General features: G+C 40.1%; 1 non-coding gene across 1 annotated transcript; it reads right to left on the bottom strand.

Moving 5' to 3' along the window:
• Positions 1-29823: 29823 nt before the first annotated feature.
• LOC120108875 lies at positions 29824-29930 on the bottom strand. Its single transcript, XR_005510024.1, has one exon. It is a non-coding gene; the product is annotated as a small nucleolar RNA R71 (small nucleolar RNA).
• Positions 29931-72089: the final 42159 nt, after the last annotated feature.

Genomic DNA, 72089 nt, shown 5'->3' with positions numbered 1-72089 from the left:
AGCAAGAAGTGAGTGCCAAAGGATCCAAAAGATCCAGAGATGAGATAAACCAAAAATATTTGTGGCACCTCAGACTTGGCCATATTGGAGAGGATAGGATGAACAAAATGGATAAAGATGGGCTTCTCGGCTCATTGACTTCCGAGTCATATCCAGTTTGCGAGTCCTGTCTTCAAGGAAAAATGGCTAGGTTGCCCTTTGTAGGACATGGGGAGAGGACCACTAAATACTTACCCTAGTACATACAGATGTATGTGGCCCATTCGATGTGCTAGCCAGGGGACGTTATTCGTACTTCATTACCTTTACCGATGATTATTCACGGTATGGGTATGTGTATCTTATGAGACACAAGTCTGAATCTTTTGAAAAGTTCAAAGAGTTCAATAATGAAGTAGAAAAACAAACTGGAAAACCTCTTAAGGCTCTTCGATCAGATCGAGGAGGAGAATACCTTAGTGGGGAATTTCGGGACTATCTCAAAGAAAACGACATAGTCTCACAGTGGACACCTCCGGTACACCTCAACTCAACGGAGTGTCAGAGAGGAGGAATCCGGAACCCTTATTGGATATGGGTCAGGTCCATGATGAGCTTCACTAATTACCTATGTTCCTTTGGGGAGATGCCTTACTCACAGCGATTTATTTTATTGAGATAGAGTTTCCCTCTAAATCAGTTCCTACCACAGGCAGGTATGAGATATGTGCAATGGTAAGAAACCAAGTCTTGGTCATCTCAAGATTTGGGGATGTCCGGCCCCACGTCAAGAGACTACAGGCAGACAAGTTAGAAGGCTAGGACCATAAGTGCTTCGTTTTATAGGATATCCTAAAGAGTCATTAGGATATAATTTTTACGTCTCAGAGGATCACAATGTGTTTGTGAGCCGTCATGCCTCTTCTTGGAAAATCAGTTTATCCTTGATAGAGGCAGTGGGAGGAAAATTGAGCTTGAAGAGAAAGTCTCTGAAAAGCAACGAGTCATGGATCCTATTGAACCCATTCATACAGAGCCAGTACACGATGTCCCTCGACCACCTCGTAGATCTAGTAGGGTCTCCCATCCTCCGATAGATACTTAGGTATACTAGAAGAGGCTACCGAGGAAATGTTCCTAGTGGGAGATAGGGATCACATACAGGATCCCAAAACCTACAACGAGGCGATATCTGATATCGATTCCGAGAAATGGCTGGAAGCCATGAAGTCAGAGTTAGACTCCATGCATTCCAACCAAGTTTGGACCTTAGTAGATCCACCAGAAGGTATTGTACCTATTGGATGCAAATGGATCTACAAAAGGAAGATAGGTTCGGATGGAGAGGTAGAGACCTATAAGGCAAGGCTTGTGGCGAAAGGGTATAGTCAGCGCGAAGGCATTGACTATCAGGAGACCTTTTTCACCTGTAGCCATGCTAAAATCCATCCGAACATTGCTTGCCATTGCAGCATTTCATGATTATGAAATCTGGCAGATGGATGTGAAAACTGCTTTCCTGAATGGATATCTTGATGAAGATATCTATATGGAACAGCCTTTGGGTTTCACTTCCAGTGATGGAGATCACAAGGTCTGCAAGCTACAAAGGTCCATCTATGGACTAAAGCAAGCATCTCGGAGTTGGAACACTCGTTTCGATAACACAATCAAAACGTTTGATTTCATCAAAAACGAAGAGGAACCGTGTGTTTACAAAAAGGTTAGTGGGAGCGCTGTCGTATTTCTCGTACTGTACGTGGACGACATCCTACTGATAGGGAATGATATTCCCATGCTAACCTCGGTCAAGGTCTGGTTGTCAAAAGAATTCTCCATGAAAGACCTTGGGGAAGCATCCTATATTTTGGAAATAAAGGTCTATAGAGATAGATCTAAAAGGATACTTGGCCTTTCACAGAAGATGTACATAGAGGAGGTGCTGAAAAGGTTCAGCATGGAAAACTCCAAAAGGGGTCTTTTACCCCTTAGGCATGGAATTCATCTCTCCAAAAACATGTGCCCCAACACATCTGAAGAGATTCAACGCATGAGCAAGATACCCTATGCATCGGCAATAGGGAGCCTCATGTATGCCATGCTATGTACACGACCTGATATAGCTCTTGCTGTGAGTGTCACAAGCAGATATCAGTCGAATCCAGGTGAAGAACACTGGACAGCTGTGAAGAATATTCTTAAGTACTTGAGAAGAACTAAAGATTTATTCTTGGTTTTTGGAGGATCATCAGAGTTAAAGGTAGAAGGATACACAGATTCAGACTTCATGACTGATGTCGATGATAGGAAGTCAACATCTGGATATGTGTTCTTGTGCAATGGTGGTACGGTGAATTGGAAGAGTTCTAAACAACCGATCATTGCTGATTCTACTATGGAAGCTGAATACATCGCCGCCTCTGAAGCTGCTAAGGAAGGCTTCTGGTTCAAGAAATTCATTGCAGAGTTGGACGTGATGACATCAGATGCCATAACACTCTACTGCGATAATAATGGCGCCATAGCCCTTGCTAAGGAGCCAAGGTCTCATCAGAAGTCCAAGCATATAGAGCGGCGCTTCCATCTCATACGCGACTATGTTGAGAAGAAATATGTAGAGGTGCAAAGAGTAGACTCCGCGGATAACGTGGCAGACCCGTTCACTAAGCAGCTAAGTCAGCAAAAGACTGAAGCCCACCTTGAGAAGATGGGGCTTAGATATATGACTGATTGGCTTTAGTACAAGTGGGAGATTGTTAGATGTATGCCCTAGAAGCCAATCTGGCTGACACATTGTTAATTCTAGGGACATAATTTTGTACTTGACTATTTATTATTGAATAAATAAAAGGCATCTTTTCATTCATATTATTTATGTGTCTATGAATCGTCCAAGAAATTAATAAGATGATGATGCATATTCTCAAGAGTTGAGAATTTGAGCCATGTATCATTGGTGATTAATTTCTAAATGCTCCTGATCAATGGATCATCACGAGGACGGTGATCGATCCGATCAGTGCACAGATCACTTTCCTTCTGGATGGACGAGACTTGAGTCCACAGTGTAGGGACACTGAAGTGATAGTGCAGGTGCTTGTTAGAGAACAAGGGTACTGAGCGTGACCAAGACAAGAAGTCACTTGGATGTCTATCCACTCGTCAGTGACTTGCTTGATGTTGCAGTAGTGTGACTGGTCCTTTGACCTGCAGTGCTTCGGCTACTCACAGTGAGGTTATTGTAGTTTGACTGCACACATACATGGTCTCTAGCCATATGGGTCCATGCAGTGTAGATTGGCTGCAGTAAGTTCACTGTAGGAGTAGGGTATGCACCTATAAGGAATCTATCGACCTTGATAGATAAGGAGAGATCCTATGTGATTTATAAGACTGAGTTCGTAAGACCTCGGCCGGGGCAGTATGCACAGTGGAGAAAGAGTTTTCCACTCTCGAACTTAAGTCGAATAAATCTTCACATATGACAGACGATGGGGTTTGACGAGTTGTCCATGACCTCCGTCCTGTAGGGATCCACGATAGTAGGACTGTATCACATGATAACTGCACCTAGAGGTTCATCATTCTATTCTACTTAGCCACTACATGCTGCTAGGTGTCACTGGTGGATAGTGGGACTCACAGGGATTATCTCGATGATCGATAACCCTAATGAGTTGAGTTGGAATCGTTCCAACCCATTGAAAGGAGTTTTCAATGATATTGTGATAGAGATCGCAATATATCTCACTACCAGTCAGAGTAGAACCTATGGGGTCACACACACTAGAAGTATTGACCGATCCGATGGTTGAAAAGTGATTATGAATCACGAGTAATCAATTCGATTGATAAGAAGTTGAAGAAGGAATGGGAATTGATTAATTGGACTTAAATCACAAATCCTACTTGAAGTAGGATTCCTAGAGTTCTAATTTGGATTAGGACTGGGAATCCTATTTGGAGTAAGACTGGGGTTCCTACTTGGAGTAGGATTCCTACAATCCTAATTAGATTAGGATTTTGAATTCATCTTTGGATTCCTACTTAGAATAGGATTCCTAGAAATCCTAATTGGATTAGGACTTCGGATTCAAATAGAGTCCTAATTGGATTAGGACTAAAATTAAATATGTCCTAATTTGGATTAGGATTCCTGAAGTCCTAATTAATTATTAATCTAATGAATCAACATGACTCCTAATTGGATTAGGATTGAAGAGTTCAATTGAGTCATGGTTCATTCAAGTTCTAATTAGATTAGGACTAGCATAGCATAGAACCCGATTGATTCATGATTTGGTTAATCCTAATTAGATTAGGACTAAACCATGAAAAGGGCACCTAATCCTCTTTGGAAGAGGATTAGGTTAACCAAGTAAGAGGGGCATCAGCCCCTCTTCACTTGGTTGGTGCGGCATGAAGAGAGGGGGCCGGCGCCCCCTCTTGGAAAGTAGTCAAGGGCTCCTAACTTGTAGGAGCCCTTCATGCTTATAAAAAGGGGACTAGGGCCGGCGCCCTAGGTGAACTCTTCCTCTCCTTCCAAGCCGTGGCCTCCCTCCCCTTCTCCCCTCTTGGTTCAGCCGCAAGCAAGGAAGAACTCTCCAAGGTGTTGGCGGCATCCTCTTCCTCTCTTCCTCCTTCCAACGCAGGGAAAAGAAAGAAGGCTGCAGGGGCTGTGTTCTTCTTCCTTGGTTGCTTCTTCCTCTTCCTCCTCTCAAGCACAATCAAGGGTTGATTGAAAGAGAGGAGATCAGCCATCAAAAGAAGTCTTTGCAAGGGAGCTAGCACCCCGGAAAGACAAGAAAGCTTTGATCGGTCCTCTGCTTCGTGTGGATACCCGTAGAGGCCGGACGTTTGAACGGCTTCAAGCGAACCTTCATCCAAAACCACGATCATCAGTTTGCGGTGATCATCTACCAGCACAAGGTGAAGATCTGATCTTCCTAAAGGTTTTAAAAGTTTTTAATTCTTGCCTAACTACGAACGGTTCATGAAACAACGTTCATGCGATGAACGTCGATCCCGCACATGCCGATTCCGCTGCCATCTGAATTTTTTTGAAATATCAGCGGCATGGGCGGGTTCCCAACAGTGGTATCAGAGCCAGGTTTCGTAGATTAAGGTAAGAATTAATTATCTAAAGGCTTATTAGATCTGAAAATTGAATGATCATGCATGCTGAAAATTTCTGCATGCAGATTTTTCAGGGGTGCTGATTTTTGCATGCTGATTTTTATGTGATAAGATGATGATTCTAATTGCATTGTTAATGAGATTACAAAGTTTAGAATCATGATTAGCATAATCAGCAACCTATGTCATGATATAATCAGTTAGTTTTCAGATCTGAAAATTATTGTTGCATATGGTGATGATCATAGGATTCAAACCCTTTTGGTATCAAATGTAATGACCTGCGATGTGATCTGCGATGTCATGTAATTTTTCAGATACTTGCATGCATCTTATTTGATATTTTGAGAGGCCTGCGTGCCTCCTAAAAGGGAGATGTAATTTATTTTTATTTTTATTTTATATCTGGTTGTATTTCTGTGATGTGATGTATGTCAATGATCAAGTCGAAGATGATGCATGAGATGAGCAGGGCTCTAAGCGGTTGATGGCGATTGGATCAAGAGTTGGTCAAGGATCGAATCAAGGAGGCTTGGAACCAATTCAAGAGTTGAAGACCAGTTGATCGATTGACGTGCATGTGCTTGTAATACGACCTAACTAGAATCCATAATCATCACCTATTTAAAGTTTAGCTTTAATTATTGCTGCGATTATAACTGCCTGCAATGTGCCGTTTGCATGTGATGTGAATGAGAGTCGGGTAGATAGGTTTACATGCGATGTAGCAAACCCAATTGAGACCTAAATCAAAACCTCCTCAATCAAGTCGAGAGTGAACCGACTTTAGCAAGTCATATTAGATTAATTGATCTAATTGGTGTCTAGGAAAGCATGAAAGGTGGTTACTTAATTAGGACCTTACTCTCTGAGTAAGGGGAGCCTCCCACCTGCTTACCTGGCCAATTGTTCGATTACCTCTTATGAAGGGCTCAAGTTGCAAACACTAAGACCTGATTAACCAATATTAAGTCAATAGGTCTTCCACTGTAGTAGAGCTGCTAAGGTCTTTCTGATGTTGATTTGTCTCGGCTGGACACAGTGGTCAAGTTGCATCGGAGGGCTGGACCTCTCTATAGACATGAGATGTTGTAGGGTAAAGGTGGGGTTGGGCACCAATAACTGTTAGGTGAGGACCCAATGACGACTTTATTCCTACGGTTATACGGTGGGTCTGACTTAACTAAGAAATGGAACCAATAACTGTTAGGTGAGGTTTTCATGGCTTAGAGACCAAGTTGCACTGCAACATGCTTGAGAAGCATTGTACAAGAGTTGTACATTCATCAATCTATGTGTCACCAATAACTGTTAGGTGAGGTGGCATGTAAATTGGTGAGACCACAGTACCTACTAGAAACCCTAGTCGTGTGGGATTTCCGTTTTCCTACCAGGGGAGTGTGAGGGATTCGAGAAAATAGTGGGAGTTACATTTGTTCTAAAAAACCTTAGAACAGATTAGGATCAAGTACAAAAGTCTAACTAGAATCTTTACTCTCTGCAGATACAATGTCAGCTTCAAACCCTTTGACCCGTATTCTTGAGACCAACCGACTGACCGGAACCAATTACAAGGACTAGCTTAGAAACCTCAAAATTATTTTGGACTGTGAGAAAATAGGCTACATACTCGATTCAGATATCCCCACACTACCAACACGTCCTACTGATGTTCAGCGTGAGATGCATAAAAAGTGGTTGGATGATGACATTAGAGTAAAATGCTATATGATGGCATCCATGTCAAATGAACTCCAATGCCAGCATGAAAATATGAAGACTGCTAGGGACATACTGGCACACCTGCAAGAGTTGTATGGTGAGCAGAGTCGCACAGCTCATTTTGAAGTGTCCAAGAGGCTCTTCAAGACAAAGATGCGCGAAGGGCAGTCTGTCCATGATCACGGTCTGACTATGATCAAGGACCTAGAGGAGCTTGAGAAGCTCGGAATGAACATGCACAAGGAATTACGAGTGGATTTGATCCTACAGTCACTTCCTGATTCATTTGGTCAGTTTATAGTAAACTACCACATGAATAAAATTGAATGCACTAAGACTGAACTGATAAACATGTTGGTAACTGCTGAGGGAGCCTTGAAAAGTTCAAGGGGCAATGTCCTTGCTGCTGAGTTGACTTCTGGTTCCAAGAGAAAGTCTACTTGGAAGAAAAAGAAGCCTGCTAAGAAGCAGAAGAAAGACAAGAAGCCAAAGAAGGAAGTTCAAAAGAAAAGGGCTAATGACAAAGGAAAATGTTTCCACTTGTTGCCCAGATAGACAACCCAAGAGGGGGGGGTGAATTGGGTTTTAAAATAACTTGGCTAATTAAAACTTTGTGGATGGTTTATTAAAAACTATAACAAGTTATTTAATTAAAACTAAGTGCTGTGAGTAGTATGCAGGGAAGAAGATGAGAGACAATGCACTACAAACACAAAGTTTTATAGTGGTTCGGAGCTAACCCTTGCTCCTACGTCCACTCCCCAAGTCTCACTTGGGAATTTCACTATAACCCCCTTGGATTACAGCCGGTTGTTTTGCAAGCTCACAACCAAACTTGTTGTTTTACGAGCTCACAACGAACTCGGTCGGTTTTCCCAGGCTCACCGACTAGAACCAACCCCGATTGTTTTCCCGGGCTCACAATCAAACCCTTACACACGTTGGTTTTAACTTGGCTCACCAACCAACCTTAAACCCCTTGATTCAATCCCCCGATTGAATCAAGTAAATACAAGAGATAGAAGAAAACAGAAAATAGCTTCTCAAAAAGCAGATTTAAAACAATATAATCGTAAAGGAGTTAGAAGCCCTCAAATGCTTTTAAGCTGGTGAAGAGGTATGGCTTCTGGAACTCCATTCTCCTCTTGAAAGAGTGGTCGACTTGAATGCAGGAGGAGGAAGCTTTGATTGTTGGGAAGAAGTTGTTGGAGCAGTAAATGCAGATCTCCCCTTTTTCGTTTTAGAGCACTTGGAGAGCTTGAAAACTTGAATGCTTGGAGTGGAATATCTGTTCTCTGCCTTGCTACAGTCCTCTGTGGCTATTTAACCCAATCCCCACGGAAACTAGCCGTTACTCTGCTTTTTCTGGCCGTTCTGCACACTCTGCGCAGCCTGACAATATGACCGTTGGTGGGTTGGAGTCGACTCGCGCGATCAGGAGTCGACTCGGCTGTAGCGGGAGTCGACTCATGCTTTTCCCGAGTCGACTCGGCAACTGTTCCAATTTTGAATTAAAGTTGCCGTCACGACTAGGAGTCGACTCGTCTTGACCTGGAGTCGACTCGCCAACTTCTGGAGCTGACCTGGCAATTTTGGAGATGGCTCATCCACTGAAGTCCGTGGATCCAAATTTGAATTTTGTCCACTCGAGTCGACTCGACTGTCCTGGGAGTCGACTCGAATCTCAGAGCCCGAACTCTCGATTCTCTGTCTTTCGGCTCATCCAGTCTTGGAGTCGACTCGAACTTCCTTGGAGTCGACTCGGCTCTCAGTTTCCGAAAGTTGGTCTTCTGCCTTTTGATGTGAAGCTTGTCTTGGAGTCGACTCGAGCTGTCTGTGAGTCGACTCGAATCTCAGAGGCAGTAACATAGTCTTCTGTCTGTTGATGGTCGCTCAGTCTCGGAGTCGACTCGCGTACTGCGGGAGTCGACTCGAATCTCAGAGTCCATAAAACGCTCTCTGACTTTTTCTTTGTGTACCGCTGAGAGTCGACTCTCACCTTCTTTGGAGTCGACCTGCCAATCATCGGAGTCGACTCGCGTTCCACTGGAGTCGACTCGAATCTCAGACTCGAAAACTGCTCTCTGACTTTTCTGCCTGTGACTGCTTGGAGTCGACTCTTACTTCCTGGAGTCGACTCGGTGAACATTGGAGTCGACTCGCGCACTTCAGGAGTTGACTCGTTGACAGGTTCTGAGATGAAGCTTTCTGTTCTTCTTTCTGTTCTCAGTCGGAGTCGACTCGTACTAATCTGGAGTCGACTCGAGCTCGTGCCAGTGAACTTGATACGCTTGGAGTCGACTCGTGATACTCGGGAGTCGACTCGAGTCTCAGACATTGGTTCATGCAGACTTCTTAACTTATCCAAAATACTATGAACCAAGTCTAGAGACACTTGGACAGGATTTTCACTGAAACACTCAATTGAATTCATTAGTAATCACAAGATATACTCAAATGCTTTGAGCTCATCAAAATCAAACGGGGTTTTAATCAATCACTCCACAATCTCCCCCTTTTTGATGATGACAAAACTTTGAGTATATGTAAAATGAATTGCTCAATAAATAATGAAATGAAATCCATAAATGAATTCAAATGTCTGAAAATTTAATTTATCCAAGTTTGAAAGGAGTGAAACATTAAATTTTGGAGTTAAAGCTCCCCCTTTCATTTGGAATTATATAAGCCTTCATATTATGCAATCAATTGTTTGGCTTATATGTCATTAATGATTTATCTTGATTAAAATTCAGATTCTCCCCCTCAACATATGCATTCAACTATGTTTTGATTTTCTGAATTTCCTTTTAATGCTTTGAAGTTTTTGAGCTGAATTTTATCTTTTTAGAGGGAAAATCTGTCAATTTGTTCTTGAGTAGGATTCAGCTAATCTCCGATTATCCCTTGAATAGATTCTGGAGATTACTCCATTAGGAGCCCCAAAAGAGAGATAATGAGCCTCGAGGTACCAAATCCACTTAGAACAAATTTGTGTGTGTTTTTAAGAGTTTATCGTTTTATTTATTTTCATTGATTTCTTTTACATATTTTTCAATATTTCTCCCCTTTTACATATTTTATACATATTTCTCCCCCTTTTTGTCATCATATCAAAAAGGAGGTAATCACACACAATCAATGGCACAACCAATCAATGGCACATAATTGAAGATAAGATGTCTACTCATTGTATTGATATGAATGTGAGTACATTTGAGCATACAATAAGTAAAGTAAAACAAGACAAAACACAAAAACATCTATGGCCTCCTCGAGGATGAGGCTCCCCCTCTCGAGGATGCATCTCCTCCTCTGGAGGATGTAGCTCCTCCTCTCGAGGATGTGGCACCTCCTCTCGAGGATGGTGCTCCTCCTCTCAATCGGCTCTGCTCCATGAGGAGGGTGACTGCATCTGTCACATGTCCGAGCTGCGTGATAATAGACGTGGTGGCTCTGCTATGTGTAGTGGAGAGCTCTGTCACCGACGCCTGAAGCCCAGTCACGGATGTCTGTAGTGCGTCCAACTTGTCGATGAGTACATTCGACAAGCGCTCAGCCCCCTCGGTGGTGGTGTGCATGTCACGACCTATCTCCTCTCGCATCTGTCGAGTGGAGCTCGTGACCTCACTCATGCTGTGGAACTGGGCCTGCACCAAGGTCCTGATGTTGTAGATCTCCTGCCGCACCACAGCCGTCATGTCTGTCACGGCTGTCAAGGATGGGACCAGGGCAGAGGAAGTGGGCGCAGAAGAGGGAGCAGGCACCGAGCCTCGGATCTCCCGAAGCAGCTCGTCCTTCAGATCTCGGACGATCTCCTACCGCAGCTCCCGGAGCTGCTCTGGATCAATACGGACCTCCATAGATGGTGGAACTGAGGAGGAAGGTCCGGCAGAGGTGGTAGGAGCAGGAGGAGTGGATGGGAGGTCTGGATGGTCTGGAAGGTCTGGGTAGTCTGAATCTGGCTCAGGACTGGGTGATGGTCTGGTGGTCTGAGCAGTGAGAGTGGACTTCCTAACCCAGATCCCTTCTCTCTTCCGAAACCCCATCCTGTGCATAGTCCCCGTACATAAGCGATCAGTCCATCGCAAGGCACGAGAGGGTTCCCTCTCAGGAATGGAAATCTCGTACTGCCTAAAAAGAAGAGTGAATAACATCCCGTATGGGAGTGAGAGCCTAGGTCTATCTAGGGGCTCACACATATACCTATAAATGAGCTTTGGGAAGTTGATCGGGGTGTCCTGAAGGATATAAGACATAATAGCTAAGTCCCTCTCATTCACAAAATCAAATCTCCCTGTCTTAGGGAAGATGGACCTGGACAGAATGCTCAAAAGGATTCTCACTTCAATAGGAAGTGAGCTAGCCGATACCTCATCTAGGGGGGACTGAGGTGGATGCCCTAGGATGACTGTAAGGGCGTCAACCCTATCCTCAGGATGTGCAGGAGCCACCCCTACTATTGGAAGGTGGAGGATATGGGCAATGAGGTCCTCTGTGACACGCAACGGGACACCTACTACCGTGCCCTCGATACCTCCATCTCCCCGATGGACGGTACTGTAAAACTCTTGAACTAGGCCAGGATAGGTAGGAAGGTCCAAGGTGAGGAAGTACTCTAGGCCCTGGGCTCTAAGCCTATCGCCTATGGTGAACCCTTCCCGGGAGAGATAGTCGAAGTCGACATACCTCCCGGAGGTGACTGTCTTCCCGGCCAACGGCCTTGCAGGAACCGCCCTAGGCGGGGAACGAGCCGGAGGCGGTTGCCTCGCGGGATCGTGCCGCGCCTTGGAGCGCCGCTCGGGACCGGCCTCGGGACGGGACCTCTTCCTAACGACGGTCTTACGAGGCATCTTGACCTAAACGGGAAGAAAAATACCTAGAGGACGGTGAAGGACCGACAGAGGAAGCTCGGGACGGACCGGAAATGACCTAGGAACGGACGGAAACTCAATGTCCGGCGAAGAATCGACGGGAAAAGGGGTTGGAGACGATCGGGGATGACCTAGGAGTCGGCTCTAGGGCTTTTTGAACAGTGGCGGCTTGAGGAAAAGTGTTTGCGAAACGACAAACCTAGGGTTAAAAAGTCGGATCCCGACTGCGAGTCGACTCCCCTGAGTCGCGAGTCGACTCGACCTCGAGTCGACTCCAGAATATGCGCGAGTCGACTCTCCTTATGACTCCCGACAATGTGCGAGTCGACTCCCCCTCAGCTGCCAACTTTGCGAGTCGACTCCCGCAAATGCGCGAGTCGACTCCCCCTTAAGAGCCGGCTCTGAAACTTACTCGAGTCGTCTCTAACCTTGGCACGCACCTAAAAACCATGCCATAATCGTGCCAAATGAGGGAAAATCACCTAATTAAGGACTGATTTGATGATCACTGCATAGAAACTCTATTTTAACCTCATTCTAATCATCAAAATCAATTAATCTAGTGGAAACTCCCACTAGGATGGATCAATCACTCCTAATCCCCTTCTAAGCACACTAAACCTCTCTTCACTTAGGGGTTTTGTAAAAATGTCTGCTAATTGATTATCAGTACACACAAATTGGAGTGACACATCGCCATTCAATACATGATCTCTTATGAAGTGATGTCTTATCTCAATGTGTTTAGTTCTTGAGTGTTGAATTGGATTTTTAGTGAGATTTATGGCACTTGTGTTATCACAATTAATGGGGATTTTATCTTGTTTAATGCCATAATCTTCTAATTGTTGTTTAATCCATAAGATTTGAGCACAACAACTCTCGGCTGCAACATATTCAGCTTCTGCAGTGGATAATGCAACCGAGTTTTGTTTCTTGCTAAACCATGAGATTAGGTTTTCTCCTAGAAATTGACAAGACCCGCTGGTACTTTTTCTATCAAGCTTACATCCAGCGAAGTCTGAATCTGTGTACCCTATTAAGTTTAGGCTAGATTCTTTAGAGTACCACAGTCCTATGTTCTTAGTTCCTATTAAGTATTTAAAGATTCTTTTAACTGCAGCTAGGTGTGATTCTTTAGGATTAGCCTGATATCTAGCACACATGCACACACTAAACATAATATCAGGTCTACTTGCAGTAAGATACAGTAAAGAACCTATCATACCTCTATAAAGTTTTTGATCTACAGATTTACCTGATTCATCTTGGTCTAACTTGCACGATGAGCTCATGGGGGTGCTGATTGATTTGTTTCCCTCCATATCAAACTTCTTGAGCATCTCCTTGATATATTTGGCTTGATTGATGAAGATGCCTCCTTCAGATTGTTTGATTTGAAGCCCGAGAAAATAGTTCAGCTCTCCCATCATGCTCATCTCAAACTCACTCTGCATCAAATCGGCAAACTCTTCGCAGAGGCGATTGTTAGTAGCACCGAAAATGATATCATCAACATAAATCTGTACTAATAGCATATCCTTATTTTTCTTTTTCAGAAATAAAGTTGTATCTACATTTCCCCTAGAGAATTCATGTTCTAATAGGAATTTACTAAGTCTCTCATACCATGCTCTAGGTGCTTGTTTTAGTCCATAAAGTGCTTTGTTCAGTTTATACACATGATTAGGGTATTGATGATTTTCAAAACCAGGAGGTTGTTCTACATACACCTCCTCATTAATAAACCCATTTAGAAAAGCACTTTTTACATCCATTTGATATAGCTTGAAGTCCTTAGAGCATGCATAAGCTAATAGAAGTCTAATCGCCTCAAGTCTAGCTACGGGAGCAAAGGTTTCATCAAAATCTATGCCTTCTTCTTGATTATAACCCTTTGCTACTAGTCTTGCCTTATTCCTTATAATAATTCCATTTTCATCTAGCTTATTTTTATATATCCATTTAGTACCTATAATTGGATATTCAGAAGGTCTCTCTACTAAATCCCACACTTTGTTTCTAGTAAATTGGTTTAGTTCTTCTTGCATTGCATTTATCCAATTTACATCATTTTCGGCTTCTTCTATATGTTTGGGCTCAAAGTGTGAAACAAAAGCTAGATGGTTATTCAAATTTCTAAGAGATGCTCTAGTCCTAACCGGTTGTGATGGATCATCTAGAATTAGTTCCTTAGGATGCCCGTGAGCATACCTCCAAGCTTTAGTTAGCCCATGATCCACTATAGGCTCTTGGTTTGATGATTCTCCTTCAATCAACTTTTGATTACCATCTTGTAATCCCATCTCATCTATCTTTTCTTCAAGTATTTCAATATCATCATCAAGATTAGCTTTCTTACTAGAGGAGATGTCACTAGAGTCATCAAATACAACATGTATAGATTCTTCTATAACTAGGGTTCTTTTATTAAAGACTCTATAGGCTTTACTAGTTGTAGAATAACCTAAGAATATTCCTTCATCAGATTTAGGGTCAAATTTCCCTAGATTATCTTTTCCATTATTATGTACAAAACACCTACATCCAAAAACATGAAAATAGTTAACCTTTGGTTTTCTGTTTTTCCACAGTTCATAAGGTGTTTTCTTTATGATGGGCCTTAATAGAACTCTATTTAATATATGGCAAGAAGTATTAATGGCTTCTCCCCAAAAGTACTTAGGGAGGTTACTTTCACATAACATCGTTCTAGCCATTTCCTCTAGTGTTCTATTTTTCCTTTCCACAACTCCATTTTGTTGTGGTGTCCTAGGTGCAGAAAAATTATGGGTTATCTCCTTTTTACTACAAAATTCATCAAATAATTGATTTTCGAATTCAGTACCATGGTCACTTCTAATGGCTATGACTGAAGACTCTCTAGCATTTGTTACTTCCTTATGGAACTTTTTAAACATGAAAAATGCTTGGTCCTTATGTGCTAGAAACATGACCCATGTGTACCTAGTGTAATCATCTACTATGACTAGACCATATTTATTTCCACCTAGGCTTGTTGTTCTAGTTGGACCAAATAAGTCCATATGTAATAGTTCTAGTGGCCTAGAGGTAGAGACACATTTTGTAGATTTAAATGAGTTCCTAGATTGTTTGCCAAATTGACATGCTTCACAAATTTTGTTCTTTTCAAATTTTAATTTTGGCAAACCTATCACGGAATCTCTTTTAACAAGTTTAGTTATTGTGTCCATGCTTGCATGACCTAACTTGCGGTGCCATAACCAACTAGCATCATTATCTTTAGTTTCATTAACAACTAAATATTGGTTATGTTTTGCAAGATCTTGTAGGTCTACCACATATACATTTCCACGTCTAATCCCTTTAAATACTAAACTATTATCATTAGGATTTGTTATAATACATAGTGATGGTTTAAACACAACATCATATCCTTTATCACATAATTGACTAATGCTTAACAAGTTATGCTTAAGACCATCGACATATCTAACATTATCTATAAAAGTAGAAGGGGTGATTTGAACTTTACCAATACCAATGATGTGACCTTGGTTGTTGTCCCCAAACGTCACAGCACCTCCCTTCTTAGCTTCAAGGGTGAAAAATTGGTCTTTATCACCCGTCATGTGCCTTGAGCAGCCACTATCCAAATACCAGCAGTTCTTGTTGACCTTGGCTGCAAGACACTCCTACACAAGCAAATTATGTCATCTTAGGTACCCAAGTTTTCTTGGGTCCTTCATGGTTAGTCAAGTTGGTTCCTTTTGGAACCCATACCCTTTTAATTTTTCTTTTAGTTTTCCTTTTTCTATAGTCACATGCATTTGCTTTATGTCCTACTATTCCACAACAAAAGCAAGTTATTTTCTTAACTTTAGTTTCTCCAGCTTTAACAAAGAAATTACTAAGAAGTTTTTGTTTATTTCTTGGTTTATATCCTAAACCCGCTTTATTAAATACGGCTCGTTGATTATTAAGTATCATGTTTAACTTTTCAGAACTATATGTGAATTTTTCAACTAAGGGTTTGTATTTGTTTAGTTCTTCAGTTAATGTTTGATTTTCGACTTTTAGATCATTTAGTTCTTTTGTTAGATCCTTGTTTAAGACTTGTTTATGGTTTTTGAGATCTGAAAGTTCCTTAGTTAGTTTTTCATTATCTTTCGTTAAGGTGTTAGTCTTCTTAATTAAGAGTTGGTTGCTTGTCTTAAGTTCTAGATTTTCTTTGGTAAGATTATCTTTATCCTTAATTAATGAATCATGCTTATGAATATAAGTTTGGTTAGTTACTTTTAGTTCTCTGTTTTTAACATTTATATTCTTATACTCAATCATTAATTCATTGAACGCACCATAAAGTTCATCAAATGTAAAATCAGGATGCGTGTCGGAAGTTACCTCGTTTCCGTTGGCCATGAAACAGAAATTGGCCTTCTCTTCTTGTTCATCATCTGATGAGGAGGATGATGAGTCGGAGTCCGATAGGGTAGTGACAAGTGCCTTTTTCTTCTTGTACTTACTCCCCTTCTTCAGTAAGGGGCACTCTGCTCTTATGTGACCCGGCTTCTTGCACTCGTAACAACCAATCCCCTCATTTTCCCTTTCCTTACCTTTGTCCTTGCGGTAGGAATTTGAGGGGCCTCTCCTTTGATGATAGGACTTCTTGTGGTTGATGAATTTCTTGAACTTGCGCACAAGAAGAGCCTCACCACCATCTTCCTCATCTTCTTCTTCTTCGCTGCTGCTGCTGCAAGACAAGTCCTTGTTAGAAGAAGTAGATTTAAGGGCTATTACCTTTTTCTTATGGGAGGACTCTTCCTCGTTGTGTTGTTTCATGGTGAGCTCGTGCGTCATGAGGGATCCAAGAAGCTCCTCAAGTGGTAGCTTGTTCAAGTCCTTGGCTTCTTGAATTGCTGTCACTTTAGCTTCCCACGACCTCGGTAGACACCGAAGGATTTTCCTGACAAGCTCACTGTTAGTATAGTTCTTGCCAAGGCTTTTTAGGCCATTGACAATATCAGTAAACCTAGTGAACATGGATGTGATTGTTTCATTTGAATCCATTTTAAATAGTTCATATTTATGAACCAAGATGTTTATTTTGGATTCCTTGACTTGATTCGTGCCCTCATGGGTCACTTCAAGTCTGTCCCAAATTTCTTTTGCTGAATTACAAGTTGAAATCCTATTGAATTCATTACGGTCTAAGGCACAATAGAAGACATTCATTGCTTTAGAGTTTAATTGTGCCTTCCTCATGTCATGTTCATCCCAGTCCATTTCTAGTTTAGGTACCTTGACACCATCTACGTATATGGATGGGATGTATGGCCCATTTACTACAATGGACCACATCTCATAGTCTTGGTCTTGGATGAATATTCTCATCCTAGCCTTCCAATATGAGTAGTCGGATCCATTGAAGAAAGGGGGTCTTTGGGTGGACTGACCCTCAATGTGAGAAGATCCAAATGGGGTTGTCATTTTGATCTTTTAACTCTTGAGTGGAAGAGTTTTTGGCTCTGATACCACTTGTTGCCCAGATAGACAACCCAAGAGGAGGGGGTGAATTGGGTTTTAAAATAACTTGGCTAATTAAAACTTTGTGGATGGTTTATTAAAAACTATAACAAGTTATTTAATTAAAACTAAGTGCTGTGAGTAGTATGCAGGGAAGAAGATGAGAGACAATGCACTACAAACACAAAGTTTTATAGTGGTTCGGAGCTAACCCTTGCTCCTACGTCCACTCCCCAAGTCTCACTTGGGAATTTCACTATAACCTCCTTGGATTACAGCCGGTTGTTTTGCAAGCTCACAACCAAACTTGTTGTTTTACGAGCTCACAACGAACTCGGTCGGTTTTCCCAGGCTCACCGACTAGAACCAACCCCGATTGTTTTCCCGGGCTCACAATCAAACCCTTACACACGTTGGTTTTAACTTGGCTCACCAACCAACCTTAAACCCCTTGATTCAATCCCCCGATTGAATCAAGTAAATACAAGAGATAGAAGAAAACAGAAAATAGCTTCTCAAAAAGCAGATTTAAAACAATATAATCGTAAAGGAGTTAGAAGCCCTCAAACGCTTTTAAGCTGGTGAAGAGGTATGGCTTCTGGAACTCCATTCTCCTCTTGAAAGAGTGGTCGACTTGAATGCAGGAGGAGGAAGCTTTGATTGTTGGGAAGAAGTTGTTGGAGCAGTAAATGCAGATCTCCCCTTTTTCGTTTTAGAGCACTTGGAGAGCTTGAAAACTTGAATGCTTGGAGTGGAATATCTGTTCTCTGCCTTGCTACAGTCCTCTGTGGCTATTTAACCCAATCCCCACGGAAACTAGCCGTTACTCTGCTTTTTCTGGCCGTTCTGCACACTCTGCGCAGCCTGACAATATGACCGTTGGTGGGTTGGAGTCGACTCGCGCGATCAGGAGTCGACTCGGCTGTAGCGGGAGTCGACTCATGCTTTTCCCGAGTCGACTCGGCAACTGTTCCAATTTTGAATTAAAGTTGCCGTCACGACTAGGAGTCGACTCGTCTTGACCTGGAGTCGACTCGCCAACTTCTGGAGCTGACCTGGCAATTTTGGAGACGGCTCATCCACTGAAGTCCGTGGATCCAAATTTGAATTTTGTCCACTCGAGTCGACTCGACTGTCCTGAGAGTCGACTCGAATCTCAGAGCCCGAACTCTCGATTCTCTGTCTTTCGGCTCATCCAGTCTTGGAGTCGACTCAAACTTCCTTGGAGTCGACTCGGCTCTCAGTTTCCGAAAGTTGGTCTTCTGCCTTTTGATGTGAAGCTTGTCTTGGAGTCGACTCGAGCTGTCTGTGAGTCGACTCGAATCTCAGAGGCAGTAACATGGTCTTCTGTCTGTTGATGGTCGCTCAGTCTCGGAGTCGACTCGCGTACTGCGGGAGTCGACTCGAATCTCAGAGTCCATAAAACGCTCTCTGACTTTTTCTTTGTGTACCGCTGAGAGTCGACTCTCACCTTCTTTGGAGTCGACCTGCCAACCATCGGAGTCGACTCGCGTTCCACTGGAGTCGACTCAAATCTCAGACTCGAAAACTGCTCTCTGACTTTTCTGCCTGTGACTGCTTGGAGTCGACTCTTACTTCCTGGAGTCGACTCGGTGAACATTGGAGTCGACTCGCACACTTCAGGAGTCGACTCGTTGACAGGTTCTGAGATGAAGCTTTCTGTTCTTCTTTCTGTTCTCAGTCGGAGTCGACTCGTACTAATCTGGAGTCGACTCGAGCTCGTGCCAGTGAACTTGATACGCTTGGAGTCGACTCGTGATACTCGGGAGTCGACTCGAGTCTCAGACATTGGTTCATGCAGACTTCTTAACTTATCCAAAATACTATGAACCAAGTCTAGAGACACTTGGACAGGATTTTCACTGAAACACTCAATTGAATTCATTAGTAATCACAAGATATACTCAAATGCTTTGAGCTCATCAAAATCAAACGGGGTTTTAATCAATCACTCCACACCACTGCAATGTCGACGGCCACTGGAAGAGAAACTGTCCTTCATACCTCGAGAGCCTGAAGAACAAGAAAGGTGACACACCTTCAGAAGGTATAGACTTGCTCATAATTGAAACTAATCTAACGGTTTCTTCTACTTCTAGTTGGGTTATAGATTCTGGTTCTAGTGCTCATCTATGCACTACCATGCAGGGTCTAAAGGAAAGTAGAAGGCTGGCGAAGGTGCGGTAACCCTTCGGGTTGGCAACGGGGCAAAAGTTGCTGCTGTGGCTGTGGGCACCTACCATCTGCGACTACCGTCTGGTTTTAGTTTATTACTTAGAGACTGCTATTATGTACCTGCTGCTAGCAGAAATTTGATTTCTGTTTCATGTCTAGCACAGGAAGGTCATGTTTTTACTTTTGACAAAGACTGCTGTTCTATTTATTTCAGAAATAAAATAGTTGCACGTGGTTTTATGATTGACAGTCTCTATCATTTACATATGGATGTATCTGTGAATGTTACCGAGCAAGAAGTGAGTGCCAAAGGATCCAAAAGATCCAGAGATGAGATAAACCAAAAATATTTGTGGCACCTCAGACTTGGCCATATTGGAGAGGATAGGATGAACAAAATGGATAAAGATGGGCTTTTAGGCTCATTGACTTCCGAGTCATATCCAGTTTGCGAGTCCTGTCTTCAAGGAAAAATGGCTAGATTGCCCTTTGTAGGACAAGAGGAGAGGACCACTGAAATACTTACCCTAGTACATACAGATGTATGTGGCCCATTCGATGTGCTAGCCAGGGGATGTACATACAGATGTATGTGGCCCCTTACCTTCAACTTGGCTGTGTTTTTACCTTTTACAAGTGTGTTCTTATTAGTTTGAATCTTTCTTTGAATGCAAGAATAAGCTTTATGTCCACTTTTTCCACAATAAAAGCATGTAGGTTTTTCAGTTTTGACATCTTTTGCTTTTACAAAAAAGTTCTTTAGATATTTTTGTTGTTTGCTAGTTTTGTATCCTAATCCGGCTTTATTAAAAACAGCTCTTTGATTGGATAGAATAAGATTTAATTTTTCCGAGCTATGTGTAAATTTCTGCACAATTGGTTTGTACTTGTGTAGCTCATCTTTAAGGTCCAAATTTTTTTTAGCTAATTCTTCCTTATCATTTTTAAGGGATTCAACATTTTGTGCAAGTGAAGTATTACTATTGAGTAGGAATTTGACTTTTAGATTTAATTCCTTAATGAGTGTTTTTGCCGTTTCATTTTCAGTGCTAAGTTTTGAATTTTTATCCTTTAGGTCAATGATGCTATCATTTTCATAGCTCTCCTTTTCAATCAATAGGTTTTTAATATCATTCTTTAGTTTTTGATTGGAGGCCTTTAGTTCTTTATTTTTTACTCCTAACATACTACAATCATTCATGAGTTCTTGGAAAGCTTCATATAATTCTTCTAAAGTAAAATCTGTAGTTGAGCTTTGACATACCTCATCGTCGTCGAATGCCATGAAACACAAGTTGGCGGTCTCTTCCTTCTCTTCCTCGGAGGAGGATGTGTCACTATCATCCCAAGTTGCTTTCAACGCCTTCTTCTTCTTCTTTCCATAGTGCTTCTTCTGTTGAGGGCATTCGGAGCGGATGTGTCCCGGTCTCTTGCAATCATAACATATGATTGGGTCTCTTTCTTTTTCTTTTTCCTTTTCCCAATCATTTCTCCCTCCAAACTTCTTTCTTGGGAAGGTCTTCTTTCTTCTTATGAATTTTTTGAACTTCCTTACTATTAAGCCCAAGTCTTCATCTTCACTTTCTTCTTCACTTTCACTGCTTTCTTCTTCACAAACACTTGAAGTAGCCTTGAGGGCGATTGTCTTCTTCTTTGGCACATCTTCTTCATGTTGCTTCATTGTGAGCTCATGCGTCATCAATGAGCCCAATAGTTCTTCAAGTGCCAAGGTGTTGAGGTCTTTGGCTTCTACGATCGCCGTGACCTTCGCTTCCCAAACTTTTGGCAAGGACCTGAGAATTTTCCTCACAAGTTCTGAGTTAGTGTAAGATTTACCCAAATTCTTTAGACCATTTATTATATCAGTGAAGCGTGTGAACATGCATGAAATAGTTTCGTTGGGTTCCATCTTAAATAACTCATATTTGTGAACTAGTATGTTCATTTTAGACTCTTTGACTTGATTAGTACCCTCGTGGGTAACTTCGAGCCTATCCCATATTTCCTTGGCGGAACTACAGGTGGAGACTCTATTAAACTCATTTACATCTAGAGCACAAAACAATGAATTCATGGCTCTAGCATTGAGTTGAACCATCTTACTATCATTCTCATCCCAATCCTCCTCAGGTTTGGGAACCTGAACGCCATTAACTATGTGAGATGGTTCGTGTGGTCCTTTGATTATAACCCTCCACAAGGCATAATCTTGTGCTTGAATAAAAATTCTCATTCTAGTCTTCCAATAGAAATAATTTGTCCCATTGAAGAGTGGAGGTCTATTGGTAGCCTGCCCATCAGCAGGAACATTGTTGAAGGGTGTTGCCATCTTGATCTTTGGCAAAGACGGTTAGGTCTTCAAGAATACACAGAGCACCTGCTCTGATACCACTTGTTGCCCAGAGATGGTCACCCAAGAGGGGGGTGAATTGGGTGTTTTAAAACTTTTTGTCTAATTAAACAAAACACACAAGTGTATGTGCAAAAGTAAAATTAAGTTGTAAGCACAGTCAATCGCAAACGCAAAGGTTTATAGTGGTTCGGAGCTTCCACTGCTCCTACATCTACTCCCCAAATACCTTTGGGAATTTTCCACTATAATCAGCGATTACAGTCCGGTAGTTTTTCGAGTGAACTATCCAACTCGTTGTTTTACCCCGGGCTAACAACGAACCCTACAATCCCCCAATTTAACCTAGGCTTGGGACGCCTATCCCTTGTTCCAAGTCCCTTGACTGGAACAAGCACAATATTCAAGTGTTTTACAAGGATTTAAAAGCTTCTGTGAAAGCAAATAAAACAATGAAGAACAACAAAACCGGAAGAACCCTCTTTGCCGTTAAAAGCGTGGATGATGGTGGTTCTTCCGATGTGGATCACGTTGGCTTGAATGCGAGCTTTGATTGCCGAGTGGGAGTGAGTAGTTGAGCACGAAATCAGATGAAGAAGACTTGAATGCTCTTGATTTCTCCTCTTGAAAGCACCAACTCCCTTGAAAAACTTTCTCTTTCTCCTCTCTTGAATGATCTTATGTTTGGTTGGTGAGAAGTTGTTTAAAGGCACTTAAAAGCTCCTTTTTATACTCCTACAAGCAATAGATCCGTTAGACACAAAAATATAGCCGTTTGAATTTCAAACAAACCTGCAAAAGTGTGTCAGTCGCGTCCCAGGCATTCTGGAGACGTCTCCGCTTGAACGAGAGACGTCTCGGCTGTATAAAAAATCTTTTGACGATGTTGGAGTCGACTCGGCGCTTTCTGGGGACGACTCCGAAGAAGAACAGCTCGATTTCTTGTTTTTCTGTTTTTCTGAGAGAGTCGGCTCGGCACTTTCTGGGGACGTCTCGGGATGTTTGTGCTTTATGCGTGGGGACGACTCCGCAACGTCGGGGACGACTCCGACATTTTCTCAACGAAAAAACAAGTCCTCTGGAATACCTGAGAGAGTCGACTCCGCGTCCTTCGGAGATGACTCGCGCGCATCCCTTGAAATCGGCCTTTCTGCCGTCTCTGAGAGAGTCGACTCCGGAAAGCCGGAAGTCGACTCCGACCCTGCGAGATGCCTCGGCAGGTGCCGGGGACGTCTCCAGACGTGCCAGTTTCTCCTCTACGTGCCAGAGACGTCTCTGGAACAAACCGGAGACGTCTCGGCTGCCCCTGATCCGTTTTCTTCATCTCAAAAAATCTTCAATAAATCCTCAAAAAATATGGGAACATGCCTTGACAATTCTTAACAATATTCTTAGTTAAACACCTGAAATGCTCAAATAAATTGTGAATATAAAGGGAATTATACTCTAGTGTTTTGTATTCATCAAAATCCATTAGGGGGTCAACAAGGTTAGATTCATCCAAATAAACAATGAAATGCATTTATACAAATATACTGAGAGTAACAGACTTATAAATGAAGTATCGAATTAACTTGTAACATACTCTTGATTATTGCTTGTTAATCATCAAAATAACACTATCATCCTCAATCTCCCCCTTTTTGATGATTACAAAATATAGAGTATGAGCCTATTGATACTTATCTTAAAATCAGTTTTAAAAGGGCTCAAGTTGCTGAATTTCAGCTTTTCAAATATGAGAGTGAAGTCTCCCCCTATTTCATCCAAATATTTTCCAATTTGACTTTTTGAATTGCTCACCCTTTCTTTTATATTTCATTAAAGATGAAACTTCAAAAATTTGAGATAATGCATGAGTTTCAGATTATGTATCGAGGTGTGAAAGGTATGTGCCAAATTCTGAAATTCAATAGAAATTTTAGATTTGATCATTTTCATTGTTACAAATTGCTCCCCCTTAAATGTATATGCTTTCCCATTATAATTTTCAATTTGTTTTACAACTTATTTCTCTTTTCTTACACAACTTATTTCTCTTTCTTTACTTCTCCCCCTTTTTGTTATCATCAAAAAGGTGCATGGGAAAAGATACAATAAATAACAAACATTTAAACTTCATTGATCAAAATAGGAACATTTTAGTATAATAATGCCAAAAACAAAAGCAAATACAATGTTCCTCAATCAAGGTTCAAAATACATGATCAACACAAAATACATATGAGAACTAGATACCTATCCTAGGCTCTAAACAGAAATACTAATATCAGCCTAGGGAGTATCTAATGGCTGTGATCTAGTCCTCATCCTCCTAGTATAAGTGGCGAGGGGAGGTCGAGCCTGATGAGACTGAGTCTGGCGTGGAGCACGGTGAGCTGGATGACTCTGTGCCGAAATCTCTGACTCAGCAGCCTGTGGCACAGATGGTCCATGAGTCTCTCTCTCTCCGTAGAGCTCCTATCTGCTCTCTCAGATCACTGATCTCAGCAGACATGATATCTAGTCGGCTCGTCAGCCCATCAGTGATAGTCCTCGCCTGAGCTGACATAAGCTCAGTCATCCTCTCCAGAACGCATCTGTGTCTCCCGCAGGAACAGATGACGATGGTCCAGCCTCTGAAGGTGCAGTAGGATGATCCATATGCTCCTCATCCTCAGGGATAGGGTCTCCAATATCTGGTGCATCACCCTGAATCCCTGCTCCAGTACGAACCCACTGCCCGTTCACTTTCTCATAGCCCATGCGAATAAGTGATCGTGCAGTGTATGTATCAGTATGAAGCAGATACCTGGAGATCTCCCCCTCGACAGATATGTCGTGCTGTCGGAAGATCAAGGTGAGTATCATACCATAAGGCAGAGATACTCTGGAGTTGCAGATCACCTTTCTCATTTGCCTCAGTATCATGGCCGGGAGATTCAAGGGAATACCCTGAATAATATGCTCCATCACTACTAGATCTCGCTATGTAATGAGATCAAATCTCCCGCTCTTCGGAAATAGAATCCTATCAATGATGTTGTGCAACAACCTCATCTCTGCAGAAAGAGAGCTCGCTATAACCTGCTCCGAGAAGTCGAAGTCTTCATTCTCAAGAATTAACTGCAGGGCTCTCAACTTGTTTTCTGGCTTTTCTGGAGTTGCTCCTTCGCAGGGGAGATGAAGCAACTCACTCAAACTCTCTTCGAAAACTCGAACCCTAACTCCTCGAACTTCCGATATGAGCCCTCCCATCCCAGTTTTGAGGAAGGCATAGAACTCCCGGACTAGTCCTGGGTATATCACCACATCTAGGGAGCAGAGATACTCCCATCCTTGCCTTCGGATCCATTCCCCCAAACGGAACCCTTCTTGATCCAAGAACTCGGAATGGATCCTTCTCCCCGTTGTAACCGGTCTCCCCGCAAACTTTGCAAGTTGTACTGAAGGGGAGGGAGGAGGAGGTGGCTCTACACGTGTCTCACCTTGTGGAGACACTGTAGATGGCTCCGTAGCTTCTCTTTCCGCACGTTGGATCCGTGAGACTCTCCCGGATCGCTTGGCTACGGCTCTTTTGGGTCCCATTTCTCCAAGATTTTGAAGTAATCTACTGTTTGGAGATGATTGGAGGAGATTGGAGAGTGGGGAATAGGATTTTCAGAAGAGGACAAAGGATAAACAGTGCCCTAGATAGCTCACGGGTCCCCCTTTTAACAGTGGGGTCCCGACGTTGGGTCGACTCAAGAATTTTCTTGGGTCGACTCAACGTTGGGTCGACCCTATTCTGGGTTGGGTCGACCCAAGTTCAGAAATTTTTCCTTTCTCTTCCTTTTCGCTTCTAAAAATTTTTCTTGCTTCCAATCCTTACAAATTCTTTCTGGGACAATGATACATGAGTAAGGAATCTATAGATGACAAGTTTGACTCATGTTTCATGGGTTTTTAGAAATGGGAGGAATGTATCATGAGACTGCTTGCTCCCTTTTATATCTCTTCAATAAAAAGGATCACATATGCCTAATTCCCTCCTTAGCGTGCAGAATCTATCTTCACTCAAGGGTTTTGTGAATATGTCAGCTAATTGTTTTTCAGTGCATATATGCTCAATACATATGTTTCCAGCGTTCGTCATCTCCAAGTTTTTCTTCCCAGCATCTTCCAACCGTCCGTGGCAGCATGCAACCAAATCGTCCCAGGAGCCGAAGAGTCCCAAACCGTCCGCGTTCAAGCCATCAGCTCAAATCACCTCCGCATTCCACGTTCCCCATCCGTTCGGTTCATCCCAGCAGCGTTCCAGCTTCTGCGATCTCCCCTGCGATCTCCCAAAGTCCCTTCGACACATCACATCTCCAAGCGATCGTGGCATCCGATCATTTTATCTTCTTCCAGCTGTTACCAGTAGGATCCATCCGCGAGGAGTCTTCCCGTATTCACAACTCCCTCCACCCCGCGTCTCAGCCGCGTTTCATCCAGCCTCTTCAACATGCTATAAGATGGCAGCCGAACGAGCAAAAGAGGATCCATCCAAGTGTTAGCAGCTCTTCTCTTCCAAATTCCCGAACAGCCGTTTGGCTTCCCATTCTCCCCTGCTTCGGAACGAAGCATCCCAAATCTTTGTGGCATCGGGAGGAGGACGGAGCAAAGGGGAGGAGGGACTGAAGCCAAACATCCACATCTCCTCTTCTAATCATTCATCCGGTGGAGGCAGGAGGAAGACAGGCGATCCGGAAGAAGAGAGGAAGCCAGGGAACCATCGGAAGAGAAAAGAAAAAAGAAAAGAAAGAAAATAGAGCACTCTGTTTTCTTAAGAGAAGGAAAAAAAAGGGATTTATGCTTTATTTTATTTATTCTATGCTAATCCCTTTTATAAAAATGTTTGCATCTCATATGGATAGCTAAATCTCTTTTAACTAAGGCATTAGGATTCAGCGTAGCACTTCATCATGCTTTTCTTAAAATCACCTATTATCTCAGTTAGATCTGAGTAAAGACCTAACCGGAAAGTGGAGCGGTGAAAATACCAATTAATCGTTAATAAAATAGATTTAGTTTTATGGGCAGCATTACAGTAATTCTATTTTAAACTACAGGAATTTCTAAGCATCTGTTATACCCGGGGGAAATAAGAAATAAAAAAATATATATAAGTTTGAAATAATTTTTATAAATTTACTGCACCATAAATCAAATCAAAAATATTAAAATCCCATTCATGATTTTAAGAAAAGCATGATGAAGTGCTAGGCTGAATCCTAATGCCTTAGTTATATTTTTGTCAATCCGAATATTATTTAGCCTTTAGTTTTTGTTCACTGTCAAATCCCTGTGGATTCGATCTCGGACTCACCGAGAATATTACTTTGCTACACCCTATACTTGGGGTATTCTACATTTAATTTCTCTTTTTAAAAAAGAGCGAGATTAAAGACTTAGCAAGTTTTTGGCTGTTGCCCAAGGTGACAAGCCAAGGGGGGGGGGGTGAATTGGTTTCTCTTACTTTTAACTATCTTACTTATATTAATTGATGAGTTAGTGGAATTAAAACAAATCACAATACAAACAACAAGAAGTATAGTGGTTCGGTGCTCTCCTAAGCACCTACGTCCACTCCCCAAGCGACCCCTTGGAAATTCACTATAATCCCGCGGATTACAGTTGGATTGTTTTCCGGGCTCACAATCCAAAAACCTTTACACTTTGGTTTTTCGGGTTCACCAAAAACCTATGTTGGTTTTACGGGCTCACCAACGAACCTATGTTGGTTTTCCGGGCTCACCAACGAACCTTTACAATTGGTTTTACGGGTTCACCAATCAACCTATACCGTTGGTTTTGCGGGCTAACCAACTAACCTTTACAAGGAGTTTAATAACCAAAGTAAGAAGATTTAAGCTCCTAGATGAGCAAATATAACAATATAATCTACAAAGAAGAGTTTAGAGAATAGTTATCGCTTGATGTGACTTCTCTCTTCTTTGTCAAGGATGCTTCACTCTTCAAGGGTGGATGGAGCTCTTAATGACTCTTTGAATCTGCTCAACCACTTTCTTTTGACTCTTGAATGAAGCACTTGGATGAAGAAGATTAAGGCACTTTATCTTTTTTGTGTACTCTTTGATATTTTGCAAAAGGATGTTCTCTCTGATGAATAGTGCCACTTTAAATAGTTTTCTTCATCCATTGGACAAGCCCCAATGGTTAGAATTCAAAAACTAGCCGTTACTCACTGTTGGAAGGACAAAAAGTACTTCTGCAGAACTAGCCGTTATGCTTCTGCCCGTGTTTGGGTCGGCTCAACCTGTCCTTGGGTCGACCCAACTTTCACTTGGGTCGACTCAACCTTTCCTTGGGTCGACCCTCTCAGAACCACAGAAACTTGCAATTCAGCCTTCCTTCACTTGGGTCGACTCAACATTTCTTTGGGTCGACTCAAGGTTCAGTTGGGTCGACTCAACTTCCACTTGGGTCGACCCTCTCAGGGTTTCCAGAGAACCTTTTCTGTCATGTATTCTGTCATTGCCTTTGGGTCGACCCTCTCAGTGTTTGGGTCGACTCAAGCTTGGGTCGACTCAACTTCCTCTTGGGTCGACCCTCTCTGTGTTTCCAGAGAACTGTTTTCTTGAGTCTTTGAGAGGCTTGAGGTTTGGGTCGACTCATGCTTTCCTTGGGTCGACCCAACTACTGTTCATCCGTGCCATTTTTGCAGAAGTGTACCAGATGCTTTCTTGATGTGCCGGGGTCGACCCAATCATCCTTGGGGTCGACTCAATCCACACTTTGCTGCAACTCAAGGTTAGATTCATCCAAATAAACAATAAAATGCATTTATACAAATATACTGAGAGTAACAGACTTATAAATGAAGTATCGAATTAAGTTGTAACATACTCTTGATTATTGCTTGTTAATCATCAAAATAACACTATCATCCTCATTGGCGCTGTTGCCGGGGATTTGCACCGTGCGAACGAGAACAAAGCTGCAAATTTCAATCTATCATTTCTGGTTCTTCAATCTTTCTTTATTTTTTTAACACGGCTGAAATTTCAAATCTTTTCAGATTCAAGGACGACACAAAGCGGAACTAGTAATGAGGAAGATCAAGATCAAATTTTTGGATTTCCGGAGTGAACGAACTCCGGCCGTGAGTATTTAAATTAATTTTTCTATTTTGTTCATACTAGTCCTATTTTAATAATTCCTAGATTAGAATTTTACTCTTGTTAAAAAAAATTTATTAATTAAAATAATAATAAAATAAATAAACATAAAAATAATAAAAATTTAGCTAGTTTGCTTGATCAACTATTCAAATGCAATTTAATGTCATGACATAAAATGTTAAAAATCTTCTTGATTGTTGCATATAGTATAAAGCATTTGCATAAAATAATCTAAGGGTTGAACCCATTAAAAAGATAAGGTCGGGATTTCATCACTCGACCTTAGCCCAAAAATTATCCCAGTGCATAAATATCCTAAACCTAATTAAAATCAACTAAATTTTTACTGTATTAGGGTGTTTGTTTTACTGTATTAGGGTGTTTGTTTAAAAATAAAATAAAATAAAAGTATATGCTATTGTGAGAGAGAGATAAAACGAATAGATTATTTCGAGCTGAATTAAGAGATAAAAATTTAATTGTTCAAAATTCAAATAATCAAATGGAAGATAATAATAGTAATCAGGAAGATAATGAATTTCAAAATGATTTACCTATTAGAACGCTTCGTGATTATCTACAACCCACTTGGACCAGTACCCCATCCTGTATGGTTATTCCTACTGCTGCGGGAGCTTTTGACATGAAACCAGGAATAATCCAATTACTCCCAAAGTTTCACGGACTTGACTCTGAAAGTCCCTATTTGCACCTGAAAGAATTTGATGAAGTGTGTTCAACACTTCATTTCAATGATGTCACTGAAGAGGTAGTTAAGCTTAAGTTATTTCCTTTTTCTTTAAAGAAAAAAGCTAAGTCATGGTTACACTCCTCAAGGCCTAGGACCATAGCTACCTGGCAAGAAATGACAAGAGAATTTTTAAAGAAATTCTTTCCAACACATAAAACAAACACACTTAGAAGAAATATCATGAACTTTGCACAAAAAGATGGAGAAACATTTTTTCAGTGTTGGAAAAGATTTAAGGACCTTTTGCTTGCTTGCCCACATCATGGATATGAAATTTGGAGGGTCATTAGTTTCTTTTATGATGGTTTGTCCTCCAATATGAGACAATTTGTAGAAATGATGTGTAACGGTGAATTCATGAGTAAGGAACCAAATGAAGCCTAGGATTATTTTGATCTTTTAGCAGAAAATGCACAAGCTTGGGATACAACAGATAAAAATGAAAAATCTAAAATAGCACCTAATGCAAAAGGAGGAATTTATCTTATTAAAGATGATAATGATGTCAATGTAAAAATTGCTAATCTGACTAGGAAGGTTGAAGCCATGGAATTAAGCAAGGCTAATATAGGAAAAGCACAAACTATTGTTGAAAGTATATGTGGAATTTGCGAGAGTAATGCACATGTGACCAAGGATTGTCCTACAATCCCTGCTTTTCAAGAAGTGTTGCATGATCAAGCAAATTTCACCAATACTTATAAAAGACCATTTCCAGAAACATATAATCCTAATTGGCGAAACCATCCTAACTTTAGTTGGAGACATGGACCCACTGCCAATGAATCTCAAGAAAATTCTGTTCCTACTCCTTATGTGCCACCACATAGGAATCCCTTGAAGATGCTTTGCAAACCTTCATGCAAGGGCAGACTCAAATAAATCAGAATACAATGCAGTCACTCCAAGAGCTTAAAAATTCTGTAGGTAGAATTGAGGTTCAACTTAATGTTAGGAAAAAAGGGACATTTCTAGCCCAACCTTAATCTAACCCAAAGGGTCAACATGAGGTCCATGAAGCAAGTTCATCCCAACCAAAATTTGAACAAGTTAAGTCTGTCACAACCCTTCGTAGCGGAAAAATAATTAACAAAGAAATTCCGACAAAAGATGACAAACCTGAAAAATCTATTGAAAAGAAGGATGAAGATGATAATGAACAAGATGATCCAATACCCCATCACAAGATAGTTGCTCCATTCCCTCAGCGCTTGCTTGCAGCTAAAAAGGGAATACCTAACCAAGAAATTCTGGAAATCTTTAAACAAGTAAAGATTAATATTCCTTTATTAGATGCCATTAAGCAGATCCCATCTTATGCCAAATTTTTAAAAGATCTTTGTACCATAAAGCGAAAGCTTTACGTACAAAAAAAAGCTTTTCTAACTGAACAGGGGAGTGCTATTCTCAAACACAACACCCCACCTAAGTATAAAGATCCTGGTTGTCCTACCATATCTTGCATCATAGGAAACTTCAGGATACAACGAGCTCTTCTTGATTTAGGTGCAAGTGTTAACTTACTGCCCTATTCAGTTTATGAACAGTTAGGACTTGGTGAACTAAAACCCACCAAGGTTACTCTCCAACTTGCCGATCGATCTATAAAGATACCAAGAGGAGTAGTCGAGGATGTACTTGTCCAAATTGATAAATTCTATTTTCTAGTTGACTTCATAGTATTAGATACCCAGCCTGTCATGAATTGTACCACTCCAATACCTGTCATTTTAGGCCGCCCATTTCTAGCTACTTCCAATGTTTTGATCAACTGTCGAAATGGAATAATGAAAATGTCATTCGGGAATATGACTATAGATTTTAATATATTTAACATTTGCAAACAACCTGATAATGACAATGAAAATGATGAAATTCATGGAGTTAATCTGATCGACTCCATTGTAGAAGATGCTCTTGTCCCATCTCTTTCTTCTGATTCTTTAGAAACATGCCTAACTCATTTCGGAAATACAGATATAAACCAAAACTTTAGAGAAATCAGTGCCATATTAGATTCAGCTCCTTTGTTGGATACGGATAGATGGAAATCTCGTTTCGAAGAGTTACCCCCATGCAACAATAGTCCTTTACCATCTAGTGTTCAAGCACCTAAACTTGAGCTAAAACCTTTGCCATCTGAGCTCAAGTACGCATACCTTGGTCAAGAAGAGACTTTTTCTGTGATCATATCATCCCAACTTGAACAAAGTCAAGAATTAAAATTGTTAGAAATTCTCAAGGAACATAAGGAAGCAATAGGATGGACAGTTGCTGATATCAAGGGAATTAGTCCCTCAATTTGCACTCATAGAATCCACCTAGAAGCTGATGCCAAACCTTCTCATCAACCTCAACGTCGATTGAACCCAAACATGAAGGATGTGGTTAGGGCAGAAGTTCTGAATCTTCTGGATGCGGGAATGATCTACCCAATTTTAGATAGTAAATGTGCAAGTCCAACCCAAGTAGTTCCAAAAAAATCTGGTGTTACTGTCGTCAAAAATGCCAACAATGAATTAGTAGGAAAGTGGTCCCTACTAGTTGGCGTGTATGCATTGACTATAGAAAACTTAATTCTGTCACTAGGAAGGATCACTTTCCTCTACCTTTTATTGATCAAATCGTAGAAAGGTTGGCAGGCCATAAATTTTATTGCTTTCTAGATGGCTATTCAGGTTACAACCAAATTGCAATTGATCTTGAAGATCAGGAAAAGACCATTTTTACATGTCCTTTTGGCACATTTGCTTACAAGAGAATGCCATTTGAATTATGTAATGCTCCTGCAACCTTCCAAAGATGCATGTTCAGTATTTTCTCTGACATGGTTGAGCGCTTTTTGGAAGTCTTCATGGATGATTTTTCAATTTTTGGCTCTTCTTTTGAAAACTGTGTGGACCATTTAAGGCTAGTCTTAATTCGGTGTGAGGAGAAGAATCTAATCTTAAACTAGGAGAAGTGCCATTTCATGGTAACTAGGGGAATTGTTCTCGGGCATGTCATTTCATCTGAAGGAATTGAAGTAGACAAGGCTAAAATTGACTTAATTGCTAACTTACCCAACCCAAAAACTATCAAAGATATACGCTCATTTTTGGGTCATGCAGGATTTTATAGGAGATTCATTAAAAATTTTAGCTCAATATCTAAACCCTTATGTAATCTCCTTCAAAAGGAAACCCAATTTGTGTGGTCTGAAGAATGTCAAAAAGCTTTTAATAAACTTAAAAGCTTGCTGACCTCTGCTTCCATCATGCAACCACTAGACTGGTCGCTTCCTTTTGAAATCATGTGTGATGTTAGTGATTATGCAGTTGGGGTAGTTTTAGGGCAAAGAAAGGAAAGGAAGTCTTATGTTATCTACTATGCAAGTAAGACTTTAAATAGTGCACAAAAGAATTACATCACTACGGAAAAGGAACTACTCGTCGTAGTATTTGCCCTAGATAAATTTAGGTCTTACTTGATTGGATCCAAAATCATTATCTACACTGACCACGCTGCCCTTAAGTACCTTCTTTCAAAAAAGGATGCTAAGGTGCGGTTGCTTAGGTGGATCCTTTTACTCCAGGAATTTTTTCTAGAAATAAGAGATAAAAAGGGGGTAGAGAACGTAGTAGCTGATCACTTGTCCCATCTCACTCTTCCAGATTCCATAGATAATTCACCCATAAGAGACACTTTCCCTGATGAGCAACTCTTTGAGATCACGTCGTCACCCTGATTTGCAGACATTGCAAATTTTCTTGTCATGGGTGAACTTCCGATTCATTGGAATAAACAGGACAAAAGAAAATTTCTGACCGAAATAAAAAATTTCTTCTGGGATGATCCTTATCTTTTCAAATACTGCCCAGACCAAATTATTAGAAGATGTGTACCTAATGACGAATTTATTAGTGTCATTTCTTTTTGTCATTCTGAAGCTTGTGGTGGTCATTTCTCTACTAAGAAAACGGCTGCAAAAATTTTATGGTGCGGTTTCTATTGGCCCACCTTGTTCAAAGATTTCCATAACTTTTGCAAAGCTTGCGAGCGTTGTCAAAAGTTAGGTGGGATAACTCGTAGGAATATGATGCCCCTCAACCCAATTTTAATTATCGAAATATTTGATTGTTGGGGAATAGATTTTATGGGTCCATTTCCTTCTTCATTCGAAAATTTGTACATCTTAGTAGCTGTAGATTATGTCTCCAAATGGATAGAGGCAATTCCTTGCAAGAATAATGACCATAAAACTGTTTTAAAATTTTTAAAAGAAAACATTCTTTCCAGATTCGGAACGCCTCGAGCCATCATCAGTGATGGGGGTTCACACTTCTGTAATAAGCCTTTTGAGGCTTTAATGCGAAAATATGGGATCATCCATAAAGTCGCCACCCCTTATCATCCACAAACAAGTGGACAAGTTGAAGTATCCAATTGATCAATTAAGAATATTCTGGAAAAAACAGTTAACCCAAATCGCAAAGACTGGTCTTTGCATTTAACTGATGCACTTTGGGCTTATCGTACTGCTTTTAAAAGCCCGATTGGTTTGTCTCCGTACCGTCTTATTTTTGGCAAACTGTGTCACTTGCCTGTGGAATTAGAGCATAGGGCCTACTGGGCTATTAAGAGATTTAATTTTGATATGGATAAGGCTAGTTCACTACGCAAACTTCAACTTAATGAACTAGAGGAAATCAGGAATGAAGCATATGAGAATGCTCGAATTTATAAGAACAAAATGAAAGTCTTTCATGATAGAAATATTATAAGGAAAACATTTGAGCCTTCCTAGAAAGTTCTATTGTATAATTGAATACTTCATTTATTTCCAGGAAAATTGAGATCTAGGTGGACCGGCCCGTTTATAGTTAAAACTATTTATCCGTATGAAACCGTTGAGATAGAGAATCCAAACACCGGTAATATTTTTAAAGTAAATGGCCAACATTTGAAGTTATTTTTGGACAACTTTACCCCAGAGGTTGAATTGACCAATCTGGAAGATCCTGTTTATCAGGATTGATCTCTATATCTGCTAGAGATCCTCTGTTTGTATCATAATTCGTCTCTTTTTTATTTTCTATTGATATGACAATTGGTGAGCAACAACAGTGTGCAGTATTCTATCAGGTAAATTCTAACCTTCAGCCTTATTATCCTTCATATTTCATGCATTCATGTTGCAACATTGGGGACAATGTTGAATTTAAATTGGGGGGAGAGATTACTGTATTTTTTTCTATATATCATACCAATTGTCATATCTTTGAAAAAAAATAAAATATATATATATAACAAATAAATAAATAAATAAAAATAAATAATATATATATATAATAATAATAATAATAATAATAATAATAACAAACATATATTTTGTTGCATTTAATTACCACTCTAATTTTTCCAAGCAAATAAACATGTGCAGCTATTAAGGCAAAGAGCACATTATGACTTATTAGGGACCTATTATTAGATCCCCACACAAGTATTCAATAACAATAAGAAAGCCTCAAGAGTTTACTTGTGTTACTGATAGTCAACTTTAAAGACCACGCAATAGCACGTATCTGGTACGATACTGATTACGGGTATCAATCCACAGGGATTGGGGTACAGTTGTTTTCTTAAAAATAAAAATATTTAAAAGGAAAAGTTTGTGAAAAAAAATTAAACTAAGAAATTTAATAAAAAAAATGTAATTCAAATGATATCAGTTTGGAGAAACCTAGGGCAAGGAATTCACCACTAACATCGGAACAAGGGTTATTTGTATTTTAATTCATTATTGGATTAACATGCAAATTGGTTACAAGCCCCATAAGCATTCAAATAAAAAATTCACTAAAGTAATTTAGGAACATCCATCTTCGGTCGGCATGAAATGTCTATCCTTAACTAATGTGGCAGGACACTGTATCTTCCCTAAGCATGGGTGATCTTCTATTAACTTAGTGATTATGAAGAACAGTTGTATAAACATCATATTTAAAATCACAGAAATTAAATATGAGATGAAATAAAATATTCATTAGGAGCAAAATAAAGTTTATACAACTCCAAGAATAAAAATAAAAAAATACAAAACCCTTATCCTTTTGCTAGGGTTGCATCCAGCCCTAGTGAAGAGCTCAGCTTTCCATGGTACGGGGGGTAGCAGCAGCGATGTAGAGGACTCCCATCACGGCTATCTCCTTCCTTTCTATGTCTTCTCCCTGCATTGGATTCGGTGGGAACTTCCTTAGCATTTCATCTCTTTTCTTTCCACAATATCCCAAACTATTCTCTCACTCTTTATTCTTGTCATTCGGCCTCAGAGAAGAATCCCCGCTCTCCGAAGAGATGGTCCCCAAGAATGAATGCCTCCTCCTTTTATAGGTTGCACGCTCACCCTCCCTCCTCCTCCGTTTCTTCACGTGAGTGGGAGGATAAGGTCGTCGAAGATTGATCTGATCCTCCGTTGGGAAGAGGGTGATGATCCAGAAGAGGCCAACACGGAGACTGTTGACGTGGATTCAGGGGAGATGCTCACAGCTGAAGGAATTGCTTGGCGGATCCGTGGGATACGGATGATTCGGAACAAGATGAGAGCTGGGAGATGATCTTATCCGGAAGAAGGAATCTCATGCAGATGGTGTTGATAGGATCACTTGTGAACTTGTTCGTGGATAAGAACAGGAAGGCTGGGAGCTAGCGGAGGAAGATGCGTACGGTTTGCGTTGGATTTCTTTATTCCGAAGCAGGGGATGAAGGTGCAAGCTGAGAAGATCTCGGATGCATGGGATGTTGCTGAATGGAAACGGTTGGGAGATTTGGGATGCTAACGGGATGACAACTCTGTTTGAAACAGGGGAGGATGCGGTTGGATGCCGTGAAGCTCGGGAGGAACTCGGATCAAGCTTGGGAGCGGATGCAAGGATGTTCCGCTAGGAGGATGGCGCTGATCCGAAGCTGAAGATAAGATGAGCTGGGAGATGAAGCTTGATAAGATGATTCGAGAGGATGAGGATGAATACGGAGACGTGGGAGTTTGGATTCTGAACGGGATCTGGGACGGCTGGGAGATGATCCAGAAGGGGCCTTGAATCGCTGATAGCTTCTAGCTTCTAGGGAAGATGGGTTGCTCTGTTTTGAGGCAGGGAATGATGTGGATGAAGCTTACGGCTGAGAAGACTTGATCCTTTGATGCTGGGAAGTTTGGGTTGTTCGATTGGTTTTGTTCATGGGATACGAGAGCTGGGATGATATTGTTTTGCTGGGAGAACAATGCAGAAGGGAATGCTTGGATGATGATGATCCGGAAGACGTTGGGGTGCTGTTCATGGCTGAGATGAAGATCGGATCAACATGGATGTGAGGCTAGATACGAGCTGGGATTTAGAGCTTACGTGGATGCTGGGGATGAGAGGAAGAAACCCACGCTTCTTCAACGCGGAAGAGAAGTAGATGCAGAGAAAGCTCGGATGCTGCTGGATGGAGTTGATCTGGCTGAGATGCATTCGTGAATGGGAGCAAACCGGAAGAAGTGGCTCGTGGGATGCGGAAGAAACAGGACTTGGTTAATGCGCTGAGAAAGGAAATTGGGTCATCTCGGAAGGACGTGGGCCGACTCCAATTAGTTGGGAGATGGTTTTGAAGGGGATTTGCATGATGACGTGGAATGGCTGGTTTCAACCGGGATAAAGTCTAATGAACGTGATACGGGCTTAAACAATGCAACATGGGAGGTTTTGGGACAAAATGTTAGAACATGAACGAAAAGCCGAGCTCAATTGGATGTGAAAGAAACAATAGAGTTGGGATGAACGGCTGAATCGACAATCCGAGAGGATTTGAATCGCAGGGTGTATGCGAATTAGGTTCAGGGATTATCCCAAATGAGTTTGACTCGACCTGCATACATTAGACTCAATCAGTAAATAAATAAATAAAACACAAATTACCTTTAATATTTATTAAAATGCAATGATGAAGGTAACACATTTTTAGTTAAATTTACAAAATATGTGAATTAAAATAATGATAAGTTCTATGAATAAGATATTAATTTATGTATTATTTAGCACTTATCACACCTCCAAACCTACATTTTGTTAATCCTCGAGCAAGATAGTAGAAAAAGAAATTAACTCACTTTCGCAGGAATCGCGATTGCATTTACCGTATGCAATAAGGCTTTAAACCCCTAGGTGGTCCTAGTGGACGAGTTTTGTCTCGTGAGAGTTTTCGGCTCAAATACCCACAAACTGTTGTCGAAAGAATTTATTTTATTATTTTATAAAATCTAATTACAAATGCATAAGTGCCAATAATTTCAAAAGCATACAAAATTTTAATTACTAAGTCAGCCCAAATCCTAGGTTAGTATGCAACTTCAGTTGAAATCATTAAGTTTCCGTCAGAGAGTTGTAAGATTTATTTATACTTGGGTGCTCGGTGATATCTGAACCGTACACAAGCTAAAGCTTTAGATCCTCAAAATACTGCTAAAGCTAGTAGTTTCCAAGAATTGGTCAGATAAGACCTAATCACTGATTCAAAATCATCCTATCTTGCAGGATTTCGAGTGTTGTGGATGTTTACTTTAATACCTCATGGGCTTTATCTGTAATATTCTAGTTTACTCGAATTTTTACAATGACGGCTTTCACACTATCGTCTTTTTCAAGGTCAATATTGTTTTCTCTTTCTTTTTTTTTCTTTTCTTTCTTTTTTTTGTATTTATAAATAAATTATGCACTTTTACTCTTATAATGATTCCTCCGTGTAGCGAGCATTCAGTCAACACTCCCACACCAGATGGCATAAGGTGTTGGGCATCAAGACTCCCCTAAGGACCTATGTTCGGGTTCCTCATACAAGCCCGCTGACCTTTGACAATAGGTAGCCCTTTTCGATGTACCCGACTAAATTCACTTTTTTTTTATTTTTTTTTGTTTAAATAAATATGGGATAATAGTGAATTAGATAGGTATGATTCATCAGGACTCAAGATTGCTACCTGACTTAACAACATAATGTTGAACCTACCCCTTAGAAGTGCAGGTCATGTGTGTTGTGAAATTCCAAAGTAAAAATTATCTTACAACTTACTAAAAGGACTTTTAATAAAAAGAACTTAAATTGACTTACTCCTGACTAGTCATTGGATTTTTTAGATTTTATATACTTTGTGTGTTCATCATTTCAGCACTAAGGCATAGAAATTAGGTTTTTTTTTTTGAGATGAAATAAATCGTATTCAAAAATGCGAAAAAAATTTAAAAAAATTCGAATCCTATACCCCCCAACCTAGATCAGATATTGTCCTCAATGTTTTTTTTTTTTGAGATGAAATAAATCGTATTCAAAAATGCGAAAATGCGAAAAATTTCTTTAAAAAAATTCGAATCCTATACCCCCCCAACTTAGATCAGACATTGTCCTCAATGTTTTTTTTTAATATTATATTATTATTATTATTATTATTATTATTTATTATTATTATTTTTATTTTGGATGAAAATATGATGCATATGGAGGATAGAAGCATTTTACCGTAGTTGCATCAGTAATATGAGGGATCCGGTTAAACATTGAAAAATGCAATAAGAAAAATGTAAAAACGACCTACGAAAATTGGGTTGCCTCCCAACAAGCGCTAAGTTTAACGTCTTCAGCCAGACGCAGCGCATCCTTATCAAATCATACCGGGTTCATGTCAAGTTCTCCAAAGAAGAAAATTTGTGGGAGACTGATTGTCGGGCAAGAAGTTCCTCGTGGAAAATAGAATTTGTCTACCTTGACTAGGACGTCTTCAATTGTTCCTCGTGGTATTTTTACAGATCGATCAGCCAATTGAAGGGATACCGAGGTTGGTTTTAACTCACCTAACCCAAGTTTCTCATAAACTAAGTAAGGTAAAAGATTGACACTTGCCCCTAGATCTAAGAGTGCTCAATCAATGAAATTATTCCCTAAGACACAGGAGATGGTGGGAGCACCAGGATCTTTGAATTTCGGAGGGGTGTTGTGTTGGAGAATAGAACTCACTTGCTCAGTTAGGAAGACCTTTTTAGGCACATGTGTCCTAGATTTTCGCTTTTGGGTACAAAGGTCTTTGAGAAATTTGGCATAGGAGGAAACTTGTCTAATAGCATCAAGAAGCGGGAGGTTGATTTTGATTTGTTTAAAAACCTCCATCATCTCCTCTAGTGAAGTTCCTTTCTTGCCAAAGAAAGTGGGTGCATTAAGTGCTTCAGGAAATGGAACTTTTGGAATGTGAGTTTTGGCAGATGGTGGACTAGCGGGAGAAGAAGAAGGTTTTAGATTTTCTTTTGACACATTTCTATCCTCTTCTTCACCTTCCTTATTGTTATCCTCCCCAATCTTATTGTCTACTATACGTCCACTCCTTAGGGTAGTCAAAGCATTGGCTTGTTCATGATGAATTGTATTTAGTTGATTTTCTTGAGCCATGTATCGTCCCCTAGGATTACTCACTGGTTGGCTTGGAAGCTTTCCTTCCTCTCGCTTGTTCAGTGCATTAGCTCGTTGCCCCATTTGGGATTCTAGCTTGGCAATAGATTGCGTGTGAGAGTGCACCAATTGTGTAATGGTTTCCAAACCTTAAAGAGCGGTCAACACTTTCTCCTCAAAGGCTGTGTTTCTTTGGGGTGGAGGAGGATTGTGTTGAAATTGAGTCGAGGGACGGTAGGGATGAATATCTTTTGGGGTTTGAAAATTTTGGGAGTAGGGTTGGGCAGTATTCGAAGCTTGCTGCTTCCAAGAAAAGTTTGGATGATTCCGCCATCCCGGGTTATATGTATTGGAAAATGGATCATTACCCGATCGGGACTGTGTTTGGGCAGCATTAACGTGTTCTTGCATAAATTCAGAAAATTGAGCTGCCGAAGGGCACTCAAAAATAGGGTGAGATGGGCTAGAACAAAGAGCGCACACTTATGCTTGGGAAAAGTTTGGAAGCTGTTTTCTAGACATTAGCTGGTCCAACTTGCAGGATAGTGCATCTATTTTGTTAGATAGACCTATGGACTGGCTAACTTCATATATGGTTCCTTTTCTTTGAGAACTCGGGGGTGCTTGACGAGCGGAGGAGGCATGGTGTGTTGGGATTTGTATCCTAAATGTCAATCGTCAGCATATTGATGATTGAATTTTGTAAATGAATTGACAAATTAATAAAGTGTTATTTGGCATTATTGATCATTTCATCTTCAAATGAACTCTTATATGATGAAGTCCTTAGGACTTATGTTATGATAAAGGAGGATTTATCTTTGAGTCCTTAAACTTGTTCGCGACCAAATGATATGTTGTTACTAGGACGACAGCATTATCGAGATTAGGTCGTTGTGTGACATATACATTGGTTGTCCTCTTAACCAAGGAGTGTGGAGACACTGGTATGCCACACAGGTGAAGTGTAGGAGTACATTTCACTGAACGTGACCAATTCCGGAATGCTCTACTGTCGAGAGATGTTCCGAGTGGATATGGGTATAAGTTTGGTCCTCTGACCTGAGACCGCAACCTGTGACTAGCAAGCAACTCACTGTACTTTGGTACCGGACTACCTGAATTTCTAATTCAGTGATGGAAGATCACTGGGTGCAGTCAAGTACTTGCGTAGTCAGTTGTGAGTCAAGATGGAATTGACCCCTCCTAAAAACAGGAGATAATGTCTTGTGATTAATTTAGCAAAACCTTGGCCAGGGTAATCCCAGTGAGGAGTCACGGGATATCTAAAGTTAATCACATAATGGATGTACTAATTATAGGGTTGACAGTGAGCTCTAAGTCATCCTGGCATTAGGAGTCAAAGGGATTGAATTATACAGTAACCATAGTTCAGGGTTCCAGAATATTTGCTTCGCATATATTCGGCCTATCCGGATGTTGGGTACCATTGCAAGATGGTCACATCAATTAGTGTAGGAAATTGTTCCTATACTACCGGCTTAGGTTCGAACCTATGAGGTCACACGCATAGAAGATTCCTGATTGATCAAGAAAGCTGATGAATGATTAAGAATCATTCAAGGATAATTTGGTCAATTTGATTGGCAAATTATCTTATAAAATAATTAAAGTAATTATTGAAGGATTAATTAGTAATTAAATTACTAATAAACTCAATTTGATTGAGTAATTGTGCTAAGGATGAGCCAAATTGAATTGGATTCAAGTTTGGGCTCAATCAGGATTTTGACCTGATTGGATTAGGTTAGAACCAAAAAGGACTTAAGCTGATCAAATTAATTTTAAATTAATTTGTTCTTAATTGGGGATTGACCTAATTGGATTAGGTCCAACACAAAGTAATTAATTCAATTTGATTGAGTTTGCATGAGCCAAAATTGAATTGGATTCAATTTGAGCTCAATCACGGTCTGACCTGATTAGATTGGGTTCAACCAAATTGCTTTGTTTTAATTCGGGTTTGACCAAATTTGATTAGGTGCAACCCAAGGGGATTAGGCTCAGATGATGTGGCAATTATTGGTGACATGGAATTGGATTTCATGAATTTTAAATAAACCAAAATTATTGCATGGCACATGGACCCATTGCTTGACATATGGCGACATTGTTTGTTATTTGAATTTAAATTCAAACATTAAGCAATGTGTTAAATGATTTTAATCACTCAAACCATCAGCCAAGGTGGCGTATGAGTTTTTGAATGGATTAAATTCGAATTTCAAGAGGTGATTTCGAAATTATGAAGTGTTTTACCTTGCCGCATGGATTTCAAATTCCTTCCCTCTTGCAAATGTGTTTAAAATTTGAATTTAAATCAGATTTGGTTGAGATCTGATTTGGGTTGTTCCTATTCCTTTGCATGTGCCAACTAAAAGAGGTTTTCTGAAAATAAATTTCGAATTTTGAATGAAAATTCGGAGGCCATTAAAAGGGGTCAAACATGGGCACCAAAAACACATCCATTGCAGCCTTCTTCCTCACCCGCCTCCTCTTCCTCTTCTTCTACATTTTAGATAGGGTTTTCAGGGTGAATATCTAGAAGATTCAAGATCAGATCTGAGTCCTCTACTTTTCTTACAAACCTCATCTCCATCTGCTTCAAGACGATTGATCAAGAGTTGATTGAATCCCGACGGGCAGATTTCAGCTTTCAAGTGTTCTGCAACTGCTAGCACTGTTGCGGAAGAAGATCCTTCAGGACTTCGCGTGTACTTCTCGTAGAGGCCATTCGTGTGCGTGGCTGCGAAGTCAAGAATCAGATTCACAACTTTCATCCATCATAAAAGGTATTAATCTAGCATTAATCATTTATTATGGTGTCAAGGTCTAGGTCCGATTCCCCGAGGTTTTACCCTCTTTTGGGGCTCCTCACGGAGATATCTCCAGAATCCATTCGATGGATATTAGGAGATTAATTGGAATAGAGTTCTTAAGTTTCAGATCTGATAGTTAATCATGCATAAAAGTTTTAGCATAATTGTTTAAACGATTCCGGCATAATCCTATGTGTTCTTAATGTGCTGATTTCTAGATTTGATCTTGTAAGCATGCATGAATTAAATTGTTTGATTCATTTTTCTGCTGTATTTTTGAAATTTTAAAAGAACTACGTGTGGCTTGATTCCCCTTGTGAAGGGGTACGTAGGCAACTCGATCAGGTTCAGCCATGGTTTTCAAAAAAAAAAAATCAGCATGCTAAACACCGAAGAACCTAGGAATAACTTTCATTGGTATCAGAGCCAGATTTATGTTTAAACTTTTATGTTTTAATTCTTGCAGTTAAATCTAAAATCATTAACATGTTTAGATTAGATCTAAAGTGCTTTTTATGATTGATTTAATTGCTGATTATGCATGATTAAGTAGATCTGAAATTTTGGATGCATATGATGCATGTTTGTGTTAGGATTAGTAACATGAATAAATCTGAAATCATAATATTGTTTAGATTAGATCTAAATAAAGTTTATGATTCATATGATTTTAGTGAACAAATCAGATCTGAAAATAAAAGTGAAAAAACAAATACATAAGATGTATGTTGTTTGTATTAATTCATGTTGTTATGTATATGTGATGCATGAACATAAAACATAATGACTTAAACATGAATTAAATCTGATTACATGTGATTAATTACAGAAACTCAGATCTGAAAATATGTTTTAAGAACTGAAAGATTGTAATTAATATGTAATTAAAAAGAAATATACAATGATCAAAACTTTCATAAGTCTAAACTTAATTAAGAATTAAGTGTTATGAAATAGAATTGTAACTCAATTAATTGACATTGCATAATTCTTTGGGCATATGGGTTAGCTTGAATCAAGTTCTTAGGATTGGGTTAGACCTAAGGTTAGAATCAAACATGGTCTAATTAGAGTTAATTGATAAAATCTAATTAAGTAGTAACTAGATTAGGTCAAGGAAACTCTAGGTTAAATACAATAGTTGTAGATTGATCAATTCCATGTCTTTGATTAGACCAAGATGGAACTTGATTTAGGCTCAGAGGTGTAGCCCGAGTCATTTGAGTAATCAAATCGAAATTGATTAACCAGTCGGTGTCTAAGGTAAGTTTGGCAGTTTTGACCGGTGGTTTTTAATTGGGAGCTACTCGCACTGATTCGTCTTTGTCGAGTTAATGGCATATCCCTTCCACCGATCTCACTTACCTGGCCGACATGGTCAATCACATTTTGATTGAATCACTTAATGATTCGAGTTAGCCCATGCCTTAAGAAAAATTAGTATGATTGATTTAGGTGTCTCCTTAATCGGTTTGAGTCTAATCTGATTTGGTGAAGTCAGTGGGAGAAATTAGACTAACCGGATCTTCTCATCTATCCTAATTATGAAATCCTCTAAAATTATTAGGTCCTTAAAATGAAATGGTTATGGGGATAACTAGGTCATAGCCTCCCATTAAGTTGGGTGATAATGGGTCCAATATTTTGATAATTATTGGAGGCGCCACACGCCTGGTACTTATCAAGCATTGGAATTGTCATTTAATATATGATGAGTTAAGTGTACCTTCAATAGGCGGTCAGGTGAGCCGAGCCACACTCGGGCTTGGTCGTCTATTAGTTGATTAGACTTAACCCTATCATTTAATGGTTGGACCTGACTAGGGTATTCGGTGGAGGCGCCACACGCCTGCCGGAAAATCTAGGGCAAAATCATCACTAGAAGTTGCTTGGTGAAGCAATTGGTTAAGAACCTACCAATAGGTGCATATGGGTTGGCCGAGCCACACTCGGGCCTATATGTGATCTATTGGGTTCTAGTGCCCACTAAAGAATTAGGAGTAATTTTTCGAATTAGAGGTAGAGGCTACAAATTTGTATAAAATAGTGGGAATACCTTTAGACTAAAGTCCAAGTCTATTGAGTTTAGTCAATTCATATACTAATAGCCAAATTTTCTTTTTATGCAGAAATGGCCACTAATTTGTCACTTCGCTCATTGTTGGACAATGACAAGTTGACTGGTCCAAATTTCAATAATTGGCATAGAAAACTGAAAATAGTGCTAGAGCATGAGAGGATCCTTTATGTGATAACGGATCAAACACCTGAGCAGCCCGCTGCTAATGCATCAAGATCGGCCAAAGACACTTATCAGAAGTGGCTCAGTGACCGGATCACTGTTCGATGCATCATGTTGGCAGCAATGAGTGATGAGTTTAGTAGGCGTTTTGAGAATACGCAGCCGAAAGATATCATTCAAGTGTTGAATGAATCATTCGGCGTTCCTGACGACGTTGAGAGGCACAAAACTAGTTGTGCCATCTTCAGCGCCCGAATGAAAGATGGGACCTCGGTAACTGATCATGTACTGTACATGATTGAGTTGATCGAGCGTCTAAGCTCTCTTGGCTTTTTTCTTTATGATCAATTGGGGAAGGATGCCATACTAAACTCATTGCCTAGATCATACCGTCCTTTTCTCACTCATTTTCGTATGACGAAACCTGTAGTGAATTATCACCAATTGTTGGGGTTACTACAGACGTTTGAGAATGATCACCAACTTCTTAAGAAGACGGTGAACTTAGTGGGAGGTTCATCCAAGGGTCGCTCCTTTAGGAAAGGGAAAAAGAAAAATAAAATCCAAAAGAAACAGGTGCACCATGCTCAGCCTAGTCAGAAAAATAATAAAAAGGCTGATCAGAGAAAGGCGGAGTGCTTCTTCTGCAAGAAGCAAGGACATTGGAAGAGGAACTGTCCTCTTTACATTGCATCCCTCGATCCGAACCGGCCTAAGAAAAGTGGGCAATCAGTTGCCAATCAAGGTACTTATATGATAACACTTTGCAATTTTTCTATTTGTGATAATTCGACCTGGGTATTGGATACCGGTAGTCCTTTTAATATTTACAATTTGTTGCAGGGGCTACAAGTCAGTAAGAGATTTGAAGAAGGAGAAAGGTTCCTGAATGTTGGAGATGGAAGACCAGTTCCAGTTCTAGCTTTAGGAATTCTTAAACTTAAATTCAGCTCTCATGTAAATGTCCTTAATGATTGTCACTATTGTCCAAGTTTGCTATTGAATATCATTTCTGTAGGCCTTTTGGCCAAAAATGGTTATGAAATATCAATAAAAAAGGATTATTGCAATGTCATTTGGAATGGTGTTGTTGTAATGAATGGAATTCTGAGTAATGGCATTTACATTTTGTCACAGCCTGTTCATGTAATGTATAAATCCAATAAGCGCCCTAGAATAGATAATGTCACGGATGTCTACCTTTGGCATCATAGGCTAGGTCATATTAATAAGAACAGGATGAACAGGTTAAGTAAAGAAGGAATCCTTGATGTTAATGATTGTGAATCATTGACAACCTGTGAATCATGTCTTCTTGGTAAAATGACCAAATCACCTTTTACCGAAAAAGGTGAACGAGCCAGTGATTTATTGACCCTTGTACATTCTGATGTATGTGGGCCAATGAGCACAGATGCTAGAGGTGGGTATTCATATTTCATTACGTTTACAGACGACCTTTCAAGGTATGGTTATGTCTATTTAATGAGACATAAATCTGAATCATTTAAAATGTTCAAATTATATCGTAATGAAGTAGAAAAACAAACTGGAAAGAGTATTAAAACTTTTCGATCAGATCGAGGAGGTGAATACCTCTCCAGTGAATTTTTGACATATCTAGGAGAAAATGGGATTCTCTCTCAATGGACTCCTCCTGGTACAGCACAATATAATGGTGTGTCAGAAAGGAGAAATCGAACTCTGTTAGACATGGTTCGATCCATGATGGGGTTTGCTAATCTGCCCATATCCTTTTGGGGATATGCTCTTGAGTCAGCCTGCTATATTCTAAATAAGGTTCCAAGTATGTCTGTAAATAAAACACCACATGAGATGTGGACTGGACGCAAGCCGATGCTCTCTCACCTTAGGATTTGGGGGTGTCCGGCGTACGTCAAACGTTTGAAGACAGACAAACTTGAACCCAAGTCTGACAAATATTTCTTTGTTGGTTACCCTAAAGAAACTAAAGGATATTACTTCTACTTTGCTGAAGAACAAAAATTGTTCGTAAGCAATAGAGCAATTTTTTTAGAAAAGAAATTCCTTGGTGAAGGAACAAATAGCTCTAATGTTGAGCTTAGAGAAGTTCAACATGTAGAAGATCCGACACCATCTACTGAACCAGTTGAGTCGGATTTGATTAGATCAGATCCAGAACCCATATTAGATGCACCATTAAGGCGATCGGGTAGAGTACCACGTCAGCCGGACAGATACTACGGTTTCTTGGTCCGGGATGGGGATCCTATCGAACTTGATGAAAATGATGAGGATCCGATCACATATATGGATGCAATGCAGAGGTATGACTCTGATAAATGGCTTGGAGCCATGCAATCCGAAATGGAATCCATGAAGGTCAATGATGTTTGGACATTAGTTGACCCACCCGAAGGAATTAAACCCATAGGGTGTAAGTGGATATTCAAAAGGAAACGAGGCGCAGACGGAAAGGTAGAGACCTATAAAGCCCGTCTGGTTGCCAAGGGTTATCGTCAACGTTATGGTATTGACTATGACGAGACGTTTTCTCCTGTGGCAATACTCAAGTCCATTCGGATTGTGCTTGCGATAGCAGCACATTTAGACTATGAAATCTGGCAAATGGATGTAAAGACCGCATTTCTAAATGGAGATTTAGAAGAAGAAGTGTATATGATACAACCTGAAGGTTTTACATCTGCAGATGAGTCTAAAGTGTGCAAGCTTCAAAAATCCATTTATGGATTAAAGCAAGCTTCATGGAGTTGGAATATACGTTTTGATAAGGTAATCAAAACATATGGCTTCATTAAGAATGAAGAGGAACCTTGCATTTTATAAATGGGCAAATGGTTCAGTTATTATATTCCTTATTTTGTATGTGGATGACATTCTTTTAATCGGGAATGACATTCCTGCATTACAAGGAATAAAGGTTTGGCTATCATCTCAATTTGCTATGAAGGATTTGGGAGAAGCATCTTACATCCTAGGGATGAAGATCTATAGAGATAGATCTAGAAGATTGCTTGGATTATCCCAATCCACATATATTGATACTATACTGAAGAGGTTCAGTATGATTAATTCCAAGAAAGGCTATCTTCCGATGGGCCATGGAATTAACCTCTCTAAAAGGGATTGTCCGACAACCCCTCAAGAAAGAGAGAGTATGGATAGAATTCCATATGCTTCGGCAGTGGGATCTATAATGTATGCCATGACATGTACTAGACCAGACGTGGCATACTCACTAGGAGTAGTGAGCAGATACCAGTCTGATCCAGGTAGCAACCACTGGAAGGTTGTAAAAACCATCCTTAAGTATTTGAGAAATACTAAAGATCAGTGGCTTGTCTATGGTGATTCTGACTTAAAACTTGAGGGATATACTGATTCAAGTTTTCAGTCAGATCAAGATGATAGCAAGAGCGTGTCAGGATATATCTTCACTCTTAAGGGTGGGGCCATCTGCTGGAAGAGTTCCAAGCAGCATACAGTGGCAGATTCTACATGTGAAGCAGAATATATCGCAGCATCTGATGCCGCCAAGGAAGCTGTATGGTTGCGGAAGTTCATCACCGAGCTTGGAGTGACACCCTCCATTGATGGTCCAGTGCCTGTATTTTGTGACAATACTGGGGCCATAGCTCAAGCAAGGGAACCTAAAGCACATCAGCGGACCAAGCATATTCTACGTCGCTACCACCTGGTTCGAGAGATCATCGATCGAGGTGATATTGATCTTCAGAAGATTGACACAAAAGAAAATCTGGCTGACCCATTTACCAAAGTCCTCGGCATCAAAGAGTTCGACGAACACAAGTCGAAGATGGGTATTAGACACTGTGCCGATTGGCATTAGGCTAAGTGGGAGTTGTTGGGATTTGAATCCTAAATGTCAATCGTCAGCATATTGATGATTGAATTTTGTAAATGAATTGACAAATTAATAAAGTGTTATTTGGCATTATTCATCATTTCATCTTCAAATGAACTCTTATATGATGAAGTCCTTAGGACTTATGTTATGATAAAGGAGGATTTATCTTTGAGTCCTTAAACTTGTTCGCGACCAAATGATATGTTGTTACTAGGACGACAGCATTATCGAGATTAGGTCGTTGTGTGACATATACATTGGTTGTCCTCTTAACCAAGGAGTGTGGAGACACTGGTATGCCACACAGGTGAAGTGTAGGAGTACATTTCACTGAACGTGACCAATTCCGGAATGCTCTACTGTCGAGAGATGTTCCGAGTGGATATTGGTATAAGTTTGGCCCTCTGACCTGAGACCGCAACCTGTGACTAGCAAGCAACTCACTGTACTTTGGTACCGGACTACCTGAATTTCTAATTCAGTGACGGAAGGTCACTGGGTGCAGTCAAGTACTTGCGTAGTCAGTTGTGAGTCAAGATGGAATTGACCCCTCCTGAAAACAGGAGATAATGTCTTGTGATTAATTTAGCAAAACCTTAGCCAGGGTAATCCCAGTGAGGAGTCACGAGATATCTAAAGTTAATCACATAATGGATGTACTAATTATAGGGTTGACAGTGAGCTCTAAGTCATCCTGGCATTAGGAGTCAAAGGGATTGAATTATACAGTAACCATAGTTCAGGATTCCAGAATATTTGCTTCGCATATATTCGGCCTATCCGGACATTGGGTACCATTGCTAGATGGTCACATCAATTAGTGTAGGAAATTGTTCCTATACTACCGGCTTAGGTTCGAACCTATGAGGTCACACGCATAGAAGATTTCTGATTGATCAAGAAAGCTGATGAATGATTAAGAATCATTCAGGGATAATTTGGTCAATTTGATTGGCAAATTATCTTATAAAATAATTAAAGTAATTATTGAAGGATTAATTAGTAATTAAATTACTAATAAACTCAATTTGATTGAGTAATTGTGCTAAGGATGAGCCAAATTGAATTGGATTCAAGTTTGGGCTCAATCAGGATTTTGACCTGATTGGATTAGGTTAGAACCAAAAAGGACTTAAGCTGATCAAATTAATTTTAAATTAATTTGTTCTTAATTGGGGATTGACCTAATTGGATTAGGTCCAACACAAAATAATTAATTCAATTTGATTGAGTTTGCATGAGCCAAAATTGAATTGGATTCAATTTGAGCTCAATCAGGGTCTGACCTGATTAGATTGGGTTCAACTAAATTGCTTTGTTTTAATTCGGGTTTGACCAAATTTGATTAGGTGCAACCCAAGGGGATTAGGCTCAGATGATGTGGCAATTATTGGTGACATGGAATTGGATTTCATGAATTTTAAATAAACCAAAATTATTGCATGGCATATGGACCCATTGCTTGACACATGGCGACATTGTTTGTTATTTGAATTTAAATTCAAACATTAAGCAATGTGTTAAATGATTTTAATCACTCAAACCATCAGCCAAGGTGGCGTATGAGTTTTTGAATGGATTAAATTCAAATTTCAAGAGGTGATTTCGAAATTATGAAGTGTTTTACCTTGCAGCATGGATTTCAAATTCCTTCCCTCTTGCACATGTGTTTAAAATTTGAATTTAAATCAGATTTGGTTGAGATCTGATTTGGGTTGTTCCTATTCCTTTGCATGTGCCAACTAAAAGAGGTTTTCTGAAAATAAATTTCAAATTTTGAATGAAAATTCGGAGGCCATTAAAAGGGGTCAAACATGGGCACCAAAAACACATCCATTGCAGCCTTCTTCCTCACCCGCCTCCTCTTCCTCTTCTTCTCCATTTTAGATAGGGTTTTCAGGGTGAATATCTAGAAGATTCAAGATTAGATCTGAGTCCTCTACTTTTCTTACAAACCTCATCTCCATCTGCTTCAAGACGATTGATCAAGAGTTGATTGAATCCCGACGGGCAGATTTCAGCTTTCCAGTGTTCTGCAACTGCTAGCACTGTTGCGAAAGAAGATCCTTCAGGACTTCGCGTGTACTTCTCATAGAGGCCATTCGTGTGCGTGGCTGCGAAGTCAAGAATCAGATTCACAACTTTCATCCATCATAAAAGGTATTAATCTAGCATTAATCATTTATTATGGTGTCAAGGTCTAGGTCCGATTCTCCGAGGTTTTACCCTCTTTTGGGGCTCCTCACGGAGATATCTCCAGAATCCATTCGATGGATATTCGAAGATTAATTGGAATAGAGTTCTTAAGTTTCAGATCTGATAGTTAATCATGCATAAAAGTTTTAGCATAATTGTTTAAACAATTTCGGCATAATCCTATGTGTTCTTAATATGCTGATTTCTAGATTTGATCTTGTAAGCATGCATGAATTAAATTGTTTGATTCATTTTTTCGCTGTATGTTTGAAATTTTAAAAGAACTACGTGTGGCTTGATTTCCCTTGTAAAGGGGTACGTAGGCAACCCGATCAGGTTCAGCCATGGTTTTCAAAAAAAAAAAAAAAATTCAGCATGCTAAACACCGAAGAACCTAGGAATAACTTTCATGGTGGAGGAAATTTTCATTAAGATTTTCAAATAATTGCCATGCCTCATGGTCACTTTTAAGCATGAAAGTTTCCCCGCATGCGTCATCGATCATCTGACGGTTTCGTTCAGTCAATCCGTCATAGAAATATTGTACTAATTGCCACTTGGGTATTTGATGATGGGGGCATTTTCGAAGTAAATCTCTAAATTTCTTCCAGGTTTCACGAAATTCTTCCCCATCAGATTGGGAGAAGCTCGTGATAACACGCCTAAATTGGTTTGTTCTTTCTATGGAAAAATATTTTTTTAGAAATTCATGTTGCATTTGGGCCCATAAAAGAATGGAATTAGCTTCCAATGAATGGAGCCACTGCTTAGCTCTATCCCTAAGGGAGAAAGGGAACAACCTAAGTTTCAGAGCATCATCAGTGAAGTTCTGAATTTTGACAGTGGTGTAGATCTCAAGGAACTCATCTAAATGTTTGTGTGGGTCTTCATTGTTAAGTCCATAAAAACAGGAAAGCATTTGAATGACACTAGACTTAATTTCAAATTATACAGCAGCAGTGGTATCAGGTAGTCGGATACAAGATGGAGAGGTATAAATGGAAGGAGTAAAGTACTCCTTTAACAGCTTGGGTTGTTCTTCAGCCATCTCGACAGGTGGTGTAGATCCTATGGTTCTATAGATGCGGATTTCGGCTCGAAGTGCCCTAATAGAATGCTCTATTTCAGAATCAAAAGGTACTAATTCAGGGGATCTGGAACGACACCCTAGCATACACTAAAACTCTTCTGATCAATCAAGTGCAGTCAAGCATGCATTAAAAGAAAAACACATCAAATTCTTGTATTTGCCCTAAAATCACTAGACAGCTCCTAACTAGTTTGAAGAGGACACCTAAGCCTCCAATCTGGTCTAATGAACTGAGTTGACCAGGTAAGCTCCTAGGTAAGTGGGGGGGTCACGATGCATTGCAAAGGTCCCACTTAAAAACGACTTACCTCGAACAGATGAATTGTCTCCCTTGGGACAAAGCTTGCCTAGACATCAACTGAGCCACAAAGCGAAATTGGTGCAACTTTCGGTGATCTTCGTCCTATTGAGCTCGAATGTCCCTAGGGGCCAACGTCTAATTAATTTTAATTAAAATGATAGCTATGTGAGAATTGATTCACCTAATTTGGGCAAGAATCTGGTGATGAAATCTAGTTCTTATCTTGTTGGGGTGATTACCCTTACTATGTGCGGATTAATTGGTGTATGTGTATCAAGCATGCATTCACACTTTTGCTGAAATCAAAATCAAACAATCACCACAAAATTTTAGGCTAATTGGAAATCAATTTAAATAAGAAAGGTTTAGATGTTACCAAAGGGAATTTTTCCAGCAATTTTTTTTTAAAAGCAAACCTCCACAGCATTCCTTTTCCAGCAGTTTCCTTTTTGATCGTCCTAGACTTCCTCTTCGATTCCTAATCAAATAAAAATCAAAAATTAGTAAGAGAGAGAAAGGAGATAAGAAAAGTAACAAAAATAGAAAATATTTTTATTTTATTTTAAATATATATTTTTTGAAAGTTTTTTTTTTATGAAAAGAAAAACAACTATACTAACAATCCCCGGCAACGGCGCCAAAAATTGATAGTCAACTTTAAAGACCACGCAATAGCACGTATCTGGTAGGATAGTGATTACGGGTATCGATCCACAGGGATTGGGGTACAATTGTTTTCTTAAAAATAAAAATATTTAAAAGGAAGAGTTTGTGAAAAAAAATTAAACTAAGGAATTTAATAAAAAATGCAATTAAAATGATATCAGTTTGGGAGAACCTAGGGCAAGGAATTCACTACTAACATTGGAACAAGGGTTATTTGTATTTTAATTCATTCTTGGATTAACATGCAAATTGGCTACAAGCCCTATAAGCATTCAAATAAAAAATTCACTAAAGTAATTTAGGAACATCCATCTTCGGTCGGCATGAAATGTCTACCCTAAACTAATGTAGCAGGACACTGCATCTTTCCTAAGCATGGGTGATCTTCTATTAACTTAGTGATCATGAAGAACAGTTGTATAAACGTTATATTTAAAATCACAGAAATTAAATATGAGATGAAATAAAATATTCATTAGAAGCAAAATAAAGTTTATACAACTCCAAGAATAAAAATAAAAAAATACAAAATCCTTATCCTTTTGCTAGGGTTGCATCCAGCCCTAGTGAAGAGCTCAGCTTTTCATGGTACGGGGGGTAGCAGCAGCGATGTAGAGGACTCCCATCACGGCTATCTCCTTCCTTTCTCTGTCTTCTCCCTGCACTGGATTCGGTGGGAACTTCCTTAGCATTTCATCTCTTTTTTTCCCACAATATCCCAAACTATTCTCTCACTCTTTATTCTTGTGATTTGGCCTCAGAGAAGAATCCCCGCTCTCCGAAGAGATGGTCCCCAAGAATGAATGCCTCCTCCTTTTATAGGTTGCACGCTCACCCTCCCTCCTCCTCCGTTTCTTCACGTGAGTGGGAGGATAAGGTCGTCGAAGATTGATCTGATCCGCCGTTGGGAAGAGGGTGATGATCCAGAAGAGGCCAACGCGGAGACTGTTGACGTGGATTCAGGGGAGATGCTCACAGCTGAAGGAATTGCTTGGCCGATCCGGGGGATAAGGATGATCTCGGAACAAGATGAGAGCTGGGAGATGATCTTATCCGAAAGAAGGAATCTCATGCGGATGGTGTTGATAGGATCACTTGTGAACTTGTCCGTGGATAAGAACAGGAAGGCTGGGAGCTAGCGGAGGAAGATGCGTACGGTTGGCGTTGGATTTCTTTATTCCGAAGCAGGGGATAAAGGTGCAAGCTGAGAAGATCTCGGATGCATGGGATGTTGCTGAATGGAAACAGTTGGGAGATTTGGGATGCTAACGGGATGACAACTCTGTTTGAAATAGGGGAGGATGCGGTTGGATGCCATGAAGCTCGGGAGGAACTCAGATCAAGCTTGGGAGCGGATGCAAGGCTGTTCCGCTAGGAGTGAAAGAGTAGATGCCCTACAAGCCAATCACAATATGTATTGCGAAGGGTTTTTCTTTTGATTTGTCCAAATCATGTACATGACATTTAAATATGAATAAAGGCATTATGTTTTATGATATGCTGTTGATTATATTTATGATAAACTCCTTAGATTAGGACAATGGTTTTAAGACTATGATGAGATCATACTAGTGAGACTTAAAATCCTAAAATCCTAATCTTAAATATTCCCAGTCAATGGTACATTGAGTCGGGGATCAATGATTACCGGAAAGACTGGCATGTCTTATGTATGCTCGATGCAGAGGATGATTGATCTCACAAATTATTTGTGTGGAGACACTAATACAAAGATATGGGTGCTCATTAGAAGAATGAGTTCACTGAATTGACCTACAAAGAGAAATCTTATGAAGTCTTACTTACATGTCAAAAGATGATTCTCTTAGTGGGAGTTGTGCAACTGATCCTTTGACCTGAGATCACCATGGTATCTTGTGCACATGAACCTATGTTTTGGTTTACACTCATTCATGACAATAAGTTATGTACGAGGTCTTCTGGATATGGTGGATTGTGTATGAAGATTATGAGTAGGTCAACAAGGAATTAATCACTTCTAGTAAGAGAAGATAGCATCCTATTTATTCTAATCATATGATAATTCAGGAAGCCTTTGATCAAAGCAGAATGAAAATTAGAAAGAGTTTCTAATGTTTCATTATTTGAATTATCATTAAAAGATTGAGAAAAATATAAATATGAAATTGAGTTTGACATATATTCATACTCATATACATATTTGGGATGCAGTTTGATTAAAGAATTGAATTGCATGGTAACTTGCCACTGAAGGGTATTTTTGGTATTTCCACCAAATTCCATATTTTTCGGGTAGACATGACACGTTGCTAGACGTCAATCTTGTCTTATAGGTTTGATCGAATTAAAGAGTTTAATTCAATCACCAATTAGAAAGGATTCTAATTGTTAAGTTCGGGTTCGCGCAGTTTGGACTTAAATCGATTAGAAGAGTTCTAATCAAGTTGGGTCAACTCGCACTCACACCTATTGCTGGCTAAGTATGGAACCCAATGGGTCACACACAAGAAAACTTATCAAGGGTCTAATTGGATTAGATTATGTTTGCAAGATAAACATCCTAGCAGGTGTTGCAAACCTTAGCTCCTGATTCGAACTGGATTCGAATCTGATTCGAATTGGATTCGAATCTGATTCTTAATTGATCTAATTTGATTAGATCATATTCTAATATGGGTTAGCCAAGAGTTGGCACCTAATTGGCTTGGTTTGAGTCTAATTGGATTAGATTTGATAAAACATTTAATTTTGACCGTTGGATCAACATTTGGATGAAGAGAAGGATCAAATGGATGGCGCCATGGATTAGAGCCATTGGATCTTCATCATGGAATGATGGGAGATCATGATCTCGTGATGGACTTGTGATATTGACTTAGTCAACATCAGATGGCGTGAGAAAGAAGGGAATACCGTGAATTTAGAATGGCGCCTCATGAAGAAGTGCCACTTGGATTGGATAAGGATGACACGTCATCAAATCCTAACTACTTTCCCTTCAACCGCATCATTCTCTCTCTCCTTCTTTCTTATGGCGCCACCAATAAGGGCCTTTGGATCATCATCTAGCCTTGATCAATGGTTGAGAATGCTCCCTATTTTTCATGCGTGAGAAGAAATGAAGAGAGGCATGAGTACGGTGGATTTCATGAAGAGATGCTTAGGATGAAGCGCCATATCATTAGCACTTCATCTTATCCTAACTACTTCTGATATGCCCTCTCATCAAATGACACATCCCTTGATCTCACGCCCCTCTTCATGCATGAATGGATGGCTACAATGCATCCGTACGCCATCTATAAATAGGGAATGCTCCCGGTGTTTTTAAATCATCGGAAATCAATCCAACTCTCTCTCTCTCATATCCCTTCTTTCTTACATTAGTTTCTTTCTTTCTAACATTGCTTCTAGTGTGTCCTAAGCCAAGACAAGGTGGTCTTCCTTAGGATAAAAGGATTAGAAGTGATTTTAGAAGGCTAAAAAAAAATAGAAAGGAAGGAAAGCAAGCCATTAGAGTTCTTTAGAAGAATTCTGCATTAAGGATCAAAAGTCTTTGGAGCTAAAGTCTTGATCAAGTTTTCGTGTGGATCACCATTGGAGGGCGGACACTTGGACGCCTCGTGGAGATTGTACACTTTGGATTAGCGTTTGAGGTATTCTACTAATTCTGCATTTATTTTATATTATTTGATTGTAATCATTAAGGTGATCTAGGCTTAAAAGGGTTTCATGCATAGGGACTTTATTAAGAAAATTTTAAAATTCCTAGCTTCCGCTGCCCATTATGACATGCTAGAACCCTACAGTGGTATCAGAGCTATCCTTTATTGGTTCAATCAAATAATAATGCATGATGTATGATTATTAATTTACTATGAGATAGTAATGTCATATGCTTAATGAAATGCTGAAATATATGATTCATATATGATATGATATGAAATTTTCCATATGAAAATATGTTGAAGCATATTAATTAGTTGCTTATGATTTATACATGCTATGAGATAGCTATGATGCATGATAGCTTATTTTAGATATGTTAAATATATGTTACAATTAAAGAATGTGCTAGAGACTAGTAAGCCCTCAATAAAAATTATATTAAGTCATAGTGTTGAAAAACTTTGAGCTAACCCATTCTAGAACAATTAATCTAATTGGTGTCTAAGGAAAGCACTAAAGGTGGTTACTTAATTAGGACCTTACTCTTTGAGTAAGGGGAGCCTCCCACCTGCTTACCTGGCCAATTGTTTGATTGCCTATTATGGATAAGCTTAATATTGATATAACACTATTGATAGCCTTCCTTCATGCCTCGATATTATTATGTCAAGATCCATGCTAGTTTGTTGTGCTAACACAAGACTTGCAATGAGGGACTGATGTTATACTGTCTTGGTGCATTAAGATGCTTATGGCATATTTTAATATATTGCCTTGTTGTGCAACCACAAGGGCAATATTATTCGAATATGACTATATGGAAATGAAGGGTTTGACTTAACTAAAATATTATTGTTTGTTGTGCTAACACAAGGCAATAAGTATTTTAAGAGGACAAGATAAAGTTGAGAATTGCATGAGATGCAATCGGAAAAAGTTTCCTACCTTTGAACTCATAAAGGTTTGTTGTGTAACCACAAGGCTTTTTATGATGAATTAGGATCTCAACCCTACTAAGAAAAATTATATTTTCACGTTTATCATAGGAGAGGGCTATGATATTCGATAAAAATAGTAGGAGACAAATTAGATTAAAAGTCCTTATCTAGTTGCAAACATGTCATCATGATTGGTCTGCTTATATTAGTTATGTTCTTGCATATGTAGAATTATTAAATGGCTTCACTTTCACTAAGAGGCATCTTAGATGCCAACAAGTTGACCGGACCAAACTATGTGGACTGGTTGAGGAATTTAAAGATAGTACTCACTCAGGAGAAAATTTCCTATATACTTGAAACCCCTGATCTTGGAGATCTAGGGGATGATGCTACAGAAGAGGAGGTTGCCACACATAAGATGTGGAAAAATGACAGTTTGACTGTCAAATGTATCATACTTGCCTCTATGAGTAGTGAATTACAGAGGCAACATGAAGGCATGGACACTCAATCCATACTTCTCAATTTAAAAGAGTTGTATGGAGAACAAAGCAGGACTGCTAGGTATGAGATATCTAAGCAGTTGTTCCGTGCTAGAATGAATGAAGGAACTCCAGTGCAAAACCATGTTCTTATGGTTATAGACTTAATCACTAGATTAAGTCAATTAGGTTTTGCTATGGATAGTGAGCTCAGTCAGGATTTGATCCTGCAATCACTGCCTGATTCATTTTCTCAGTTTGTTGTGAACTTTCACATGAACAAGCTGAACACCTCCCTGCCCGAGCTGTTAAATATGCTCAAAACAGCTGAAGGCCATATTAAGAAGGATAAAGGTCCACTCCTTCTTATAGATGGCACCTCTAAGAGAAAATCGGGCAATAAGGGTTCTAAGAAAAGATTGAACCCCAAGAGTAGCATCAAAAAGAAAAAAGGAAAGAAAAACTCCGGATCAAGTACCTGTTTTCATTGCGGCAAAGCTGGCCACTGGAAAAGGAATTGCAAGAGTTTTCTTGCAAGTATGAAGACCGATGCAAGAGTTGCATCAAAAGGTATGTTTATGTTACATGCCAACTTGTCATTAAGTTCTTCAAATTCAAATTCATGGGTATTGGATACCGGCTGTGGTTTTCACATTTGCAAATCTTTGCATGGACTACAGAAAATTAAAATTTTGAAGAAAGGTGACTTCGAGCTGTATGGCGCTGGAGGAGAGTCCATCCAGGCTGAAGCTGTTGGAACCTACAACTTGGAGTTACCTTCGGGAGAGCTCCTACAATTAGAAGATTGTTATTATATGCCCAAAATTATTAGAAATGTAATTTCCATTCCTTTGTTGTTAAAGAAAGGATTTGAAATTAATGGAAAGGACAATGGTTGCTCTATTTATTTTTCTAATAAGCATCTTTGCAATGGCATTATGGAAAATGGTCTTCTTGTTTTATTACTTAATGACAATGTCTTTCATATTAATAAAAGCAATAAAAGAAAGAGAGAGGAAGTAAATAACACCCTTCTTTGGCATTGCCGACTTGGTCACATAAGTGAATCAAGAATCAACAAGTTATACAAAGAAGAGTTCTTTGATCCTTATGATTATGAATCATTAGGAACTTGTGAATCTTGTCTTATGGGTAAAATGACTAAGTCTCCATTCACTGGACATGGAGAAAGGGCAAGTGAGTTATTAGGACTTATACACACAGATGTATGTGGTCCTATGACAACTCCAGCTAGAGGTGGATACTCTTACTTCATCACATTCACTGATGATTTATCAAGGTTCGGATATGTATATCTTATGAAACATAAATCCGAAGCTTTTGATAAGTTTAAAGAGTATCAAAGTATGGTTGAAAAACAAACCAGAAAGTGTATTAAAATCCTTCGATCTGATCGAGGAGGTGAATACCTTTCTAGTGAGTTTTTAAATCATCTTAAAGAAAAGGGCATTCTCTCTGAATGGACACCTCCGTATACGCCACAATTAAATGGTGTAGCTGAACGGAGGAATCGTACTTTATTAGATATGGTACGGTCCATGATGTGCTTTACTGATCTTCCTATTTCCTTCTGGGGTTTTGCCCTAGAGACTGCTGCACTAATATTAAACAGGGTACCTTCTAAGTCTGTACCTAGCACTCCATATGAGATATGGAGAGAAAAGAAGCCTAATCTTAAGTATCTTAAGATATGGGGTTGTCAAGCTTATGTCAAAAGAAATTTTGGACACAAGCTAAGTGCTAGATCAGATAAATGTATTTTTGTAGGTTATCCTAAAGATAGTATAGGATACATCTTCTATCATCCTACCGAACAAAAAGTTTTTGTAGGTAGGCATGCCATTTTCTTAGAAAAAGAGTTTATCTTAGAAAAGGGCAAGGATAGGAAAATTGAACTTGAAGAAGTTCAAGACCTACAAATAGAAACACAAGAAATTCTTCAACCAGATGTACCCATTGATGAGGTACAACCACAACACACATCTCCTCTCGGAAGGTCAGATAGAGTGCGAAGAGCACCTGAGAGGTATGGGTTCATCATTGAGAATGATGAAGCCCACATTGTTCAGAATAATGATCCTCTGACCTATTCGGAAGCTGTCATGAGTAGTGACTCTGACAAATGGCTAGAAGCCATGAAATCCGAAATAGATTCTATGTATACCAACCAAGTATGGACTTTGGTTGATGCACCAGAGGGTGTAAACCCAATAGGTTGCAAATGGGTCTATAAGAAAAAGTTTGGAGCAGATGGCCAAGTAGAAACTTACAAGGCTAGGTTGGTGGCAAAAGGTTTCAGGCAAAAGCAAGGAATTGACTATGATGAAACTTTTTCGCCAGTAGCTATGCTCAAATCTATTCGGATTTTGCTTGCAATAGCTGCATACTATGATTATGAAATCTGGCAGATGGATGTCAAAACCGCCTTCCTTAATGGTTATCTTGAGGAAGAGGTTTACATGACACAGCCAGAAGGATTTGTCTCAAGTAAGAGAGCAAATCAAGTATGCAAGCTTAAGAGATCCATTTATGGATTAAAGCAAGCATCGAGGAGTTGGAACATCCGTTTTGATACAACAGTCAAAGAGTTTGGTTTTATCAAAAATGTGGATGAACCATGTGTGTACAAGAAGACTAGTGGGAGTGCCATTGTCTTCTTAATATTGTATGTAGATGACATACTGATCATTGGAAATGATATTCCAATGTTACAATCGGTCAAGACTTGGTTGTCAAAAAGCTTTTCCATGAAAGATTTGGGAGAAGCATCCTATATACTTGGTATAAAGATCTATAGGGATAGATCTAAAAGGATGCTAGGCTTGTCCCAGTCTAGGTACATAGAAAATGTGCTGAAAAGATTCAGCATGGAAGAAAGTAAAAGAGGTTATTTACCTATGAATCATGGCATACGTCTCTCTAAGAAGATGTCTCCTAAGACATCTGAAGAGAGGAATAGAATGAATTCTATTCCCTATGCTTCGGCAGTAGGATCGATTATGTATGCTATGCTATGTACTAGGCCTGATGTTGCTTATGCCTTAGGCATAACAAGTAGATTCCAGGCTGATCCAGGAGAGGATCATTGGATAGCTGTGAAAAATATTCTTAAGTACTTGAGAAGGACTAAAGATATTTTTCTAGTTTATGGAGGATCTGAGTTGAAACTAGAAGGATTTTCTGATTCTAGTTTTCAATCAGACCCAGATGATAGCAAGTCCACTTCAGGGTATGTCTTTACCCTAAATGGTGGTGCAGTGAGCTGAAAGAGTTCCAAACAGCAAACTGTAGCTGACTCAACTACTGAGGCAGAATACATTGCTGTAAGTGAAGCCGCTAAGGAAGCTGTCTGGATGAAGAAGTTCATCTCTGAGTTAGGAGTAGTTCCTGTGGAGTGATTGATTAAAACCCCGTTTGATTTTGATGAGCTCAAAGCATTTGAGTATATCGTGTGATTACTAATGAATTCAATTGAGTGTTTCAGTGAAAATCCTGCTCAGTGTCTCTAGACTTGGTTCATAACCTTTTGGATAAGTTAAGAACTCTGCATGAACCAATGTCTGAGATTCGAGTCGACTCCCGAGTTTCACGAGTCGACTCCAAGCGTATCAAGGTCACTGGCACGAGCTCGAGTCGACTCCTAATCAGTATGAGTCGACTCCGACTGAAAACAGACAGAAGGATAAAAGAGCAGTTTTTCAGATCTTAGATTCGAGTCGACTCCAGTGGAACGCGAGTCGACTCCCAGCGGTACACAAAGAAAAAGTCAGAGAGCGTTTTATGGACTCTGAGATTCGAGTCGACTCCCGCAGTACGCGAGTCGACTCCAAGACTGTGCGACCATCGACAGACAGAAAACCATGTTACTGCCTCTGAGATTCGAGTCGACTCCCAGACAGCTCGAGTCGACTCCAAGACAAGCTTCACGACAAAAGGGAGAAGACCAACTTTCGGAAACTGAGAGCCGAGTCGACTCCAAGAAAGTTCGAGTCGACTCCAAGACTGGATGAGCCAAAAGTCAGAGAATCAGGAGTTCGGGCTCTGAGATTCGAGTCGACTCCCAAGATAGACGAGTCGACTCGAGTGGACAAAATTCAAATTTGGGTCCACGGACTTCAGAGGATGAGCAGACTCCAAAATTGCCAGGACAGCGCCAGAAGTTGGCGAGTCGACTCCGGGTCAAGACGAGTCGACTCCCAGTCAAGACGGCAACTTTAATTCAAACTTGGAACAGTTGCCGAGTCGACTCCGGAAAAGCTCGAGTCGACTCCTGCTACAGCCGAGTCGACTCCTGATCGCGCGAGTCGACTCCAACCCACCAACGGTCACATTGTCAGGCTGCGCAGAGTGTGCAGAACAGCCAGAAAAAGTAGAGTAACGGCTAGTTTCCGTGGGGGTTGGCTTAAATAGCCACAGAAGACTGTAGCAAGACAGAGAATACACATTCCACTCCAAGCATTCGAGTTTTCAAGCTTTGCAAGTGCTCTTAAACGAGAAAAAGGGGAGATCTGCATTTACTGCTCCACCAACATCTTCCCAGCATTCAAAGCTTCCTCCTCCTGCTTTCAAGTCGACCACTCTTTCAAGAGGAGACCGGAGTTCCAGAAGCCACACCTCTTCACCATCTTAAAAGCGTTTGAGGGCTTCTAACTCCTTTACGATTATATTATTTTAAATCTGCTTTTTGAGAAGCTATTTTCTGTTTTCTTCCATCTCGTGTATTTACTTGATTCAATCAGGGGATTGAATCAAGGGGTTCAAGGTTGGTTGGTGAGCCGGTTTTAAAACCAACGTGTGTAAGGGTTTGATTGTGAGCCCGGGAAAACAATCGGTGACGGTTCTAGTCGGTGAGCCTGGAAAAACCGACCGAGTTCGTTGTGAGCTCGTAAAACAACAAGTTTGGTTGTGAGCTTGCAAAACAACCGGCTGTAATCCAAGGGGGTTATAGTGAATTCCCAAGAGAAACTTGGGGAGTGGACGTAGGAGCAAGGGATAGCTCCGAACCACTATAAAACTTGTGTTTGTGATTGATTGTCTCTCCCTCTTCTCATTTCATATTACTCACAGCACATAGTAATTAATTAAATAACTTGCAATAGTTTTTAATTAATCATCCATAACGTTTTAAATTATCTAAATTATTTTAAAACCCAATTCACCCCCCCCTCTTGGGTTGTCTATCTGGGCAACAAGTGGTATCAGAGCCAAAAACTCTTCCACTCAAGAGTTAAAAGATCAAAATGACAACCCCATTTGGATCTTCTCACATTGAGGGTCAGTCCACCCAAAGACCCCCTTTCTTCAATGGATCTGACTACTCATATTGGAAGACTAGGATGAGAATATTCATCCAATCCCAAGACTATGAGATGTGGACCATTGTAGTAAATGGCCCATACATCCCGTCCATATATATAGATGGTGTCAAGGTACCCAAACTAGAAAAGGATTGGGATGAACATGACATGAGGAAGGCACAACTAAACTCTAAGGCTATGAACGTGTTTTATTGTGCCTTAGACCGAAATGAATTCAATAGGGTCTCTACTTGCAACTCTGCAAAAGAGATCTGGGATAGGCTTGAAGTGACCCATGAGGGCACAAATCAAGTTAAAGAATCCAAAATTAATATATTGGTTCATAAGTATGAACTATTTAAAATGGATTCTAATGAGACAATCACTAGTATGTTCACTAGGTTTACTGACATTGTCAATGGCCTAAAAAGCCTTGGCAAGAGTTATACTAACAATGATCTTGTCAGGAAAATCCTTCGGTGTCTACCAAGGTCTTGGGAAGCTAAAGTGACGGCGATCCAAGAAGCTAAAGACTTGAACAAGCTTCCACTTGAAGAGCTCCTTGGATCCCTGATGACTCACGAGCTCACCATGAAACAACACAACGAGGAAGAGTCTTCCCATAAGAAAAAGGTAATAGCTTTAAAATCTACTTCTTCTAACAAGGACTTATCTTGCAGCAGCAGCAGTGAAGAAGAAGAAGATGAGGAAGATGGTGGTGAGGCTCTTCTTGTGCGCAAATTCAAGAAATTCATCAACCACAAGAAGTCTTATCATCAAAGGAGAGGGCCCTCAAATTTCTACCGGAAGGACAAAGGTAAGGAAAGAGAAAACGAGGGGATTGGGTGTTACGAGTGCAAGAAGCCGGGTCACATAAGAGCTGAATGCCCCTTACTGAAGAAGGGGAGTAAGTACAAGAAGAAGAAAGCTCTTGTCACTACACTATCTGACTCCGACTCATCATCCTCCTCATCTGACGAGGAACAAGAAGAAAAGGCCAATTTCTGCTTCATGGCCAACGAAGACGAGGTAACTTCCGATACGCATTCCGATTTTTCTTTTGATGAACTTTATGATGCATTTAATGAACTGATGGTAGAATATAAGGCCATAAATCTTAAGAATAAAGAACTAAAATTAGCTAATCAATCATACTTACATAAATACGATAAATTAGTTAAGGATAAGGATTTAATCACCAAAGAAAATATAGAACTTAAAACAAGTAACCAACTATTAACTCAAAAGACTAACACCTTAACTAAAGAAAATGAAAAACTAACTAAGGAATTTTCAGAATTTAAAAAATGTAAACAAACCTTAGATAAGGATCTCACTAAAGAACTTAATGATCTAAAAGCCGAAAAACAAACAATAACCAAAGAACTTAACAAATATAAACCCATAGTTGAAAAATTCACATATAGCTCTGAAAAATTAAACATGATACTAAATAGTCAACGTGCGGTATTTAATAAAGCGGGTTTAGGGTATAAACCAAGGAATAAGCAAAAACTTCTTAGTAACTTCTTTGTTAAAGCTGGGGAAACAAAAACTAAGAAAATAACCTGCTTTTGTTGTGGTACAATAGGTCATAAAGCAAATGTATGTAATTTTAGGAAAAGTAAAACTAAAAGAAAAATTAAAAGGGTATGGGTTCCAAAAGGAACCAACTTGACTAACCATGAAGGACCCAAGAAAACTTGGGTACCTAAGATGACATGATTTGCTTGTGTAGGAGTGTCTTGCAGCCAAGGTCAACAAAAATTGCTGGTATTTGGATAGTGGCTGCTCAAGGCACATGACGGGTGATAAAGATCAATTTTTCACCCTTGAAGCTAAGAAGGGAGGTGCTGTGACTTTTGGAGACAACAACCAAGGTCACATCATTGGTATTGGTAAAGTTCAAATCACCCCTTCTACTTTTATAGATAATGTTAGATATGTTGATGGTCTTAAGCATAACTTGTTAAGCATTAGTCAATTATGTGATAAAGGATATGATGTTATGTTTAAACCATCACTATGCATTATAACAAATCCTAATGATCATAGCTTAGTTTTTAAAGGGATTAGACATGGAAATGTATATGTGGTAGACCTAGAAGATCTAGCAAAACATAACCAATGTTTAGTTGTTAATGAAACTAAAGAAAGTGATGCTAGTTGGTTATGGCACCGTAAGTTAGGTCATGCAAGCATGGACACAATAACTAAACTTGTTAAAAGAGATTCCGTGATAGGTTTGCCAAAATTAAAATTTGAAAAGAACAAAATTTGTGAAGCATGTCAATTTGGCAAACAATCTAGGAACTCATTTAAATCTATAAAATGTGTCTCTACCTCTAGGCCATTAGAACTATTACATATGGACTTATTTGGTCCAACTAGAATAACAAGCCTAGGTGGAAATAAATATGGTCTAGTTATAGTAGATGATTACTCTAGGTACACATGGGTCATGTTTCTAGCGCATAAGGATCAAGCATTTTCTATGTTTAAGAAGTTCCATAAGGAAGTAACAAATGCTAGAGAATCCTCAGTTATAGCTATTAGAAGTGACCATGGTACCGAATTCGAAAATCAATTATTTGATGAATTTTGTAGTAAAAAGGGGATAACCCATAATTTCTCAGCACCTAGGACACCACAACAAAATGGAGTTGTGGAAAGGAAAAATAGAACACTAGAGGAAATGGCTAGAACGATGTTATGTGAAAGTAACCTCCCTAAGTACTCTTGGGGAGAAGCCATTAATACTTCTTGCCATATATTAAATAGAGTTCTATTAAGACCCATCATAAAGAAAACACCATATGAACTGTGGAAAAACAGAAAACCAAAGGTTAACTATTTTCATGTTTTTGGATGTAGGTGTTTTGTACATAATAATGGGAAAGATAATCTAGGGAAATTTGATCCTAAATCTGATGAAGGAATATTCTTAGGTTATTCTACAACTAGTAAAGCCTATAGAGTCTTTAATAAAAGAACCCTAGTTATAGAAGAATCTATACATGTAGTTTTTGATGACTCTAGTGACATCTCATCTAGTAAGAAGGTTAATTTTGATGATGATATTGAAATACTTGAAGAAAAGATAGATGAGATGGGATTACAAGATGATCAAAAGTTGATTGAAGGAGAATCATCAAACCAAGAACCTATAGCGGATCATGGGTTAACAAAAGCTTGGAGGTATGCTCATGGGCATCCTAAGGAACTAATTCTAGATGATCCATCACAACCGGTTAGGACTAGAGCATCCCTTAGGAATTTGAATAATCATCTAGCCTTTGTTTCACACTTTGAGCCCAAACATATAGAAGAAGCCGAAAATGATGTAAATTGGATAAATGCAATGCAAGAAGAACTAAACCAATTTACTAGAAACAAAGTGTGGGAACTAGTAGAGAGACCTTCTGAATATCCAATTATAGGTACAAAATGGATATATAAAAATAAGCTAGATGAAAATGGAATTGTTATAAGGAATAAGGCTAGACTAGTAGCAAAGGGTTATAATCAAGAAGAAGGTATAGACTTTGATGAAACCTTTGCTCCCGTAGCTAGACTTGAGGCTATTAGACTATTATTAGCATATGCATGCTCTAAGGATTTCAAACTATTTCAAATGGATGTAAAGAGTGCATTTTTAAATGGGTATATTAATGAGGAGGTGTATGTAGAACAACCTCCTGGTTTTGAAAACCATCAATACCCTAATCATGTGTATAAACTAAACAAAGCACTTTATGGGTTAAAACAAGCACCTAGAGCATGGTATGAGAGACTTAGTAAATTCCTATTAGAACATGAATTCTCTAGGGGAAATGTAGACACAACATTATTTCTGAAAAAGCAAAATAAGGATATGTTATTAGTACAGATTTATGTTGATGATATCATTTTTGGTGCTACTAACAATCGCCTCTGCGAAGAGTTTGCTGATTTGATGCAGAGTGAGTTTGAGATGAGCATGATGGGAGAGCTGAACTACTTCCTCGGGCTTCAAATCAAACAATCTGAAGAAGGCATCTTCATCAATCAAGCAAAATATATCAAGGAGATGCTCAAGAAGTTTGATATGGAGGGAAACAAATCAATCAGCACCCCCATGAGCTCATCATGTAAGTTAGACCAAGATGAATCAGGTAAATCCGTCGATCAAAAACTCTATAGAGGTATGATAGGTTCTTTACTGTATCTTACTGCAAGTAGACCTGATATTATGTTTAGTGTGTGCATGTGTGCTAGATATCAGGCTAATCCTAAAGAATCACACCTAGCTGCAGTTAAAAGAATCTTTAAATACTTAATAGGAACTAAGAACATAGGACTGTGGTACTCTAAAGAATCTAGTCTAAACTTAATAGGGTACACAGATTCAGACTTCGCTGGATGTAAACTTGATAGAAAAAGTACCAGCGGGTCTTGTCAATTTCTAGGAGAAAACCTAATCTCATGGTTTAGCAAGAAACAAAACTCGGTTGCATTATCCACTGCAGAAGCTGAATATGTTGCAGCCGGAGTTGTTGTGCACAAATCTTATGGATTAAACAACAATTAGAAGATTATGGCATTAAACAAGATGCAATCCCCATTAATTGTGATAACACAAGTGCCATAAATCTAACTAAAAATCCAATTCAACACTCAAGAACTAAACACATTGAGATAAGACATCACTTCATAAGAGATCATGTATTGAATGGTGATGTGTCACTCCACTTTGTGTGTACTGATAATCAATTAGCAGATATTTTCACAAAACCCCTAAGTGAAGAGAGGTTTAGTGTGCTTAGAAGGGGATTAGGAGTGATTGATCCATCCTAGTGGGAGTTTCCACTAGATTAATTGATTTTGATGAGGTTAAAATAGAGTTTCTATTCAATGATCATCAAATCAGTCCTTAATTAGGTGATTTTCCCTCATTTGGCACGGCTATAGCATGATTTTTAAATACGTGCCAAGGTTAGAGACGACTCGAGTAAGTTTCAGAGCCGGCTCCTAAGGGGGAGTCGACTCGCGCATTTGCGGGAGTCGACTCGCAAAGTTGGCAGCAAAGGAGGAGTCGACTCGCGCATATTCTGGAGTCGACTCGAGGTCGAGTCGACTCGAGACTCAGGGGAGTCGACTCGCAGTCGGGATCTGACTTTTTAACCCTAGGTTTGTCGTTTCGCAAACACTTTTCCTCAAGCCGCCACTGTTCACAAAGCCCTAGAGCCGACTCCTAGGTCATCCCCGATCGTCTCCTAGGCCTTCTCCCGTCGATTCTTCGCCGGACATTGAGTTTCCGTCCATTCCTAGGTCATTTCCGGTCCGTCCCGAGCTTCCTCTGTCCGTCCTTCATCGTCCTCAAGGTATTTTCTTCCCGTTTAGGTCAAGATGCCTCGTAAGGCCGTCGTTAGGAAGAGGTCCCGTCCCGCGGCCGTTCCCGAGCGGCGCTCCAAGGCGCGGCATGATCCCGCGAGGCAACCACCTCCGGATCGTTCCCCGCCTAGGGTGGTTCATGTTAGACCATTGGCCGGGAAGGCCGTTTCCACCGGGAGGTATGTCGATTTCGACTTCCTCTCCCGGGAAGGATTCACCATAGGCGATAGGCTTAGAGCCCAGGGTCTAGAGTACTTCCTCACCTTGGACCTTCCCACCTATCCTGGCCTAGTTCAAGAGTTCTACAGTACCGTCCATCGGGGAGATGGAGGTATTGAGGGCACCGTATTAGGTGTCCCATTACGTGTCACGGAGGATCTCATTGCCCATATCCTCCACCTTCCATTAGTAGGGGTAGCTCCTGCACATCCTGAGGATAGATTTGAGGCCCTTACGATCGTCTTAGGGCAGCCACCTCAGTCCCCCCTAGATGAAGTATCTGCTAGCTCACTTCCTATTGAAGTGAGAATCCTTTTGAGCATTTTGTCCAGGTCCATCTTCCCTAAGACAGGGAGATTTGATTTTGTGAATGAGAGGGACCTAGCTATTATGTCTTACATTCTTCAGGACACCCCGGTCAACTTCTCCAAGCTCATTTATAGGTATATGTGTGAGCCCCTGGATAGACCTAGGCTCTCCCTCCCATACGGGATGATATTCACTCTCCTGTTCAGGCAGTACGAAATTTCCATTCCTGAGAGGGAACCCTCTCGTGCCTTGCGATGGACTGATCGCTTGGGTACGGGGACCATGCACAGGATGGAATTTCGGAAGAAAGACGGGATCTGGGTTAGGAAGTCCACTCTCACTGCTCAGACCACCAGACCATCACCCAGTCCTGAGCCAGATTTTGACTACCCAGACTCCCCAGACCATCCAGACCTTCCATCCACTCCTCCTGCTCCTACTACCTCTGCCGGACCTTCCTCCTCAGCTCCACCACCTATGGAGGTCCGTATTGATCCAGAGCAGCTCCGGGAGCTGCGGCAGGAGATCGTCCGAGATTTGAGAGACGAGCTGCTCCGGGAGCTCCGAGGTTCCGTGCCAGCTCCCACTCCTGCACCCACTCCTGCTCCCACTCCATCCTCTGCATTGGTGCCATCCTTGACCGCCGTAACAGACATGACGGCTAAAGTGCGGGAAGAGATATATAATATGAGGGATTTGATGCAGGCCCAGTTCCGCAACATGAGTAAGATCACGAGCACCACTCGACAGTTTCGAGAGGAGATAGGCCGTGACATGCACACCACCACCGAGGGGGCCGAGCGCTTGTCGAATGTACTCATCGACAAGCTGGATGCACTTCAGACCTCGGTGACTGGGCTTCAGACGTCGGTGACCGAGCTTTCCACTACGCACAGCAGAGCCACCACGTCTATCATCACACAGCTTGGCCATGTGACAGAGGCAGTCGCCCTCCTCATGGAGCAGAGCCGATTGAGAGGAGGAGTCACATCCTCGAGAGGTGGAGATGCATCCTCGAGAGGAGGAGCCACATCCTCGAGAGGAGGAGCTACATCCTCCAGAGGAGGAGATGTATCCTCGAGAGGTGGAGCCACATCCTCGAGGAGGTCATAGATGATTTTGAGTGGTGTTTTGTCTTCTTTTGTATTGTTCTTGCTTTACTTATAGTATGCTCAAATGTATTCATCTTCATATCAATACAATGAGTAGACATCTTATCTTCATTTCTGTGCCAATTGACTGTGCCATTTGATGTTTGATTGTGCCATTTGTGCCATTGATTGTGTGTGAGTGCCTTCCTTTTTGATATGATGACAAAAAGGGGGAGAAATATGTATAAAATATGTAAAAAGGGGAGAAATATGGATAAAATATGTAAAAGAACTCTTAAAAACACACACAAATTTGTTCTCAGTGGATCGGTACCTCGAGGCTCATTATCTGTCTTTTGGAGCTCCTAATGGAGTAATCTCCAGAATCTATTCAAGGAATATTCGGAGATTAGCTGAATCGTACTCAAGAACAAATTGACAGATTTTCCCTCTAAAAACAAAAATTCAGTTCAAAAATTTCAAAGCATTAAAAGGAAATTCAGAAAATCAAAACTAGTTGAATGCATATGTTGAGGGGGAGAATCTGAATTTTAATCAAGATAAATCATTAATAACATATAAGCCAAACAATTGATTGCATAATATGAAGGCTTATATAATTCCAAATGAAAGGGGGAGCTTTAACTCCGAAATTTAAATGTTTCACACCTTTCAAACTTGGATAAATTAAATTTTTCAGACATTTGAATTCATTTATGGATTTTATTTCATTACTTATTGAGCAATTCATTTTACATATACTCAAAATTTTGTCATCATCAAAAAGGGGGAGATTGTGGAGTGATTGATTAAAACCCCGTTTGATTTTGATGAGCTCAAAGCATTTGAGTATATCGTGTGATTACTAATGAATTCAATTGAGTGTTTCAGTGAAAATCCTGCTCAGTGTCTCTAGACTTGGTTCATAACCTTTTGGATAAGTTAAGAACTCTGCATGAACCAATGTCTGAGATTCGAGTCGACTCCCGAGTTTCACGAGTCGACTCCAAGCGTATCAAGGTCACTGGCACGAGCTCGAGTCGACTCCTAATCAGTATGAGTCGACTCCGACTGAAAACAGACAGAAGGATAAAAGAGCAGTTTTTCAGATCTTAGATTCGAGTCGACTCCAGTGGAACGCGAGTCGACTCCCAGCGGTACACAAAGAAAAAGTCAGAGAGCATTTTATGGACTCTGAGATTCGAGTCGACTCCCGCAGTACGCGAGTCGACTCCAAGACTGTGCGACCATCGACAGACAGAAAACCATGTTACTGCCTCTGAGATTCGAGTCGACTCCCAGACAGCTCGAGTCGACTCCAAGACAAGCTTCACGTCAAAAGGCAGAAGACCAACTTTCGGAAACTGAGAGCCGAGTCGACTCCAA

Source organism: Phoenix dactylifera, unplaced genomic scaffold (assembly GCF_009389715.1).
Source record: "Phoenix dactylifera cultivar Barhee BC4 unplaced genomic scaffold, palm_55x_up_171113_PBpolish2nd_filt_p 001609F, whole genome shotgun sequence".
Lineage (NCBI taxonomy): Eukaryota > Viridiplantae > Streptophyta > Magnoliopsida > Arecales > Arecaceae > Phoenix > Phoenix dactylifera.
The sequence above is the reverse complement of the archived record's forward strand: the minus strand, read 5'-3'. Positions and strand labels throughout refer to the sequence as shown.